The 70,315-nt window shown below is 55.1% G+C and overlaps 1 protein-coding gene across 1 annotated transcript; it reads left to right on the forward strand.

Annotated features, from left to right (window-relative positions):
- Positions 1-6,297: 6,297 nt before the first annotated feature.
- On the forward strand, positions 6,298-48,905 carry PKP1 (plakophilin 1). The gene is made up of 13 exons (XM_075540528.1): positions 6,298-6,499; positions 16,275-16,378; positions 35,299-35,693; positions 37,285-37,429; positions 38,263-38,470; positions 39,208-39,385; positions 41,095-41,209; positions 42,380-42,535; positions 43,420-43,596; positions 45,541-45,694; positions 46,088-46,274; positions 46,747-46,831; positions 48,831-48,905. The coding sequence occupies exons 1-13, from the start codon at positions 6,298-6,300 to the stop codon at positions 48,903-48,905; spliced, it is 2,181 nt and encodes a 726-aa protein (XP_075396643.1).
- The last annotated feature ends 21,410 nt before the right edge of the window (positions 48,906-70,315 follow it).

Genomic DNA, 70,315 nt, shown 5'->3' on the forward strand with positions numbered 1-70,315 from the left:
CCTCAGGGCTGGAGGCCCCCCTCTGGGTTCCCCATCAGCCTCCCTCGCCTCCTCCTCCCATGCAGACAGTCTCCAAGTCCTTGATCACTTCGCCTACTCATTCACTCTTCAGCTCATTGGAATGGAAGCCCGGTGAGAGCAGGACCCACTCATTTTGCATCACTGTGTCCCCAAGGACAGATGGTCCAGGTGTCTAGCCCAGCGAGGTGCTTAACACACACCTGTTTAAGAGTCTGAGTGAGGGCATCCCAAGCAGAGAGGAAAGCGCCCAGTAGAGGCAGCGAGGTGGGCACCAGCACGGGGCGTGCAGACTGAGGCAGACCAGGAGGGAGAAACACAGGGCTTATTTAGAAAGCGTAGCCCTGGTTCCTGCTCAAGGTGATGCGCTGGGCTGCTAAACTAGAGATCAGAGGCAGCCAGGGGGGCCTTGAAAGTAAGACCTGGGGAGGTACTTCTGAAAAGCAGCCCCTGACAACCCCAGGGAGGCCACATGGGGCCACCAGGAGGAGCATCAACTCCAAGGCAGCGAGCTGTTGTTTGCTGTGGTTAGAAATTGAGGAGAGGGCGGTGTGGCGCGTTAGAGAATCTTCTAGGGCTCCTCAGACAACCCACCATCAAGGAACCTGCTGTCTGACTAAAGAAATCCAGTGAACAGAGTTGGCGGTGGGCAGCTGGCCCCACAGCCATCACCACGCTGTCAGTACTGTCATCAGTACAGGGCTGAGGACAGTGGGGCCATTCTCTCAGAGAGAATTCTTTCGTTCCCAGCTCAGTGGAGGTGTTCAGGGCAGTTTGGGACACGATAGAGACGAGCCCTCATCTGGGGGGTTGGAAGCAGAGCCAGGTGAAGCTTCAGCTCAGTCACTTAGAAGCAGCAGGAGACTCAGGAGGCCTCTCAGCCTTCACTGGAGCTGGTCCTCCCACTGGCCCAGGCTGTCCCTCCTCCCTCATCTGCAGAAAGGGGCTCTTGAACCGGGCGGACACTTGCCGGATTCACCGTGGCCCCCTCTGTGCCTAGAACAGGGTCCAGCCTGTAGGAGATGCTCAAAAATTACCTGCTGAAGAAGTGAATTCACGTCCCCTCTGGAGTGAACACCGAGGTCCTGGATGCTGTATTTTCATAGGACCAGGAGCCTGGAGAGCTGGAATCTAGGTCACGGGGCTCCGTGGGGACGATGGATGCAAAGAGAATGTGGAGCTCATTCATATGCATTTATCCCAGTGACTTTGAGGATGAGCACTTACTCATCCTGTTTCAGAACGCACTCGAAATTAACTGCTTTCAGGAAGCTTTCCCCTGAGCACTCCCGCAACCTACAGACTCAATTTAACCCCTACCTGTTAGGGCCTCCTGAAAGTGGGCCCTTTCTGAGCTCGGTTCATGTGACGTGCTTGCTGAACGTCTCTCCTTCCCTCCCTGGATGTTACCCTATTCTCTTCCCTGTTGGTGATAGAGGGATCCATGTTGTGTGGGGCCCATGGAGGCAGAAGGGAGAGGTGAAAGAAATAGCTCTGGGTTACGGTTCAAAACCATACCCGTGAACCCCCTAGATCAGGGTGATGGGCCTTTACCCTGCTGAGGGCCAGGCGGACATCTATAGCATGAAAATTAGCCTGCCACGGTTGGTCACACATCAAGGAACTCACCCCTAATGTACTAGCCTTGGTGGTGCAGTATCACATTGGGCTGCTATTCACAAGGTCGACAGTTTGAAACCAGAGGGAGAAAGATAAACCTTTCTACTCCTACAAAGAGTTACAGGCTGGGAAACCCACAGGGGTAGTTCTAGCCTGGCCTGTAAGGTCGCTGTGAGTCTGCACGGGCTCGGTGGCGGTGAGAGAGAGAATGCTGGGTGGAACTGGTTCTCTTTAGTGAGTCATGTGATATTAGCTGGCATTGATGACTTTGAGGGCCTTATGTGGCCTGTGGGCCAGACATCCCCAAGGCCTGATCTAGATCAAGCTTTCCAGCTTAAATATCTGCTTTCCTCACTCGGGCCCCAACGTTGACTGCCCTATGCGCTCCTTGTCCCAGGTTGGGCGTCAGGCCTTGGTTCAAATCTAGGGTTTGCCACTGATGTCGCGTTTCTGCTTGTGCTTCCTCATCTGTAGAAAGGGGTGATCATGCCTCCCCAAAGGACTACAGGGAGAAGGACTACGGCACATCATCCACAACCATGATTCAACAAGAGGGCAGTTCCTGGCCCCATTTCCCTGGACATTGGAAGTATGAGGGGCAGGGACAAGGCCAAGAAAATATCATCCAGACCATCTGGTCCAATATTCTACTGCTCCACATGTCCCCACAGTGCAGAACAGTATTAAAGGGCCAGTCAGTTGGTCCTGCTGAGGGACATGTGTGCTGCTGAGAAGCTGGAAGCTCTGCCAACAGTATTTAAAATACCAGTGGGGTTGCCCATGGCAGGCAGGTTTTGACTGATCTCCAGTCTAAAACAGAGTAGGAAGGAAGGTCTAGACATCTACATTGGAAAGATGACCAGTGAAAACCTTATGTATCACAACAATATTGTCTAACAGAGTGCTGAAGATGAAGCCCCTGGGTTGGGGGAACCACACAATCCTCCATGGACCCAAAGGCACCAGTGGACATGAAGCGGGTGCAGGACCAGGCAGTGCCTCCTGATGCTGCACATGGGATCACCGTATCAGAATGGACATGATGACAGCAACAAGAGGATAGAGTTGCCTTTGGGAATCATTGTGTCTCCTCCTTCTCTGGACAGATTGGGTGCAGAGGGCTTGTCTATGATCATGACGTTAGTTATCAATCCAAGTGGAACCGAAGCCCTATGGACCTAGCTTTCCTTCCGGGTGATGGAAGTAGATGCCATTAGAGATGGGCTCATAGGAAGGCCTGGGGTTCACGCCTTGCTATAAGGGAATCCCACGGGCTCCACCAGAAAGGTTCCAACTCTGGGGCCAGGTGTGTGCATGGCCTCACTGGGTGACTGTGCTGCACTTCTGTCTCCTCAGCTGAAAAGGAGGGATAATGGAGGCAGCACCCACCTCACAGGGTCATTCTGGGCTTCAAATTAGATCTGTGTAAAGGGCCCCGAACCATAAATGGCACACTGGAAGAGCTCAAGAAATGCTGGCTATCCTTGTCGATAGAACCAAGTGCGATCAATGTCAAAACCAAAGAGACATTGCCAGGACAACTGAACTTCATACCTGGAGGCAATCTGAAAGACAGTCTATTTCTTGCTTCCTTGGCGCTGCCTTTTATAGCAATATGAGCTACTCCAATCACTTCCTTTAGGGCCCTTCTACATCCTAGAAAGAAACAAAATCATCATGATTTAAAGACTTAATTACTATTTATTATAGCTAGCCTACTGGGTTTCAGATAGACCAAATGTGATATAATAGAGTTGTGCTTTTATGTGCTGCCCTGTATACTTTATAGGACATTGAGGCCCTCCCATAATTCGGGTGCACTGTACTGTAATGCCCATTTTATAGGACTTTTATAAGGGAGACCAGATGGTGTGGCAGAAAGAGCACTGGACCAGGAGACACCAGGCCTGGAATGGATGGAGGCTTTACTATGTATTAGCCAGGTGACTACCGGGCCAGCTGTCTCCTCTTCTCAAGCAGTAAAGCCCAGAGGTTGTCTGGGTAATGGCGAAGGCTCTGTCCAACCAGGACAGCCCATGACTGGAAGCAGAATCTTCCCATCCAAAGTGATGAAGGAGCCTTAAAGGTGCTGGACCTTTGTGTTTACGACCTATTGTCGGACACATCTCTAGTTCATTTGCTGCTGAGCTCTTGTATAAAACTGTTTCTTTTGGACTCTGTGATCTGCTTCACAACTTCACAACAATCCACTCTGCAGGCGGTTTCCAGGAATGCATTGTGGGGGAGAGCTAGGGCTCCCGGAAGCTACCCCCACTTATCAGGCCCCTCATGTGGCCCCTGACCACACTCAGTTTTCTTGATCTTTCCTTGACATGGGAGTATAGAATTCTGACTTTCACTTCCTCTGTACATTAGCAGGACAAACTAAAACAAGTCCGTGTGCTGCGAGTGACAACTACACATGACAGCATAGGAGATGATATTGTCAGGTGATGCCACGTCAAACCCAACCTGCCGTGGCCCCATGTGGCAGTAGAACGTGCATGGTACAGATAAGAGCTTGCAACATAGGAATGCAGGACAGATAAACCCCTCAGGACCAATCATGAGAGTAGCGATACCAGGAGGGGAAGGGGAAGGTTGGAGAGAGAGGGGGAACGGAGCACAATGATCAACATATAACCCCCTTCTAGGGGGACAGGCAACAGAAACGTGGGGAAGTGAGACATCGGTGGGAGTAAGACATGAAGAAAAAAAAGGATAAATAATCAAGGGTTCGTGAGGGAGGTGGGAATGAGCTAATACCAAGGGCTCAAGTAGAAGGAAACTGTTTTGAAAATGATGATGGCAACATATGTACAAAGGTACTTGACACAATGCATGGAAATACGACTTGTGATATGAGCTGAGAGCCCCCAATAAAATGATTTTAAAAGAAAGAACTGTCCTATAGAGGTTTCTGGGTTTCAATCGTGATGGAAGCAGATCGCCATGCCCCTTCTCCCATAGAGTGACTGGAGGAGACCCAAAAACAACAAGCTTGGTAATGGGCGCCCAGAGTGAGAACCTGAGTCACTAGGGAATGAGTAACCATTGTCAGTATCTTTTGTGTAAGGAGGCAGGGCAGGCTGTGGTCCCGCTTAGGAAGATTTCCACTGAAGCCCCTGAAGAAGGACTCAGGTCCTGTCATGCAGCAAATGGACTGACTGGTGCAGCAGGCTTCCCCCATCCGGGGGGCGGGGGATTCTGCCTACACAAACCAAGTATCATTGCATGTGTGCCCACAGGGATCTTCCCTGCGTGAGAGAACGCACACCGTAGTGTGCGCACCACGATGAAGCGCTCGACTGCCCGCCAACGGGCTGGTGCTCAAGCTCACACAGGGCCCCTCAGAAGACAAGTCTGATGGCCAGCTTCCCAAAGATCCAACTCCCAGAAACCCCGCGGAACAGCAAGGTCCACTCTGCACTCACCAGCATGGTCATCAGACTCAACTCAGTGGCCAGGAAGGACCACAGCCCCGGCCCACGGCAGCCCCAGTGGCCTAATGCCATGGGCAAGGCTCCCTGCTAGCTTCTCAGGTAGGATTGAAGGTAAACTTAATTGGCCCATGTTTGCTCAAAACAAAAACCCCTCAAACTCTGCCTGTGCGTCCATGTCAACTCATCGCTGTCCTGTAGGACAAGACAGAATGCCTCTGTGGATTTCCGAGACTGCAACTCCTTTAACCGGCTGGTGGGTTGGAACTACTGACCTTGCAGCAAGCAGCCCAGCCCGTCATAAACTGCTCTATCACCGGGGCTCCTACCGTGACCCCATAGCAGTCCTTCATTTGTCCACTCAAGAACATTTTTAATAGGAGCCCAGAGTAGAGTTTCAGAGACAGTCAACTACTGGCATGGGGTTACTCCTGGTCATATCCTCACAGGACGTGTGGGACTTTGTGGTTTTGTACCCCGAATCGGTGGTCCTTGGTGTGGGCTTCACACCCTCGCCTCACTCCCTTCCGAGCAGAGGTTGTCCTGGAGAAGAGTGGACTGTCTCTGAGCAGCGCTGTTGGTGTCTGCATCCTTTTGGGTCCCACCAACAGAGCTGGTCTCTGCCAGGGCCTCGGTACCAGGTGATTAGGTGGGGCTTAGGTGGGGCTCGTCCAGACAGAATCCTCTTTCTTAGGAAAGAGAACTCCTTTGGTTCCTGGGCAGAGCACACACCTGTTCGGTGCAGGTAAGAACTGGACAGAGGGGCGTCTCCCCTAAGGCTTCGCAGGGTGCACTTCGTCGCCACAAAGAAACGTGGGGTGCGGGGAGGAGGGGAGATCAAGGCCAGAGCCCACATCCCCAGGCCGGGCGCGCTGCCCCGCCCCCCAGGGGCGCTCACTCCCGCAGCGGCAGTGGCCTGCAGCTCCGCGTCTGAGCGGCGGCGGCGGCGCGCTGCGGTGGAGTGGGTGGCGCAGGCAGGCAGGGGTGGTATATCCAGTCTGACAGAGGGCGGGCCTCGCCAGTGCCAGGAGAGGGACGAGCCAGGGTGGAGGCTTCCAGGAACAGCTGCCCGACCACTCATTCTATGGCCATAGGGAGCCGCTGCTGAGCGCCACAAGAGCCCGACGCGCCAGCCCGCCCGCCCGCCCGCCGCGCCCGCCGCCCCGCACCTCTGCGCCGCTCCGCTCCGCCAGGCCTGGCCCGCACGCCTCCCGCCACCATGAACCACGCGCCGCTCAAGACTGCCTTGGCGTACGAATGCTTCCAGGACCAGGACAACTCCACACTGGCTTTGCCGTCGGACCAGAAGATGAAGACGGGCACGTCGGGCAGACAGCGCGTGCAGGAGCAGGTGATGATGACCGTCAAGCGGCAGAAGCCCAAGTCGTCGCAATCGTCCACCTTGAGCTACTCCAACCGAGGTAAAGAAAGGCGGCGCGCCCGCCTGGCCCAGCGGAGCGCTCCACCCGCGCGCTGGGGCCAGAGGCGTGCGCACCGCTCCGCGCCCGGCTGCAGGTGGCCCAGGCGATGCCCGCCCAGCCGCAGAGCGCTCGCCCCGGCTCCTTCAGTCCCAGAGGAGCGCGGCCGGACCAGCCCCTCCGCTCCACCCCGGGTGGGTGGGTGGCTCTCCAGCTTGCCGGAGGATGGGGGGCGGGAGGGCGGTTCCTGCAACGATGGTCTTGGGGCCTGGACCACTTTCTTTCCTACGCCGCCCTCCCCCCAAATCTCCGGGGGAGGGAGGCGGCGGAGAAGGAAGAGGAGAAGAAAGAGAGGCCGGTGCCGCGATGGACAGTGCCTCTGGCGCCAGAGCGGGCTGAAGTTGCGCGCCTCCTCCCTCTCCCGCTCTGGGCTTCGCGGTCTAAAGCGCCCTCAGTCGGGCGGGATCCCAGGTTCGCTGGGGCCTCTTCGTGGCGGCGTGGAGTAGCGAGGGGTTGCCCGAGTGCGGACCCAAGCGAGGTCTTGTGGCACGAAGCAGTGACGAGCTGGTACAGGCTCTGGTGCGCGCTAAGGCACATCAGGGGCAACCTCGCCCGGGAGGGGGCCAGTCAGGTTGTCACGTCCTGATAGGGCATGCGCGCTCCCTGAGGGTGGGGGCTCCATTTCTTCCTGGGTGGCCGACACAGAAACCCCCTCCCCACCGATTCCCTTGCTCTACCCAGCTTAAAGCAGGAGTAGGGTCCTGGACAGAGAGTAGGAAATGGGGCTGGCAGGGATGGGAATCCCAGTGAGGCCAGGGGCACTTTCCCCATCTGGGTATGGGCCTCAGTCTCCTGGGTGGCACCCTCGTGGGCACCAAGAGCCCCAGACTAGGAGTGGCTGAGAGAAAGAGATGGGAACCGCCAACTAAAGCAGGGAGGCACAGAGCCCAGCAAGGGGATTTGTGGGGCAGCTTTTAGGCCAGGTACGTTGATACATTAGTGAGCCTTTTTTTTAACATTTATTTTTAAATTGTGTGTCATCATTTGACTGTTAGCATTCTATTACTTGTTTCTGCTGAATTGAGTAAAGTTCAGATAAGGCATCTGAGCCGACTACAGTGTGGTTGTTAGACGCCGGTGAGTCGATTTCAACTTCTTGGGGCGGTTCCGTGGGTGCCCAACAGTGCAGGTCAACCAGGTGTGTTCATTGAGCAATGCCCCGGGGAGAAATGATGGCACTGGAGTAGTGAGGAGGTGTGTGTGTGTGTGTGCTGTCTTTCCTGCCGCCTCGACACTCTCCCCAGATTTCCGCCCAAGGGGTCAGCTCCAGAACATTTGCCTCCTTCTCTTTCAAGCTGTGCCTTGGAAGCTGCTTACAAGCCGTTTTTGGAAGTCGGTTTGGCATAGTAAGTGCCCCATAGCTGGCCATAACCCAGCACACGGGTCAAGCCAACCTCCTCTCTTCCCTGAACAAGCCTGACCTGACCCCTCACTCCCATTCCATCCTCAGCCTGAGCCTCAGCCTTGCAGCTCCAGAAAAGGCTCAGCCTGGCTCAGAGGCCCTTCACATGCCCTTTCTTGGCCCCACCCATTGAGGTATTGACAAAGCCTCGGTCCTTATGGGGCGCTCTCTTTGGGGCCTTGGTGTTTGAGGATAACATCTCTCTACAACAGTGGTTCTCAACCTTGCTGATGCCTCACCCCGTTCATGGCCGGTGCCTACCTCTCTAGAAATGGCACTCTCCAGGGACTCCCCCTGCAAGTGTGCACCCTCTCCCTTCAGCTTCTGGGGAGGTGCCCAAAGGGAGCCAGGTTTCCAGCGGCATTCTAGCTGGGAGAGGTGGTTCGGCCACTTGGAGCTGGTGTTTCTGGTTTATCTGGCTTCGTTTCCATCTGATTCCCTAGTCCTCACTCCCCATCAGAACCGCCCAAGCGTCCGTCCCTTGTATGACTCCAAGGCTGCCTTTACCTAGCCAGCTCTCTCGCTCTCCTTCGTCTTGGGCCCCGTCCCTTCGAGCTCCTCCAGTTTTGGGCCCCTTCGAGCTCCTCCAGTTTTGGGCGCTGTGGAAAGACCATCCCTGGACAGACTCAAACTCTCCATTCAACTCCCCCACAGAGTTGAGAGCTGCTATCCCTGGGCTCTTTAATCCTTTTAGACTCCCTGAATCCCATTCATCTCTGGGAAAATACCTCCCACCCAACTAGAGAAGAAGCCCTGTCCTAAAGATGACCAGGTACAGCCCCTTGGCTGCCTGGCAGGGTGTCTGCTGCTCCTGTCCCCTGTAAAGCAAGGGCTATCCCCAGCCCTGGGAGAGAGAGCCCATCTATTCCTGAGTCCTCCTTGCCAGAGCTGTTGTCTTCTGAACCAGCGCAGGACAGTGAGGCAGCCCTAAGTATTAATGTTCTGAGGGCATCAGGGTGTCTGGCTGGGGGCTTTTCTCCCCAGGGAAAGTCAGGCTGTGTGTGAGGCAGAGAGGAAGGTGAGGGAGGCTTGGATGCTCAGCAGAGACCCTTGAGGGAAGCTGACCTCCCTGAGGCTGAACAAGCCCCTCCCAAGGCTGCTGATGGGGTTTGTGCCTTGGCACACCACTTATCCAGCCCCTAAGGGAAGCCTTCTCCAAAATCCCTCCAAAAGGTTAACTGCAGACCTCATCTAATCCAATCCCAAATTCCCTCCACCGCCATTTGCGGGAGCACACACCTAACACACAGTTCAACGCGATAAGCTCCCTTGGTCGGGTTACTTCACAGTCTAGGGGAACCCAAACACACCAGGAGCTCCCTGCCAGCTCAGACGACCCAGAGGCCACCAACCTCCTTTTATTCTCAGGAGCATTTCCCACTTAAACTGACCAAGCCTCTGCTCCTCTGGCCAGAGACCAGAGTTGGAGAGCTAACCGTGGGCTGAGGGAGGCACCTGCCTCCCCTTCCATGGTTCCTGGAGCCCATATGTGGCCAGGCTGGGCACAGCCTCCCCTCTGTGGCACTCAGGCGTCCTCCCTCCCACCTTGGCTGGCTCCTGGGTGCCTGTGTTTGGCTGTGCTACCAGACTGAAAACTCTGCTCTCCCTCAGCCCTTGAAGGTTGTCCTGAGCGCAGGTCCCTGCTGTTTGCTTTCTCTGGACGGAGCACTGAGGAGGAGGAGATTGTTCGGTGTGTCTGTGTTTGTGCTTTCCTTTTGTGCCAGCACCACAGCATACTAATTAGGCTCCAAATGGACCAATTCTGGTTTCTTTACAATGTATCTTGGCTGGAAGCTGGGGGCTTTAGGCAAAATACCCGTTGGCCTGTTCCAACACATGCAAAAATGCTGACTCTCCAGCGTATTTCAGAGCAAATGCTGTGTTCCCTGGATCCGACTCCCGCTGCTCAGCTCGTTGGTGGAGATGGAAAAGAAGATAACAATAGACATTCCTCTTCCCCACACACCCCAAATTGTAAATATCAATAAGCCAATTGTTCTTGGTTTGAACACTCAGGGCTGGACTCCTGCACAGGAGGTGTGTGTGTGGGGGGGGGGGGGAAGCCTAGAAGGTGTGTGGTGTTTGAATAAAATCACATGGAAGCTTGCTAGGTATCCTGCTGTGAAATTCATCCCTGGTATAAGACACACACACACACACACACACACACACACACACACACACACCACCTGAAGCTTGGGCTGTGGCAGGAGCCCAGGCTGGGCCTGCCACAGCCGGCGTGTGACCTGGAGCAGGTCTCTGCCTTTCCCAGGGTCTCTGCAGGGATGTTGAGTTAAATCGTCCTGGAAATGGTTAACCCGACGTGAGAATAGAGTCTGTAAGTCGCTGTCTCTTCAAACCATTTGTCCAAACCTGCAGTTACAGGACTGACTGGCAAAAGCCTCCTCCCCTCAAGACAGATCGCTCTAGCTTTTCTCTCTTGGCAACTTTCTAGCCAAACCCAAACCAAACCTTCTGATTTGCTGTCTGAAAACTTGGCTGCGCATGAGAATTACCTGGGGTTTTTACAAAATGCTAATGCCTGAGTCCCGCCCCTAGAGGCTCTGATTTAATTCATACAGGCTGGAGGACTATCTGGGCATCAGGACTACTATTTAGCAAAGTTCTAGAAGTATACTGTTCTAGCCCCCATCCCACACTCATACATAGTCTAACTTGGAGAGTACCTCTACAAACTGACATGCGCTGTCTCGCTCTCTGTATGTCACACACACACACACACACACACAGACAGTAGTTGGCAGTGACTGTTTTTAACCCTGGACCCCTGGTCATATGACTGTTTCATTCAGGCCCACAGTGACCCACTCCTACCCAATCCTTAGGTTGACCGGTGGCCACAAGCAGATCACCAGGAAGGAGTAGGATTTGGGCAGAGCTGGACTTAAACACGTCCCAGCAGAGCTGGTGGCAGAAGGAGCGGGTTCTGGTGAGGAAGAGGAGAGAGCGACATTCCTGTTCTGTACCTGTGCCCAGGGGCCGGGCGAGAACCACATCAACGTGCCCGCTGAGGCTGTATTGAACTCCCTGCCCTTCCAAGCTCAGGAAAGCTTCAGAATCAGGGTGGTGTGTCCACAGTGTCCCCAGCAGGTGAGGGCAGTGAGAATGGGAGGGATGTCTGTCATTCTCTTTCCCTGAGGCGCCTGATCCATCCCACAGACAGAATTTCTGCCCAGTTTTGGAAAGCTCAGGAGGAGTTTGTCTCCGAAGCATCTTCCCTCGCTGCTCTTCTTGATATCTCATTTAAATGCCTCCAGCTATAGGCCTAGCCTTCCTGGGTACGTGAGTGGGAGAGGTTTCGCAGCAGGTGAAGGAGAAGGCGTTTCAAAGCAGAAAGACCCTCAGCTTCCACGCTGAGGTACAGGTGGGAGCTATTCAATTGCAGAAGGAGCGAGAAGTGAGACCGCCTTACGGAGGGTGCATTCGGCAACATTCAGAGCAACGTGCAGTGCAAACGATCCTTCAGACTAGCCCCAGGGAGGGATTTGTGAGGGCAGGAGGTGGGGGCCACTTCAGATGACCTTTGTCCCTGTGGACAGTCCACTGACCAGGTGGGCACTGTCCTGAGCACTTTCCCAGTGATGTGAGGAGTAAGTTAAGGATCTCGGGGAAGCAGAGAACCCTTTGCTGCAGGGAGTTCCCAATCCCACTGGGAAGACCCAGGCCCTACTCTCTGAAAGAAAGGTACATGAGCCTATAAGGGGTTTCAAGAAGTTTAAGGGGAAATGGAATTAAAAGATAATGGAGTTTTTCCATACACTTTTGCAGGCCTCTCGCACACACACACACACACACACACACACACACACACACAGAAAGGGAGAGAGAAGACATACACATCACCCTGTGAGCAGCCAGAGTGCCCGCCCCGTGTAACCACAGTACTTGGGCAGAGTGCTGACAGTGGTGATTCTGCTGGAGGGCTTGGGTGGGGCCCGCGCCGGGAGAAGCTGGTTTTTGTGTAAGGTTTGAATGTAGAGAGAGGGCTTGGCTGGGAAGAAGAGAAGGAATGTTTCAGGTGCGGTGGGTGTGACCTGTTTGGGAGCTTGGAGGTGGGAGAGGGTGAGTCACCCTGGCCAGGGTTTGCCCGTCCCCGTCGGAGGGAGGGCTCCACACAGCACAACGCAGGAGCTGCCTCCACCTGCGCAGCCGTGGTTGGCGAGGAGGCTTGCCACAGAGTCTGGGATACCCAAGGGAGCAGTGGGGCACTTCCTGAGACACGCTCCCGGGTCTGGTTTGGGGGCATGAGACATGGGCATCAAGTGGGACATGCTGTGCGGACAGAGTGACCAGTTCCGCTGGCATAGAAGGAAAGCCCTAGACTCTCTTAGACATCTGGCCTTTGACCTGGGGGTTCAGAGGGAGAGCAAGCCCACCCCACCCCCTTAGGAGGATGCACACATTGACTGCCCTGGATTGAAGCCACTGTCTCTTTATGCACAGTGTAGGGGCTGTCTGGGAAGGACAGTGCTGAGGCAGATACTTGAGTGGGAGGGTGGGGTGACTCTGCGGTGTCATCTGGGGACTACAGTTCCCCTGCCCCCCCACCCCCGACCCTGACATCGCCTTTTGGGCCGAGAAGCCTCCTCACAGCAGTGGCCTTGGACCGTTCTGGAGCTGCTCGCTCTTCCCTGGTTCGGGGGTGGGGTGTGGAAACTGGTGGCATTGAATTCAGATCCCCTTCTGTAAGTAATTCAGGGGGGAACTCAGCCTCTCTCCAAGCATCCACGAACCTTTACCATAGGATGGACAGCAGACAGGAGCTGACCAGCACAAAGGGCCAGCTCAGGCTAGTTCAGCCCAGTCTCAGCCTGAGAACGGAACACTGTGCCCCAGATCCCAAGAGAGGATGCCCCAAGCACCTGGCACTTACCCTGCCCCAGAAGGAGAGGACTAGCCACGGTGGGGGGTGGGGGTGGACCAAGGAGGCATCCTCGAAAAAGTATATTCTAGAGAGGTCACAGGGCCAATGGCAACGGTGGGAGCCTTCAGACATATCCCAGTCACGCTCATCGAGAAGCGCCATTTTCTTGCCTTTGAACTTGATTTCCAGAGGTGTTACCTACCAGCCAGACACCCCAGGGTAGGGAGAGGGGAATGTGGGGCAGTGTTGTGAATGAGGGATTGTTTTCGAACTCCCCTGCTCCCCTTGACTGCACGGCACCAGCACGGTGTGACCACAGGTATGTCCTGTCCTTGGATCCCTCCCACCAGCACCAGGTGCAGCGTCCCATCTGCCAGAGGAACTGTGCTGGCTGGTGTGAGGCGGCCTCACAGGGCAGATTGAGGAGCTGTGGGACTGCCTGACCGCCCCTCCCCCCACACACAGATGGAGCTTAGCAATGGCCTCCCATGGCTTGCCTGGAAGAGCCCAGAAGCCTTGCCCCACCCCCAGGGAAATAGGAACTGACTTTTAGAATGCTAAGCATTATCAAGGTCACCTTGTCCACCCTACCTTCATGGGAAGATAGTCCATCACCAGCACAGGAAGATGAGGGGATGGGAGGGAGGAGGGAAAGGAGTTGCTTCAGTTGGCTGACCGCCAGGGAGGCGTGGGGGGGTCGCGGGGGTGCACAGCAGACAGATTCCCTCTCAGAAGGGGTGAGGCCGGGGGTGGGGGTGGGTGCTTCTCCCAGCAGGAGGCCTCCCCTGGGTTGTATGGAGCTCTTTGTCTGTCACCACCCCCGATTTTCCATCCAGAATCTTCTGGCTGACCCATGCGTTCCCTTTGGTGAGAACCATCTGCTCACTGAGTGAGAAGCAAGCAAGCTTGGGCCTGCCAAGTGCTGGGGAGATGGTTGACGCGGGCAAGATGGCAGTGGGGAGCGTGGAGCTGGCTGCCAGTAGCCCAGGGCCCTGATGGGGCTTCCCCTGAGAGCTGGTTCTGGGGGGTCCTGGCCTGAGATTGCCTCCTGTCCTCTCCTGGGGAGGGGAGCCTCTCCAGAGGGGCAGCCTTTGAAGCTGGGAGTGTCATAGACATCCTCACTCCACAGGAGCTTGGAGTAGAAGTCAGGGGCTCAGGGGCCACATGGGCAGTATCGGGCTGTCCCCTCAAACAAAGTCCCTCCTGGAGCTTTGAGAGCGGCCCAGCCGGGGCAGAGGGTTTTCCTCCCCCAGGGATCAGGGCCATCAGCCCTCTGATGACCCCAAGAGAGGCAGCAAACAGACCATGGGGAAGTCTTTGAAGTGGGTCCTTCTTCCCAGTGAGCAGAGCCCCGAGCTCTGGAGAAGGGAAGTCACGCTCTCCGGGTGAGGTCCGACACGGGCCATCATAGGCACATCACCGTGGGACATTGAAGCTTCATGTGAGGCCGGCTCCCCTCTTTACAGAAGTGGAAGCTGAGGCCCAGAGAGGTGCCAGTCAGGACCATCTTCAACCTCTTTGCTCTCCCAGGGGCAAGTTCTTGCTGCTACTGCTTAGGAGCTGCCGCAAGGCTCAGTTAGTGCCCCCTGGTGGGAGGGTCAGGGGCAGTACTCTGCCTTGTAAGGGATGGGAAGACGAGGAGGCCCCAACAGGAATGTCTGCCTCATTGCAAAGCTCCCCTTTTGCTCTTCCTGAGAGTCCCTGCAGACTCCATTCAGATGCTGCCGGCTGGTGCTGAGCTGCTAAACCCAAGGTCGGTGAGCGATTCAGCAGAGGCATGAAGAGACCATGTGCTCCTGTAATGATCTACAGCCTCGGGACTCTGTACGGGCTTGTCATGGACGGAACCAGCTCCCTGGCAGTGGGTCCGGAGAAGATAGAACCTGGCAGGTGGAAGGAGGGACTGACGTAGCCGGCCGAGATCACCATCAGCCCCTCTTCTTCCTAGATGAAGTCTCCCATCACTTAAGAGACTTCTACTGATCAAGACCCAAATAGCTAGCCCACTGTTGGCTAACCGAAAGGTTGGCAGGTCAAGCCTACCCAGAGGAAAAAAATCCACCTCTGAAAACTCAGCTGTCGGAAACCCCATGGAACACATGCCAATGTAATGCACACGGCTTCAGAGAATGGAAACTACAACAGAAACCAAACCAAGGAGTGTGTGTGGGTTCCAGCCAAGTGCACGTGTCTCCAAGAAGAGGCGCTTGGTACACAGCTGGTGGCTTCGAACTGCTGAGTTTGTGGCCTGCAGCCCAATGCATAAACCACTGCGCCACCCGGCTCCCATCAGAACTTATGTCATTCTCAGAGGCCATCATTTAACCAGAGGGCCTGGTGAGGGGCAGGCCTTGCTCAGGTGTCCAAATCACAGAGAGCTGCCCTGCCCACTGAGGAGTCTGTGGCACCGCTGAGGGACAGGGACACCAGGCAGGATGTGACTTGCAGTACAGCCAGTAGGAGAGTATGTGTGTGGAGGGAGAAGAGATTGCCTTGGGCAGGACCGCTCAGAAAAGGCTTCCTGGAGGGGTGAGGTCTGGAGCTTGGCTTGGAAAGATGGGTGAGATTATACGGCTGTGGCCAGGGAGGGAGGCAGGTCGCACAGGGACAGCGCGAGTGGAGTCCTGGAGGTCCTGGAGACCCTGCAAGGGCAGAGAGCAGGCCAGCCTGCCTGGAGATGGGGCGGTCCATTCTCCCCCAGTGAAGAAGACACCCAGTGAAGGAGAAAGGGGGATGGCCCCACCAGAAGCCCCAAATGCAACTCTGCTTTCTGTAATTCAAGGCCCCTTTGCTGCTAATAACCCTAATGACACTCTGTCCTCCCTTGGAGCCTGTCATTTGTGGGTCTGCAAACACTGCAAACATTAATTAATCCTCACGGAGGCTCTTTGAGGTTGGTCACTGCTCCCCCTTTTGCCAGCCAGAGCATCTGGGAGACGGAGGAGGGGGTGGAAAGTTATCTGGTCGCTCGTGGGGGCCGGGCTGAGTCCTTCCTGCCCGACGACGCAGGCTGGGACCAGCCAGTCACCCTGCTCAGGGCACCTGGGATGTTGAGCTCCTGCTTGGCTTTCCCGGCTGGGAAGCTTCTGTTTGTGGAGCGCGGAGTTGTGATTCCTTGGAATGGAAGAGTGGTGCTTGAAGGCCCTCAGAGCCAGCTCCCTGCTGGTGGGTGTCGACCGGACTAGACTGCCAAGGCAGCCATCAGGGCCCGGGAAGGGATGGCCCCGACTCTCAGAGTTGTCTCTGGAGCAGTCTCCAGCGCCGGACTGGCTGTGGAGGAGGTGGCAATTGGCTGGAGGTGCTTCCTGAAGACATCCTCTCCAGGAGCACAGATGGGTCTCCTCCGTGGGGATGCAGAGGTGACCCCTGGGCAGGAAGGGTGGTGAAGAGCATGCCCATTGCCCTCCTAACCCCCTTCCTTTGCCCACCAGGTTCTATGTACGATGGCCTGTCTGACAATTACAACTACGGGACCACCAACAGGAGCACCTACTACTCCAAGTTCCAAGCAGGAAATGGCTCCTGGGGATATCCGGTAAGGACCCCTTCCCTTGAAAAGACTTGAACTACCCGTGGGAGGGATGAGCGTGGAGCTCCTGGGTCCTAAGGAGAGTGCCGGAGGTGGGAAGGGGCTGCTCTGGCCTGCGAAGCAGGGGGTCACCAATTCTGGTAAGGCCGGTGACTCAACTGTTGGTTCATCGGTGACTCTTATTACAACCTTGCATTAGGGGTGGTTGGATCTTTCTGAATGTCTCCAAGGAAAGCGTTTTAGAAAAAGGAACAGGGAAAAACTTCAAGGGCACGCGTTTTTAAAATTCTTTCTCCAACGTGTCTTACTTGATCACAGATAAAAGAAAAGCTTGACATGTTGATATCTTATTTGTAGACCGGCTGAGATGTTTCTAGGGGATTCCTGAAGGTGGGCCCTCTGTACTATGTACTAGTTCAGTGGTTCTCAACCTTCCTCATTGCTGTGACCCTTTCAGACAGTCCCTCTTGTGGTGGCGACCCCCCAACCATAAAATTGTTTTCATTGCTACTTCACTGTCATTTTGCTACTGTTATGAATCGGGCGACCCCTGTGAAAGGGTTGTTTGACCCCCAAAGTGGTCGAGACCCACAGGTTGAGAACTGCTGTGCTAGAGGGTCCTCTGAGACCAAGAAAGCAAGCCCACTTCAGTGCCTCCTGCCAGCTGGAGCGGAACTTGCAAGAGTCTGAGAGTCAAGCAGACCTGGGTTCAGATTCGGGCTCGTGGGCAAGGTGACTGCAACACTGGGTGCCCGGTTTTGCGACTAGTGAAGTAGATATTACAAAGTCGACCTGTTGGGGTTCCTTCTGGATCACACGAGATGACGCGCATAGAAAAAGCCCGGTGCATAGCAGTCCCGATGTAAATGGATAGAGATGACTAGATCCTGCTATTACTATCTTTTGATGTTATCTCAGCCTGTTCCCTCAACCTATCCACCTGCTGGTTGAACAAGTATTTGCCGAGCCCTAATTCTGGGCCAAGCATTGTGCTCGGTGCTCTTTACGCAGCCTGAGAAGCCAGGGCAGTTGGGTTTTCTCCTGTGAAGCAAGGCTGTGAGGCTTGATGGTATGAGGAGTTTCTCACCATCCCCAGTTCTAAGACTTCCTCTTCCCTGATGCCCATTAGCTCCTGGGGGTCCCTTTGAGAGACCTGTAAGACATGGTGCGGATAAGGATCAGGACAACGACCGCCTCTGCACGGGGAAGTTGGGCACAGCTCCTTTCCGTGACATGTGCTTTGAGCCAGCGTTGCTCATCAATGTCACCCTGATTGTTAAAGCATCCGGGGCCCCGGGCAGAAGAGGATAGATGGTTTATGGGTCAGGTGCCCTTGTGTCATTAGCTTGACTCCTTCCTTCCCGAGGTCTTGTTGGGGCTCATTTGGGAGGTTCCATCTGGCTTACTTGTTATTGGTAGAAGACTAAAGGGAAGGAGTTAACTAGGTTTGCTGCAAATGGACCTCCCTCCTTCTCTCCCCTCCCCCCCTGCCCCTTCATGTCATGCCAGTGGCTAACCTCAATGCCGCATAAATACAATGCATGGAGCCATTAAGTTGGCTGATCAGACACAGCTGGGAATAAAGGGCTTTGACACACAAGGTGGCAACCTCATGGACTCAGGAGGTCACGTAGTGATGCAATGTTCAGACGCAAGGAAGACAGGCCCCGGCTGTCGGAACACATGGCCGAAAACACCAAAGTTGGGCGCCTCTCCAGGAGTTATCAGACTGAGTCAGGGGTTGGAAGGCTTGAGTTCTAGGCCCGGTTCCCTGTGACTTTACCCAAAAAACCTCTTCACCTCTCTGGGCTTCAGTTTTCTCCATGCAAAATGGAAACAATGATGCGGGCCATGCCTTCAATGCTACCGGGTTCACACGTGTCCTGTTGACCGTGCCCTGTGATCACGGGGGCGCCGTGTGGCTCTTGCCCATGAAGTGCATGACCAGGAGCTATCAGGGGACTCTGGGGAAAGACGCATTCTGCTCCTGGTTGATGAACTCAATCCTCAGCTATCTCATCAGTCTATAATGCTCCCAACCTGCCCCCCACCCCACGCCTAATCTTTCCGGTGCCCAGTTTCTGACAACCAGTGAAAATCCCTTTCCTCCCCCCGTCCCCCCCCCAACCTCGACCCAGCCCTCCTCCCTGGCGGGACTTCAGACATGACTCACGGCAAGGTAGCTGCCGAGGCACGTCCTGTCTCCTCTCAGTTCAGGAGAGGCGATGGGAACAGGGAGGAGTGGAGCACAGGGGGATTTGCAGGAGGGGGCCAGGGAGGGAGGAAATGGAATAATTGATCTTAGAGCCAGACATGTAGTCAACTGTGGACTGGGCAAACCCAAACAGGGTCCAGACTCAGGGAGCATGGGAGCCACAGAAGCATCAGGGACCTGCAGAGGGGGGTGAGATAATGCTTCGCCTCTGGGATTTCCCATGGGTGGTACAATTGGCACAGCACCCCTGTATTTCTTCCCCTCTGGCTAAGCCAACATGGTGGCAGAGGGCAGGGAGCGTGAGGGGAAGGAGGGTGTGACCCGTCGGCGCAAGCATCATCGGCACACGCATCGTCAGCAGGTTCCCAGGAACTGCTTCCCCCGTGAAGGGCCACGTTCTGTTGAGAGTGTATGTTCTCTCGGTGTCTTGAGCAATCCCTTGGGTGGGTGTGGCCCCGAGCTGAGTAGCTGGGTGCTGTGGACACCCAAAGGAGTACCCTCTATCCCTGTCCTCCATGAATTCCTGACCAAGCTGGGGAAGCACCGAGGTCAGCCGAGGAGTGGAAGGCAGACCTTCATGGCTGTGCGAGAGGATTGCACCAACGCGGCCGTTGGCTCAAAGCTTTGCAAGAGCCTCGAATACCTTTCAATGGATCCCAGTCAGTGTCACGAGAGGAGCCGTGGCTTCATTGTTGTGACTCTCCTTTGACCATAAATGGCCTTACGCTCTCCTCAGACTTCACTTTGGTTCCAAATATCAAACTCACTCTCAGGTGATGTGGATGTATCGCTGTGAAGGATAGATTCTATTTGAATATGGAATGGATCGGCAGGCGAGTCCAAAAGCATGGTTTTTAAATGTTTAAAAAGCAGTCGTGTGGTTCGAGGCTTGTACTTCGGATACCAGGAGTCAAATGTCCCTCCAAAGTTCTTAAAACGCAAAACAAAAACATATATTTAGAGGTGATGGTCACGTAGATGACAGATTAGGAAAATTGAATCTAAAGAGTTAATCTTATCATTAAAAACCAGAACAGAACTTTCAACAAAATCAGTCTTACAAAAAAAACCAAACAAACAGAGAGGCTTTAAGAAAAAGACTATTGATTCAAAGAAGATCCTCTTTCGACCAGCCACTCCTGCTTCCTCTTCCTTGGGAGACCTGCACCCTTGGGTGGCAGCATGGGGGGGCCGGAGCCCTAAGAGAATGGAGCCATGAGAGGTGGGGCAGTCTTCAACCCCTCGGCCCATTTCCACAAACAAACTCATCTGTGTTGCTCCTGCTCTGAGCACTAATGTTGTGCAATATGATAGCCCCCAAAGGACAATTCACAGTGGAAGAAACTCAGGCCCAAAGATCGGCGGCTCATCAGAGCTCAGCTGGTTGATGGCCCACTGGACTAGAACCTTGGCCTCCTAATTCCTAACCCAATGTGTTTTGTTCTCATTACTCCAGTAGGTGTGCCTAGGTCACTGCATCTTCTGCAGGCTCGACAGGTTAACACTGCATCTGTGGAAATGACCCTTGTCTTTGAACCCACTAACTTTCCCTCGCCTTCTGCCCTTCTCCCTCACCGGCAGGCCTACTCCCTCTTTGGGGAAATCAGCCCTGCTCCTAAGAGATGGAAGGGAAGACTCATTTTTTCCTTCCTAGACTCAACCTGAGTTCCTCCAGCTGTAAGCCTTTCTGGGGATCCAGGTAGGCTTAGCAGATAAAATACATTTAAATTTGGCGTGTTTTCAGCATACTGAAACTAAAAATGATGTGTCGTTTATCTGAAATTCAAATTGGACGGGGTGACCTGCATTTTTGTTCGATAAATCTGGCCACCCAAGGTCAGAGTATCTACCTATTCATTCCCTAGAATGAAAACAAGACCCCTCAGGCTAGAGGCTCTGCAGAATTACTGCAGGCGGCCCCATCTCTGGTGGAAACAGGGAGGCATGTTGACCTCACTTAGGGAGCTTTGCAATGGGCCCTGAGCACCTTTCTGTTGGTCACCTAAAGACCAGGAAGAGGAGATAGAGAGCAGGACTTGGGGGAAGGCACAGCGCTTTGATTCCAAAGCTGAAAGTAGGATTTTCTTACCTGGATTTGTCCTAAACCAATGGTTCTCAACCTTCCTAATGCGGCAACCCTTGAAGACAGTTCCTCATGTGGTGGAGACTCCTCCCCCACCCCCAACCATAAAATTATTGTCGTTGATACTTCATCTCTGTCATTTTGCTACTGTTATGAATCAGGCGACCCCTATGAAAGGGTCACTCACCCCCCCCCCCAAAGGGGTCACGGCCCACAGGTTGAGAACGGCTGTCCTAAAGAAGCTGAACTGAACGGCAGGTTCAATTTCCTGGGAATGTTCCATATCGCATGGCTGTCTGCTCTCCTGAAGGTGAGAATCCCCCAAGAGGATTCTGCTTCTGTCTTGGTTTGTCTTGTTATGGGCTCCATATGTGGACTTTGCACCAGGCCATCTTTCTCCTGCCCCCTCAGTTGCCCTTAGAGAGCTGCTAAGCCTGTAATTGATCGTTCCATTACAGTGTCTCATGGAGAGCTTGCGGGGGACATTGAGGAGGAGCACCTTTTACACATGAGAAGACCAGGCTGCTTCCAGTCCCCTTAGGGGTTGGGCAATCCAAGCAGAGTGCCCTGCGGGTGGGTGGCTCAGCCTTGGGCGCCATGAGCCACACTGATGGAACATCCGCACTGAGCATCCACAGCTTCTGGGCCAGGCACTGCCAGGAGGTGCCAGAGAGAGACAGCAGAAAGAGACCATCTTCATGACTCCACGGGTATCAGGGGCACTTCCCAGAGAGCCAGGGGTGACAGACCAAGCCCTGAACTTTGGCCAGGAACCTCAGGTCCAAATCCCAGATCTGTGTCTTGATTAGTGATGTTTCCCCATCTCTGAACTGGGTGGCTGCTGCCTGCCTGAGTGGCAGTGGGGAGCAAGCAGGAGAGTCCAGGATTTGACCGGCAATGGGAAGGCCGGACCATAGCTTCCACCTCTCGATTCTCCATGGTCTTCACACTCATGACGGAGACAGGTGGACTGTGTGTGTCCTAGCCACGGATATGCACAGGGGCTCACTTTTCCCCTCCCTGTGTGGCAGTCGCCCTGGGCCAGGGCAGCTCCTCTGGCTGAGACCTGGGCTGCAGGCGCGCAGAGCATGGCGGTGGCACCTCCCTTTCCACCAGAGCCCCTCCAACAAAGTACTAGTCAATTCTCCTTCTGACTGGGTGGCAAGTCGGGTGGCTCTAGTTTCCTTTAGCTTTACAGAGTGGGCATTGGAGGCCTGGCAAAGAGGTCTGCCTGGTCACCACCTGGACTTAGAGCCCAGCTCCTCTCCCTCGGCCCAGTTTCGTTCCAGGTGCACAAACCATTGGCAATGCCTGCAAGGCACCTGCCTTTTCAGGAAACGCTTGGGCGAGGGAAAGATAGAGTGGACACAGGCCCCTCAACCCAAGCTGCTGCAGGTTCTGCTCTGAGAGGGAGTATCCGGGGTGTTTGCCAAATCAGTGTCCCTGCTGCCAGCCTCTGACTCACTCCCCCACCCAGCCCTGGGAGATAGGAGGGTCCTGCAGTGCCACGGACTCTTAGACAACATGAAGAGGCAAGGATCCTGCTTGCTGAGGAGTAGAATGTGCCTCCTGGAGGAGAATGGAGGTGCATGAGCCGAGCAAAAGCCAGCTCAGGAGAACACGCCCTTGATCCCCATGGCCCACACCCCACTGGGCCTTGGAGCAGAGCAGCCTGTTGTCTCAGACACATGGCTGCTGCTGGGGCTGCATCTCAACTTCACAGAAGACCAACTCCACAGGCAAACCAGCTAGGCACCGAAGGGTTCCCTGGGGGAAGCCTGCCTTCGCAAGCTGCCGGCCATCAGCATGGCTCTGCATTTGTTGCCTGTCGCCTCTCAGCAGGGGAGCAGACTCAAAGCAGCTGCCTTCTAGTGCATGCCTTCCCTTGCTTGGCCCATTGCAGCCCCTCCACGCACCCTGGGGCCCTGTCTCCTGCCTGAGGCTAGAGTAGATCAGAGGCCTTTCCTAGTTCAGAGAAGGTAGCGGAAGGTAGGAGCCCTGGCCTGGGAGGGAGGATTTTACAACTCTGCCCGGATGAGCCTTGTAGGACCTCTCCCTGCTGGGCATTGGGCTTGTCATCAGCAAGGCCAACCGGTGACATGGTGACTCGGAGGGTCTCCTCCCTGCTCTGACCTCCTGGATTCTAGGCATGGAAATGAGAAGTCAGAGAAATGCCCCCTCCCACGTCAGCGCCTCAGGCTTGCCAAGCAGGAGAGTGAGGTTCCGGAAATAAAACCCTCTAGGGGTGAGCGTGACATCCAGCCGAGGGAACCAGGGACGCATGCTCATGTCCAGGGAGAGCTAAGCAGGAGCGGGTCGGAAAGGAGGCAGAGGGGAGACTGGGGAACAGATGAGAAGTAGTCCCAGGCCTGAGGCTGTGGTTTGACAGGAACCTGTGCTTCCTGTTCACAAAGAGCCTCATTCAGTTTCCTGTGGCAGGTCCAGGGGTCCTGAGAGACCCCTGGGCCTCTGCAGCCAGTTCCCAGGAGGCCAGAGCCCAGAACACCTCTCTGAGCTGAGGGAGCACCCTGGGCCTTTCTGCCGACCCAGAAGAAGCCAGGGACTCCTAGGTATTGCCCTGGTCATGCAGATTCTCAGGAGGCCAAGTTCACTGTGGCCCATGGACACAGTGTGGCGACTGGACAGTTGGTGGCACCAGGCACATCAGGCTTTGCCAGTCCAGTACACAGTCACCAGTGGGACCTCTCTCTGGGGTCCACAGGGTGGAATTCCCCTCTCCAGAGATGCTAGGTTGTGCCGTCGGCTGGCGTCATTCTTCGCCCGTCTCCACTGAGCACACTGGTCTCATTACTGTAGATGCTGCAGTGGGGAAGGGAAGGCTTGGCCAGGCACGGGCTCAGCTTCTTCCATCCCGATGTCCTTCTGCGAGCGGGTAATGCCCACATCACGTCACACATGTAGGAGCCGTGGTTGCCTCGTGGTTACGTGTCGGCAGTTCAAAATCATCAGCTGCTCCGTGGGAGAAAGACGAGACTTTTCACTCCTGTAAAGAGGTGCCCTCTCAGAAGCCCAGCAGGGCAGTTCTGCCCTGTCCTGTAGGGTCACTGAGGGCTGGACTGGACTTGACGCAAGTGAGTTTTCGCACATGTATCCAAAATACAGCCGCTGGAAGTTTAGAGAGAAGGTGTCAAGGAAGTGGGTAGTGGGTTCTGAGTTGGGCTGCAGACCACAAGGTCAGCAGTTCAAATCCACCAGCCTTTCCACGTGAGAAAGATGGGCTTTCTACTCCCTGAAAGAATTCTAGTCTCTGGAAATTCCTCTAGGCCATTCTACTCTGTCCTTCTAGGGTCACCATGAGTCAGTATTGGCTCGATGGCAGTGAGTTCATTCTCATCCGGATGAACATCCTGGTCATGTGTGTGCGTGTGTGTGCTGCACATGTGCGTATGAGCATGGGTGACAAAAACAAATCTGCTCCACCAGTACATCTTTGAAAGCCTTGCACTCGAGTTGGCAGCAATGGGCAGATGAAATCAGAGCATGAGAGAGGAGGTCATTACATGCCGGGTTTGGTGGCACAAGAGAGTGCCAGCTTCTCCAGGCCTCGGTTTCCTCGTATTTAAATGAAGGGTTGGGACCAGGCGATCTTGGAAGCCCTGGTCCTGAAGCCCTGGAGGCTAGGGGACGGGCCCTTGGGTTCTGGATGAGCGAGCGGGCAGGCGGACGCTTGGGCGGCTGTCTTCAACGGGCTCTCCCAAGGGAAGGACTCCCATCTTCAGCCTAACGCTCACTAAGCCCTCGAATTAGTGCAGCGTGTGAACCCCACACAGAGTGCTCCTGTTGCCTTTGCTCCACTGGGCCCGGCCGTCACGGCAAGCGCCGCCTGTCAGCCAGGTACCGCCTGCCACTCTGCTGTAGGGACTTGCCCAGAACCTCCCAGGTGGATCTGGGAGAATGGAGCCAGAGCCATGCGCTTGGGGAGTGACAACAGAGTGGAGAGCGGGGAGGATCCCAGAAAGGCAGGGAGCATCGGGAGCTGGGATCTGCTCAATGTGCCACAGAGGACAGGAAGTGGGGGGCAGAAAGAAGGGCCATCCCAACAGAGTCCTGGGTGGGTCTTCAGGTAGCTCTGCCCTGGTTTGTCACTGAGTGACCTCAGCGAGACAAAGACTGCAGCCTTTCCCAGGTGGGTGGGAAGAGCCGCCCCCACCCTTGCCAGGGAGAGGCTGAGCATGGCGCCCCAGGGCCCCGGCGTGTCTCTGCAGAGACCTCCTGCCCCAGAGCAAGCTCAGCTGAAAAACACAATCAGCTCTGGTGGGAGAGAGGGCGGAGGAGGGGGCAGGTAGAGACTGTGGGAGAGAGGCTCCCAGAGAGAGGAGCAAATCTGCATCACCCCCTGGCCCCACACGGAGGGAGGACAAGAGCCTGGCCTGGGCGGAGACAGAGGTGTGGCAGGTGGCCGTTGCTCTGCAGCCGAGGGGGGTTGAAAAGTGGCTGTGACTTCCAGCAATTGCAGAGCCCAGAGGGGGGGTGGCTTTACAGGTCGCTTGGTAGTAGAGGACCCTGAAGCTCGGAAATGACTAGGCCAAGGCCTCACAGCTCGTCTGTGGGAGGAGCAGCACAGGAAGCCGGCCGCTGACCCCTTGCCCGGTGCTCCTGCTGACCTGGCTGCATCACACTGGCCGACGGCCCCCTGACCAGGTCCCAGGCCCAGTCCTCTCTCTCTCTGCCAGCGCTTCAATGAAGTCAGCATGCAGACAATTATTTCCACTTTGCCCTAGAGATCCTCTTCACTGTGATGCGCGTCTGTCGAGAGGAAACGTTGCATCACTCACTCCAATCACACGCGCACAACTTGCGGTAGATGAAGGCTAATCATAATGTTCAAAACGTAATGATCAACAGAATGCAAACCCCACTGCACTGCCCTGCAGTCTACTCTGACTCACAGCGGCCCTACGCGGGGCTCCCTAGACTGTAAATCTGGGGCGGGGAATGCCCAGTCCGAGGGCTATAGAAGGCCTGGGAAGCTGTCAGTACCGGCCTCGCCAGAGAAGCAGTTCCAACCATCATGTTAAACCCCAAACCACTCAATGGCACCGAGTATGCTCCCTCTCCTGGAGATGCTGCCAGACGGGTGGGCTCCCTGTGAGCTCCCGAGACTGGGACTGTTCCCAGGAGGAGAGAGCCTCCTCTTTCTCCTGAAGGGTGGCTGTGAGTTTTGAACTGCCGGACCGCAGATGAGCAGCCCGATGCATAACCACTCCGCCACCAGGGCAACCGTCCCATTAGAGGCGAGTTCATTAGACGTGTGATCAGGATGGCCCACACAGATGCTGTTATAAATATCCAATGGCCCTTGGCAGGAAAAAGGTTCCCTAGCCCTTCGTGCCAATCTTAATAGGGGCAGACAACCTTATGTCTGTCCTGGGGAGTGGCTTGTAGGTTCGAAATGCCTAAGGCAGCCCTGCCAAGAAGGAAGACAAATCACCCCGACTTTTGAAACAAAACACGTTCTCCTTCCAGCTGGCGACTTTTACCTGGCAGGGAGCGTGGGCTGTTCTCTTTGGTTGGGAAGGGCCCTTGGTCGGAGAGAAACATACCGCAACATACAGCAAACGAGACTGACGCCGGCTGGTCATCAAAATGGCAAGGGGAGGTGCCACATGGCAAGAAAGTGAGGGTCTGGCCCACGGGCCACTGCTGTCTGAGGCCCGTTGCCAGGGAAATACGGTGACAAAGGGGGCCCCTTCCCTCACCCAGGTGACCAGTCACACCTGGCTGAATGGTTGCCGTCTTTCAAAGGAGCGCTATTTCTGACTGCCTCCTTCTCCGCACCGAACCCGTGCCTGTGGCTTGCCCAGTTCTGCGAGGCTGCCCCAGAAAGGGTCACGACCCGTTTCACACATCACGCTGTCCCTAACCAGGAGACCTCATAGGGCTGTGGACAGAATGGGAGGGATGTGGAGAGAGGTCAGGGCCAGCTCTCCTGTCTCCTCTGGCCTCCCACCATGGCCCCAAGGCTTGGAGCAGAGCTGCCCAGCACAGGCCTTTATGCACGAAGCCCCTTAGCAAGACTTGATTCATTGTCCTCAGTTCCCAGCCCTCAGCGTGACTCCCTGTGTCCTCAGTCCAACTCTGTGAGCAAGATGCTTTTGGAAGGGGATCAACGATAGTCCATCTTCTGTGCCGTCCCTTGCTCGGTGGTGCTGGCCACATGGCCTCGTTGTCCAGGCACCCCTTGAGGGGGAAGGTGTTCAGCGCAGAAGAGTTGGCTTATGCCGCTGGGCAGCTTCATTCTTCTTCAACGTCTCCACAGAGGAACTTGCTAGACTTCCTATAACCAGCCATGAGAGGGGGCAAGCGACCCTTATACCTGGAATCCTTGGCAGGCGAGAGAGGCCTTCTAGAAATCAGGGCCAGAGGTGGCGGTGAACTTCCTGGAGCAGCGTCAAGGCCCCAGGAGGGGCCCCCTAGCAGCAGAGGGTCTTTGCTACTGGGCTGCCCAGGTATCACTGGACTCTGGGGACAGAGTAGCTTAGAGGGCTAACACTGGGCCGGGGAAGGAGACCCAAGTCCTGTTTCAGAGCCTACCACTCCTTAGTGTGCGACCTTGACCAAGCCTAGCGTTCTCTGAGCTTAATACGCTTGGTGAGGGAATGCATGTGCTGACCTAGTTGGGGGCTAAGGAGTCCTGTCACCCACTCTGGACATGCTGTCAGCAGAGACCCGTCCCTGGAGAAGGACATCATGCTTGGTAAAGTGGAGGGGCAGTGAAGAAGAGGAAGGCCCTGCACAAGGTGGACGGACACTATGGCCTCGGCAGCAGGATAGGGGATACCAGTAACTTCGAGGCTGGCACAGGACGGGCAGCGCTTCATTCGGTTCCACTGGAGGTCAGACCCAGTCAGACCCAGCGTGGCTCATGGCCTCTACCAGCAACCACAGGGGCTCTGTGAGGCTCCAACGAGAGAAGGAATGGGGAAGCGCTGTGTTCCACTAACGTATTCTCAAGAGATGATCCAGAAACGTCCAAAGGTCTTCTTTACCTGGATCCCCCCGAGCTGAGTAAATGGGCCCCCATGCAGGCAGCTGGAGAGTGCATGTGGAAATGTGTGTGTGTGTGTGTGTACACGTGCACACACATTATCTTCCAAAGGGGGCATCTGTCACCCACGTGCTGGAGGGCCCAGTCAACTGTCCCAGCCCTTCTGTGACATTCTTGGTTAATCAGCAGGAGGACTTTATTTTACCTCTGGGTGTTTTCAAGGCACTCTTGTTTTGTGTGGGCCAAGGAAGCATGTGTTCCTCAGGATGTTTGACAGCTAACCAGAAAGTTGGGAGTTCAAACCCACCCAGAGGCACCTTGGAACTAAGTCCTGGCACCCTGCTTTTCAGCATCAGGGCCTTGAAGACCCTGTGGAGCCCTCTGCCCTGTAGTCCATGCTCGCCGGGAATTGGAGGCAGCTTGAAGACAGCTGACAGAACAACACCTTCTTAGGGCCAGGAAGCACTTCCTGACTCGGGGCACAGCCACGGCCACGGCCATGGGCATGAGCACAACTCGGGCGCAGGAGCCTCCTTCTCAGATGCCCCGGCACAGAGTGGGATGCTTGGTGCAGTGGGTTCCTCCCACCCTGTAAATATGGCCTTCCAGATTTGGCTCATCCTCCAAGATTCCAGGAATTACTTCACATTGGGAGTGTGTAACTATGGAGGCATAGTGGTTAGGCATTGGGCTGCGATGCCCAAAGTCAGCTGTTCAAAACCACTAGGAGAAAGACAGGGTTTTCTACTCCCATAAGTTACAGTCTCAGAAACCTGCAGGGGATTCCTGCCCTGTCCCAGAGGGTCACTGAGTTCTGCTTGTGTGTTCTGAGGGCCTTTGGTAAGGCCCTTCCCTATCCTTCCCGGGATGAGCTCTATCTATGTTGTCCCGGGGGCAGTGGGATTTCAAAGCCCTAAGCTGGGGCCTCAGAACACGGAGCTCCTGGAAGGCAGACATGTTGTCCTCTTGGGCTCCAAGCTCCAGGTCTGATTCCTGCTGTGACTGGGCACCAGGCCTGGGTGCACAGGGCCTGCCACTCTCTGTGGGCGCCGGCGTCCCTCTCACCCCAGACTCATGACCTCTCACCCTCCCAAGCCAGCGCCCTAAGTTTTACACTCACTTTTTAACTTAGGTGTCAGCTCTCCAGAGGCCATAGAACATTTATTCTGAATTATCCCCACCCATGTCTCAGTGCTGCTGGACACTATCAGCCACAAGGGGCACCAACCATGATAAGCCACATCTGTCAGAATGGTCAGTCAAACTCTTGTCTCAACATTTTAAAGACCCTGCTGATAAAACGCTTCAGCCCAGTCACCGAGCTCGTTCAGATTTCCTGTCTCTTCTCAGCAAAGGGGACGGGGGTCTTGCCGCCCACCCGCCTGGTCCTGCAGGTCACAAAGGTCTATCAAGTGACTTCTAGCTGGGCTCTTTCTCAAGTCGTCCCTGCTGGTCTCAGAGTGCGGGTGATGGAAAATGGCTGCTGCCCTTCCCTGCCCTGGAGGACTCCCCAGTCAGGCACGCCCATCACCACCTCGCTCCACCGCTTATTGTGCAGGCGCCATCTTCTGAGTGATGGGGGAGCAGTGTGCCAGCCCAGGGCGGGAGCCCCTCCTCTAGTCAGCGAGAGGCAGGGGGCAGGGCCCTCCTGCGGCTGCTGGAGCCCCATCCTTGGTGACTCAGGCCTAGCAGCTCCCACGCCGACTCAGACTGCCGAGTAAGCAGCTACCCTGACTCCTAGAGAATGTTCAGTGCCTGCTGGGAGCCCTGGATGGGAGCTGACCTGCTGTCTTCAGACCCCTGGAGAGCCCAGAGCAGAGCTGCCCCCGCTCTCCACAGGCCACACGGGGGTGCCCCCTTGCCGCCATGTGACCACTCAATTCTACTCAGCCCCCACAAGGCGGCTGCCAGCTGCCAAAGTCCTACTGCCCATAGAGCCCCCTCAACTGGGCATCGAGTGGGGGCGATGGCAGGAGCAGAGGACATGGCTCATGGAAGCAGTCCTTGAGGAGCTGCCCCCTCTCAGGAGAGCCCTCTCCAACCATGAGAAGGATGTTGGGAGATGCATGTTGTTGGCGCAGGCCCTGTTGGTCGCTGTGCCGGGGTGTGGTGGGCAGGGAGAGCAGGGTGTGCCCTGCAGGAGAGCCGGTTTGGCAGGCCCCACCTTGCTGGCAGAAGCTTGGTTTCAAATGGGCTAATAGCTGGGGACACCGACAGTCTTTTCATCTTGGCCTGCCCAGTGCATTGCCAGCTCCCAGAGAGCAAGGCGGCTTCTGTCTGGGCCGCAAGAGCGGGGATAGAACCTTCTGGCGCCTCCTGGGTCAGCACAGGGTGACCCCATCCTGTGCCACTGTCAGAGCCTGGCCCACCCTGTCTGGAACCCTGGGCCTCCCCCAAAGCCTTCTCAGTTCATGACAGCACCCCTGTGCTCACCGAGGCTGAGGGGACCCCCAGCCCCAATTCCCAGGGCACGGGCCAACACCACGGTCAATACACACGTGCTGTGAGCCTGGCCCTGTCCACAGCACAGTAAAGACCATCTGGGCGCCGGAGAGCTTGGGGGACAGCAGAGCCTTGTATTAGCAGCTGTGGGGAGCAGCTGAGACCAGGGGGCACCGGGTGTGAGTGGGAAGGACTCCTGCGCAGGGCGCCTTTGGCATCTGTAGAAAGAGCTGCAGGCCTTGGGGAGATGACAGATTTGAGAAGAGGCTTTGAAGGCACGGAGGGTTTCAGAAGAGCCTGGCAGCCACGCCACACAGGGTGGGGAAGAGCCTGAGCAGGGGTGATGTCGTGAGTGGGGTGGAGCATGGAGGGGTGTGTCGAGGAGGGGAGGAGATGACTGGAGGCAGGGTGCGGCCCAGTCCAATGAGCCTGACGGGCACATCCTAGCCAGAGCCTGCAGCTCTCAAGCAAGGCCTGGCTGATGCGAGCTGTGTCTGTGGAAGGTTGCCATGGTGGTATCTCAGGGCAGGGGCCCGCACCCCAGGGCTGGGCGCGAGTTGGCAGAGCTGCCAGTGGTGCCATCTTGAGAGCCAGGGCCACAGTCATGGGAGCAGCAGGACGGTGTGGGAACATGAAGTGCAGTCATAGGGAGCCCAGAAGGGAAGGCACATCCAGGCTTTGCCTTCCCCCGGGGGACAGCGACAGCAGATTGGCTGGGACTCGAAAGGGCTTCAGAACTGGCTGGTGTTTGGGATTCTTTGAGGCCCAGGACCTTGGGCTGATGTTACTCTCCTTTGCTGTTGTTGTTAGCTTATTTTATTATCTAGAGCACAACATGTGATGTGTGTTATTAGCTTCTTTAAACATGACGGGACGGGAAAAATAAGGCTTGTCCCATCAAAACGCTTACCTTAGGAGGATGCTACTAGAGTGTGTATGCACACACGTGTGTGTGTATGTGTTTTTGTCTCTCTCTTCTTTATTTTATGCTACTCCCCCTCCCGTCCCCACCCCACAGCCTCCCGGTCAACGCCTTGGGAATATGCAAGAGATCTTCCTTGACTTTCCCCCTTTATCCCGGTGTCTGGCTGAATAAGATGGGCCAACTTTGCTGAGCATAATGACCCCCCAGGAAGGCAGTTTCGTCCTTGCTTCTTGGGGAGGCACATTATTCCCCGGTGGGGATGGGCTAGTCAGCCTTGCGGTCAGTTTCCTTGTCTATAAAGTGAGGGGCTTGGCCTCTGAAAGTTTCCTGACCTGAGGAGGACCAGGGATAGAGGGCTGTCTTGCAGGGGTGGGAGCACACAAAATGGGGTCAAAGCACCATGCGCTCCTAAGAAGGAGGAGGGAAGAGAGGCCTAGGGGGTGAGCAAGAGGCTGAGGAGAGGCTCCTTGCCCAAATCAGAGTCCCCTAGCCCAACCTGAAGTGTAGTTCTAGGACTTGCCCCTGAATAGCCCACTGGTCTCTCAGGCTGAGAAGCCTGGTTCTCTAGCTCGCTTCCACCTGGTTGTCCAGCCCAGCCTGCTTTCTGATGGAAGGGTCAGATCTGCTCCTGGGACATTGAGTTTCCAGCCTCTGGAATGTTAAGATCCACTGAAGGCTGAAGTTTCCCAAAGACAGGTGGGACAACCAGGCAAGGGGTGTATGTGAGTGTCTTTGTATTCAGAGCTAGGACAATGGCAGCGGAGTCACTAGATCACTCTCTGGGTGTGGGAATGAGGCTGGGAGACTTCGCACAGCCAACAAATCCCTCTGCCTCTGGTGGGCACACCTGTGCACGCGCAGCGCCCGCTCATTCCATTCTGCCTGCAGCTACTCGCTCCGGACCTGGAAGGGAGGGTTTGGGGGGGGGCGCTTTGGCTAGACATCACGATGGAGAGGAATTGTTGGCGCTTGTGGCCTGAAGACTAGGAACAATCAGAGCCCTGCAATGCTTGGGACATCTGATCAGGGAAGGACCTTCCTGCCCCAAATGCCACGGGCACCCAGGTAAAGACACAGCAGGCTGTTCGGGCCTGAAGCAAGGCTCTATGTCATGTGGTCATCAAGCTTGGCTCCGGTGTGCCAACTGGACAGATCACCCCTCCGTGTTTATGAAATACAGTGAAGCCTGTTTGGTGGCTGTCAGGTGAGGCCAGAATTGGGCTCCACGTCCTGCCTCACACCTGCCTCCTGGGCTGCTCTGGCATCCTGGGTTTGTCACCTGGTGTGACAACCTGTTTGCTCTTTGCAGTATGGCTTGGGCAGCTTAAAACCCTTCAGCCAGCTTCCAGGGGCAGACAGCTTGCCTGCCACCCTGGGGCCCCAATGAACAAGCAAGCCTCAGCGCTTCACAAACATCATCTCATTGAATTCTCCCAACCACCCTAGACACGGGGCACCATTCCAACCCCAGTTTTACAAACGGAGGAACTGAGGGACAGAAGGGTTGAGTCACCTGCTCAAGGTCACCCATCTAGCAATCTACGGTGGCCCAATTCAGCTTGAGCAACTTGGCTCCAAGTTTCCCGTCTCAGAGCGTCCTCCTCGGCTGTGAGCCTGAGCACAATGAGCCTGAGCTACGCACCTGGTCCCCAATGTGGTCCTGACGCCCTGGCGCCAGGCTTCCCCTTGCTCCCAGGTCGGCCAAGTGGGCAGGGGGACTTGGGGCTCAGCTGCCTCTTCTGTGTTCTGGAGGGTTTCAAGGGAAGGCAGCACCTGGCTGAGTAGAGGCATGTACACCACATCTCAGAGACCCGGCACAGAGTGGCAGGGCAGGGAGGGTCACCCTCAGCCCCTAGGTTCTGAGACTTCAGCCCAAGACCCTGGCTCTAAGCAAGGTCCTCAGGGCTGGGTGACATCATGGGGATGTGGCCGGTGGCACTGGAGCGGAAGATGCCCAGCTCCTGGTCTCCCCGCCACACCCACTCCTTGTGGGCAGCTCACCCAGGCTGAGAAGACCGGGACGCTGCCCGCCTTTTCCCAGCATGGGGAGCGGAGCCAGGTGCAATCAGCGAGATCGCCCCACGATGCCCACGATGACGTCAAGCCCTGTCATCTACCGAGAACAAGGGCACCCGTTGTGCATTTCCATTTAAGGCCTTGGCTCCCGCCACCACGGTGCCGCCCGCCCCCTGGGGGGAGGGAGCGGAGCTCAGGAGGGTGTGCCACAGCCCAGCCTCAGAGGCCCATCTCAGACCTGGCACATAACTTACTAGGTCAGTGGTTCTCAACCTGTGGATCACAACCCCTTTGGGGGTCGAACGACCCTTTCCCAGGGGTTACCCGATTCATAACAGTAGCAAAATGACAGCGATGAAGTAGCAACGAAAATGATTTTATGGTTGGGGGTCCCCACAACATAAGGAACTGTATTAAAGGGTCACGGCATTAGGAAGGTTGAGAACCACTGCTCTAGGTGCTTAGTCTGTGTCCAATCTCTCAGAAAACGACCATTCCCTTGTTCTCCTCGGTGCAGCACCCCCACCCCCACCCCCAGGGCGAGTTGGTTGAACCCAGTCTGGGGGAGACCGAGGTGCCTGCCTGAGTGTATAGCTGGGCTTGTGGGTGGAAGAGCAAGCCTGTCATTGCCAGTGTTAGCAGCTTTTAGCTCCTGAGCCTGGGACGCCATTTCTGACTGGTTGCCTGATACCCGGTCATCCTGGAGTGCCCTCCAGAGTCAAGATGGTCTGTGCTCTCTGAGGGGCGCCCTGTAGGGGTGACCCCTCCCAGCCTGTTGTGGGTAGATCTGGCCTGGAGGGAAATTGCCCTATCACGTGCCTTACCACTTCCCCCTAAAGCACTAAACACACACACACACACACACACACACACACACACACACACACACACATGGGGTGAGGCAGGCAGGATCTGGGCTGCTGGACTTGGCCCGAGCACTTCTCAGGAAAGGTGAGTCCCGAGTCAGCACCTGTGTGGCGACATTTGATCGGCCTCTGGTTGATCCTCTGGTCTGCAACGAGTTGGAACAGGCCAGACCCACCAGCCTGGCAGCTCCTGGGAAAGTCCTCCTGGTACCGCTCCTCTCTGGAGCAAATTCCCACCTCAACTCGGGCTTGGCAGGCACGCCCTTCCCAGAAGACTGACTCCCCTGGGTCTCAACCGGCTGCCCAGAGCATCATGATGTCCTTGTGTGCTCTGCCATGGGAATGGTCCTCTGTCCTTGCTCCCTGCAGACCTGACAGTCATGCTCCTGAAGGCCTTTACTTGGGTCCACCCTGCAGGCCCCAGCTGCCCTCACGTGTCCAGTGTGCAGAGAGCTCCTGTCACACAGGGGCTGGGATCAGGGTCATTTTCTTCTCTCTCTCTCTCTCTCTCTCTCTCTCTCTCTCTCTCACACACACACACACATACACACACACACACACACACACACACACACACACACACGTTCTGTACTCATTTGCTTCTTGCCCCGGCAGAGGGCAGACAAGGGGAAGGATGTAGCAGACAAGGAATGGTGAAAAGGAAGCCCCTGGTGGAACAAATGGTTCACAAGCCCAGTTGCTCCCCACAAGGTTAGAGGTTCAAGTCCATGCAGAGGCATCTCAGAAGAAAGGCCTGGTGACCCACTTCCAAGTGACACTGCCTGGGAGCCCTGTGGGGCACAGTGCTGCTCTGAGTCAGTGCAGACTCTGTACCACTGGTTCTCGCCTTGGGAAGCAGTCTTCAGCCAGATGGGGTGGGTGGGTATCATGCACAGAGCGGAGGTAGCCAGGGCAGGGTCGCTGTATCTGGGAAGAGTGTGTGCTTAGAGACATGGGCTCACGTCCTAGGTCACCTCCCCCCGCCCCAAGTGATGATTGGAAGACCCCTGCCCTTTCTGGACTGCGGTCTCCCCTCCTTAACTGACCTATTGTGGGACCAGACCACCACCTGTCAAACTCCTCAAATGACAGCCTCTTCTCTTCCATGCATCGCTTTAATGATGGGCACCTCCCCTGGCCCGCACCCCCCGCTGATTTCATCACCCCAAAGGGTCGCCACCAGCAGGGTGAAACACCGTGCATTTGATGATAGCTAAGGTCCCTTACACTCCAAAGGGATTCTGGAACATTCCCAGCCAGTGATCCGGCAAGAGGATGGCAGGATGGGGTGGGGGTGATGGGGGCCCCGGCGGATTCCAGGACCGCTGGTCAGGAAGCTTGACAGACCCTTTCTCCCCGTCTTCACCCAGGTCTACAACGGGACCCTCAAGCGGGACTCTGACAACAGGCGCTTCAGCTCCTACAGCCAGATGGAGAGCTGGGGCCGGCAGTACCCGCGGGGCGGCTGTGCCACCCCCGGCGCGGGCAGTGATATCTGCTTCATGCAGAAGATCAAGGCGAGCCGCAGCGAGCCCGACCTCTACTGTGACCCGAGGGGCACCCTGCGCAAGGGCACACTGGGCAGCAAGGGCCACAAGACCACCCAGAACCGCTACAGCTTCTACAGCACCTGCAGTGGCCAGAAGCCAGTGAAGAAGTGCCCCATGCACCCACCCTCCTGCACCTCCAAGCAAGACCCGGTGTGCGTGCCTCCCATCTCCTGCAACAAGGACCTGTCCTTTGGCCACTCGAGGGCCAGCTCTAAGTGAGTGTGGCAGGGCAGGGCGGGCAGGGGCCGGTGGGAGGCCTCTGCGGGGTCTCAGTGTGAGCCAGGTGATGGAGCCTCAGCCTGGAAGCAGGGCTGTTGAGTATGTCGGTTTTGGTTTTTTCTTATAAGATCATGTTATGGAGGCTCTTACAGCTCTTCTATCAGTCCCTACATCAATGGTCTCAAGCATGCTTGTACCCCTGTGGTTGTCATCATTTTCTAGATGTTTACTCTCTCTGGAGCCCGGGGTAGCAATAGAAATAGGATGTTGGTTCTAGGGGCTGCAGATGAAGAGCAGAGTGAGGACAGGGATTCTTAAGCGAGTCCCAGAACTCGCGGCATCGGCATTCCCAGAGCTTCTGAGACACGCCCACTCTTGAGCCCCACCTGGACCTCCTGTCTCAGAGATGCCAAGAGAGGGGGGCGAGCAGATCCCCCAAGTGCTGGTGGAACTAGAGAACCTCTGGCCTTGGGCATCTGTGTTCAGGATAGAGCACAAGGCGGTGTCCGAGACAGGAGAGGAGAGGGGCCATGGTCGGTGTTACGGGATGGCAGTGGGTTTGAGTTTGGGTGGGCACCTCAGAGAACCCCTAGTCTCTGTGGGGGAGGGGAATCCAGACACAGACATACAAAAAAGGCATCCTGTGAGTGAGCCCCTCTCGTGGAAGAGAGGCCTGCTGTCCTGGGAAGGACTTCACAGGAAAGTGGAACTGCCACGGGGCCTTGTGTGTGACCCGGGTCTCATGGGTAGGCCAGAGAAGGGTATCCACGCTAAACAGAAGCACGTTCCGAGAGCAGGCTTGCTGGGGTGAACCTTTGTTGGAGGCTAAGGCGTGTGAGAGAGGCCCAGGGAAGCCAGAGGGCTCCGTGGAAACATGAGATTTCCGGTTATGTGGTTTAAAAAAAATATTGGTTATCAGCCACTTCATATTTTCAAACTAACACATGTCCTCGGTGGTCAGTTTAATGCAGTTTGACCATGAGCCACACTCTAGAGGAGGTGCCGTGGGTCTCTGAGCTGTGAGCTCTTGTCTGGTCCAAGGGTGTCAGCTGATGGATGTGGGGCTTGGAAAAGAGAGCCAGGCAGGGCACTGTTGGCCAATGTCTGCTAGGTGGTTCACGGTGAGCAGGAAGGAGTGGCTCTGAGGACAGGAGGAAGGATGTGAGAATATGTGTTTGGTCAGAAGAGTCCGAGTGGGTGGATGAATGGATGGATGGATAGGTAGATGGATGGACGGAAGGATGGACTCGTGCTTATTCTCATCCATTTCCCACACACCAGGCACAAAGGTGAGAGATGAAAGGGCAAGTAGAGAGCATCCCCTCAGTGAAGAGCAGAGATTTTCTAGGTGCAAAGCTAACTTCCCTGCTTGGGCGCTACCCCAGGGCCAGGACTTCAGCACAGCTCGATGTTTCCCTCCGTGGGGGCAGCTGTTCCACTGGGTGTTTTCCCAGAGCAGTCTCATTTTAGTCCTTCAGAAGGCAGATAACAGCCGTAGCGCTCACATGGGCAAGGAGGATTGTGGAGCCCCGGGCCCGAGCCCCCACCCGCCCTGTGTGACCCACCCCTCTGCCCCGTGCCGCCCAGGATCTGCAGCGAGGACATCGAGTGCAGCGGGCTGACCATCCCCAAGGCTGTGCAGTACCTGAGCTCCCAGGATGAGAAGTACCAGGCCATCGGGGCCTATTACATCCAGCACACCTGCTTCCAGGATGAGTCTGCCAAGCAGCAGGTAACGGACTGGCTGCCATGGCCCTTCCCGGTTGACCTGGGCAGGACTGACGGTGTCTGCCTGGCCCTGCGTGTCGAGGGGAACGGAAGTGTTTGCAGTTGATCCCTCTCACTCCCCTTCCTCCGGCTACCTGGGCGAGGTGTCTGGTTGGCACCTCTCGGGAGCACAGCTGGGCATCATAACACTGGGGACCTGAGTGGGTTTCCCCATAGAACATGGAAGAGATATCTCCGTACAGTGACTAGTGCAACCGAGCCCCCCACCCCCCGACTCCACAGCAGAGCAAGGTGGGCCTCTTTGCCCCTCGCCTCTCATCCTTCTAGTCCCACCCCTGCTCCTCTCAGCAGGCATCGTGGTGCTGCTCCCATGTCTGGGGGCAGGGGGACATGCTCCAGGCTCAGCCAATCAGTCTGGGGTTGTCGATCAGGCAGGTGCTACCTTGAGAGCCCAAGATGAGGTGGGCCACCTGGACTCGAAGGAGGAGTTTCTTGGGAGGGCCTCCTGTACATTTTGTGTTTTGCTGTTGGGTTTTAACAATGGCCTCTGTCCATTTTTCCATCTGATCCCACCACCATGGTCCAGAGAAGGAACATGGGGCCCAGGGGAGAAAGTGACTACTCTGTACTGCCTTGGGGCTTCTGGTTACAGTCGGATCCCCTGCTCCATGTTGCTTATTGATTTAGGTTGGTGTGGATATTTCTGGTGTTAAAAGGAGTTACTTGGGGTCTGATCAAAACAAAATAATAACAAAATCACTTTGAATAGAGGATTTTTAGATCAGCCTTAGCCCCGCCCTTGACCGGGCAACATGGCGGCCCTGTTCCCTCCGGTAGGTCTATCAGCTAGGAGGCATCTGTAAGCTGGTGGACCTTCTCCGAAGCCCCAATCAGAACACCCAGCAGGCCTCTGCCGGGGCCCTGCGCAACCTGGTGTTCAGGAGCAACACCAACAAGCTGGAGACCCGCAGGCAGAACGGGATCTGCGAGGCCGTCAACCTCTTGCGGAGAACGGGGAGCACTGAGATCCAGAAACAACTCACCGGTAGGGAGATCCAGCCGGGGACCCCAGAGGGGTCAGGGATGGTCCTCAGGGCTGGGTCAAAGCACTGTTGGCCACATTCAGCTCCATGGGGCTCAGTGGCACTGCTTTTGGCCAGGCTAGGGATGGGGACTGAGGGTAGTGTCAAGGTCACTTGGAAGAGAGAGGGCCAGGAGAGGGGAGCTAATGTCCGGGCAAGGTTTGCTCAGCAGGCCCTGAGATGTGCAGGTGACGGGAATGAAGGCAGGAGGGAATAGGTCGTACGCACCTATCCTGTATCCAAAAACCAGAGTAAGTGAGTAAGGGGGAGGGAGGGAGATCCGGAGATTGACATCACCCCAAGGGGCTCAAGTGGGAAGGGAGACCCTGTGCACAGGAGCAGTTGCTAAGTAAGTCCGGATGCTTTCAGGAGGAAACTAACATGAGGAAGTTCGGCGGGCTAGGATGTAAATAGTATGGCCAGCCATCAGATGACCTTGGACCACGTAACTTGTCTCCGTGCCCCCAGACCCAGGGACCCCCGTAGAGGACTCTTATGTTGCCCTCTGCTCCCAGAGAGCCTGTGGACAGGTTGGAATGTTGAGAAAAGGGACTCACCAGACAACAGGGTTGGTAGACCAGGTCTACCTGGAGGCGGCATCTCAGTGGGCCTCAGCCTAGGGGTAGGACTATGGTCCCTGGGGTCCTCTTAAGGTGGGCAGGTGTTGGGCTGACTGTCCTTGACCCCCCACCCCCTCAAGGGCTGCTCTGGAACCTGTCATCCACGGATGAGCTGAAGGAGGAGCTCATCGCCAACGCCCTGCCCGTCCTGGCTGACCGCGTCATCATCCCCTTCTCCGGCTGGTGTGACGGCAACAGTAACGTGACCAGGGAGGTGGTGGATCCTGAGGTCTTCTTCAATGCTACCGGCTGCTTGAGGTGAGAGATGGGGGCAGATGGGTCCAGCTGGGGCCCCTTCTCCAGAACAACTTATAGCCTCGTGCTAGCCCCCCAAGCCAGGCGGCTCCCAGACCCAGGAACCCCAGGCAGTCCTAGCTGCCCTGAGTGCGGTGAGGCTTAGGATGCGGGGACCACCTCTGGAGGGAGCCCAGCAAGCCAAGAGTGGGCTGGCCTGGATGGGCATATCCCTATTGGAAAATCCATCTCTCCTACTATCTGGAAGAGCCATCTTTCAGGCGGCAGGCTGCTGATTGGCTCCTGAGTCACTCCCCAGCGGGGGTACTAAATCCTTATGCCTTATTGGTTGGCATGAAGTTTCTTGAGTGCCACCCCAGGGTGTGGCAAGTCCCTGGAGATTCTAGTAGTTGAGGTCTGCAAGTTGGGATTGGTTGGCACAGGTGTGTGTGTGTGTGTGTGTGTGTGTGTGTGTAACAGGGGTCCCGTGACATTTCTCCATGCTCCCATGGGCTTTGTGCCCCCTGAGGGTGGTGGCTGCAGTTGGCACATGCTGCCCTGCCTACCCTAGGGCATCACCCTGCAGCCTCCATGCCAACCTTCAGGGAGGAGATGAGAACTGTGTAATTAAGGAGTTTATGGGGCTGCAGGGCTGCCGGGGGCAACAGCAGCCACACCCTGCCTGCTCTGGATTGATGGGCCTCGATTGCTTGGGCAGGAGCCCACCGCCCCGAACAGAGCACGGTGCTGGTAGGAGGTGCCTCCGGCCCCCAGTCCAGCCCCGCCTCAGCTCCACTCCCCATCCTGCACCTGGCCCAGCACCCCTAGGACTGCTGGGATTTCTTCCCACCTGCACTGGCGCTCACGATTGCCCCCTAGTGTGGATGTGTGCCTGGGCACCAGCTTCAGCAGAGGCATGTCCCACCCCCACCCCACCCCTACCTCGCAGGGATCCTATAGAACAGAGTAAACCTACTCCTTAGGGTTTCTGAGACTGTAAATCAGTGGTTCTCAACCTTCCTAATGCCATGACCCTTTAATATAGTACCTCCCAACCATAAAATTATTTTTGTTGCTACTTCATAACTGTCATTTTGCTACTCTTATGAATCAGGTGACCCCTGTGAATGGGGTCATGGCCCACAGGTTGAGAACTGCTGCTGTAAATCTTTATGGGAGCAGACAGCCTCATCTTTCTCCTGAGGAGCAGCCTGTGGGTTTGAACAGCCGACCTTATGGTTAGCGGCCTAACCCATAACCCACGGCACCACCTGGGCTCCCCATAGAGGCAGGGTCAGTCATCCACTGCGTAGACTCTGGCTTATGGTGACGCGTGCGGGTCGGAGTAGGGTGTGCTCCGAGGGGATTTTCGGGGGCTGGTGTTAGGAAGCAGACCGCCAGGGGTTCTTTCTGAAGCACTCCTGGGTGGACTTACCTCTCAGTTAGCATCCAGTTAGCTTCAACCCTTTGAAAGAGCCAGGGACCACCCAGACAGAGGGCAGAAAGAACTGGCTTCAGATGGGACCCCATCTCGGCCTTTCCTGTAACTGGACAAAATTCCGTTAAATGATTCTTTCTTCCTTCCTCCCTCCTGTTTTTTCTTCCCTTCTGTTCTTTCCTTTCCTTCTCCTTGCTCCTCCTACGACAACCCCACTCCACCTCCTCTGCCTGCCTGTTCATTCCTGCTCCCCCTTCTCTGCCTCCCATCCTCCCCCGCTGTGCTCCCCCCACAGGAACCTGAGCTCCGCCGACCTGGGCAGGCAGACCATGCGTAACTACACAGGCCTCATTGATTCCCTGGTGGCCTATGTCCAGAACTGCGTGGCAGCCAGCCGCTGTGATGATAAGGTGAGAATGGCAGTCCCCCTGCAGGGCCAGCTCCCGCCTCCTCCTTGTCGGAGCTTCAGCTCCAGCTCCTATTTCTCCATCGCGGCAGCTCTGATGCTATCCTTTCCAGACTCTCCCAGCCAGGCCTGCCCCTCCTGGGTGTCTCCGAGGCACGGCCACCAGGGGTACCCCGTACCACTCCAAGGCATGACCAGTTGAGGGGCTGGGCAGAAAGACTAGAGCAGAACAGAGGGTCATCTGGATGCAGGGTGCTCCCACCCAGAGGGCCAGGCCACCGTGGTGGTTCAGGCTCAGCAGCCAACCTGGCACAGCCATCACCTCCCCCTCACCTGGAGGCTGAGCAAGTGTGGGCATCTGATGTCTGCTCTTCAAATGTGGGCATCTACTGTCTCTGTCCTTCAAATGTGGGCATCTGATGTCTCCATCCTTCCAATGGAGGTGGTCAGAAGAACCCTGCCCTGCAGGCTGTGTGGGTTGTTCTGCTGATGGGCAGAGTCGGTAGAGGAGGGTGTAGCCCCGAGCACACACATATCAGTGAGGGTTTGCGGTGCGGAAGCTAATGATGCTCAGGACCTGGGAGCCCACCCTGCAGCTCACAGGCAGCCTCGGGGTCCTCCCTGAGATGACACCTTCGTCTGTGCCAGCTTCCCCAAACCCGAGCCCCCTGCTGTCAGGGCGAGTCTGACACACCATGGCCCTGCAGGACAGATGAGAGTTGCTCCTCAGGGTTCCGGAGGCTGTGCGTCTATGGGGGTAGACAGCCTCATCTTGCTCCAGGGGCACAGATCATGGGCTGGAACCACCGACCTTGTAGTCAGCAGCCCAATACTTAACCCTGTGCACCAGTAGTGGCAGTAGCCAGTATCTATTTTGTCCATCTGTATGTCCCAAGGCAAGAACTTGTCATACATGACCCTCCGATAGCTCAGAGGACTAGGTGGCTTTAGCCCCTTTGGCAGTTGAGGAACGGGAAGTCCAAAGTCAACTTTGAAGACACACAACCAGGGAACAATACAGCCAAGATTCAAACCCCGGTCCCAGGGAGTATCATCACTGGGCGACGGGGAGTGGTGTGCAGCCTGAGGAGCTGCCTGTCTGGCATGTGCCTGTGGGGGAGGGCTGCCCAGATGGGGGCCAACGCTCAGGCCCTGTGCTTCCGTTCCTCCCCAGTCGGTGGAGAACTGCATGTGCATCCTGCACAACCTCTCCTACCGCCTGGACGCGGAGGTGCCGACCCGCTACCGCCAACTGGAGTACAACACCCGCAATGCCTACACGGAGAAGTCCTCCACCGGCTGCTTCAGCAACAAGAGCGACAAGATGATGGTGAGCGCCGCCCGTAGCATACCCCCCCCCTCGAGGCCTACCCAGCCCCGGGGCTCAGCCACCTTTCCTTCCAGCCTTCCTGGAGACAAAAAGTCATCCTGGAGGACAAGCCCACCCCAAAGTCTCAACCAGGGTCACCTGGCCCTCCAGGGCACGTCCAGAAAGGATCTGAGTCTCCGATTGAGGAAGCACAGACCCCACCCCCCAAGGTCAAAAGCATCATCCCCGAGTTGGAAGGCCTCAGTGCCCCTTACTGTATAACGGGCCAGGCCTTCTCTGGTCTTCCCCCACTCCCCCTGAGGATTCTGAGATAGCCGAACTTGACCACCTCTCCAGCCTTAGTGCCTATGGACTGCTGTCCATGCGATGCCCAAGCCCACCCGGCCTCCTCAGAGGCAGAGGGGTGCTGTGGACGGAGGAGCAGGCGTCCTCCCCAGGGCGGCTCATGCTGGGCACCATATAGAAGGCAGAACTGGATCAGCCTACTGGCCTGGGGACCATCCATTTCAGGAAGTGAGGCTGGGAGGGAGAAAGCGCTGTGGGCGATCCCACAGTGGCCTTTCCCAGCTAGAAGGTTTGGACAGAGGTTGCCCTGGACCACCCTTCCCAAGACATCACATGTGCCCTCTCTCCCCGGGGCACAGGGCCGAGGCCCACAGACTTTGCCCTGCTCCTACGGAGCTGCTGCAGAACACAGAGACAGGATGTAAGAAAGGGTCTCTGGGCTCCCTGCCTCGGTGGCTGTTCTCCCCCTGAGAAGCTCTGCCCCAGCCCCTCCACGCCTTCAGGAACCATGACCTTGGGGTCAGAGGGGGTGGGGAGAGTCAGAAGGCTTGGGTTGGTCCCTGGACTGGGCTCCCCGTTGATCTGCTCTTTGTCCCCAGAACAACAACTATGACTGCCCCCTTCCTGAGGAAGAGACCAATCCTAAGGGCAGCAGCTGGCTGTACCACTCAGATGCCATCCGCACCTACCTGAATCTCATGGGCAAGAGCAAGAAAGATGCCACCCTGGAGGCCTGTGCCGGTGCCTTGCAGAACCTGACGGCCAGCAAGGGGCTGGTAAGAGGGGCCACCCCTGCCCGCTGCTCCTCCTCCTTTCTGCAGTCATGGGCCAGTCCCTGCTTCTCCTGCCCCCCCCCCCACACACACCCCAGGATCCTGTCCCCATCTGCATGGCAGCCAGTGCATAGAAGCTCCAGACTTCACTCCACATGCACAGAGCTCTTGGTTGACGCGAGGCTCTGGCCAAGGCTCCTGATGAAGCAGATATGTCTCTGTCATTTAGGAACTCATGGGGCTGCCCAGTGGGGGGATCCACTTCTGTGGCTTTAGCCACCTAATCCTTTTGCCCCTGGATCCCTCCTTGAAAGCCCTGCCCGACCCACCGGGCCTCTGTCCCTGACTCAGGGACAGGGGTGAAGAGCATGTCTGTGTCATGATCCGCTGATGCAGCTGCATCAACACCACCACCAGTGTGCTGGCTTTAAGGGACAGAAGTGTCTCTTCTCACAGCTCGGGAAGCTAGAAACTCGAATACAGGGCCTGGCTTTCTGGCGAGGTCCTTCTCTGCCTCAGCGCACTTCTAGAAGCTGCTGGCAATCCTCCATGCTCCTCGGCTCAAAGACGCATCTGCCTCTGCCGTCCTTAGATAGCACCCGCCTCTCCCCCGTGTCCGCCTGCTCTCTGTCTGCTCCCCCCTTTTATAACTCAGACGTGATTCGGTTTAGAATCTACCCTACATTGATACAGCCTCCCTGACGCAGCACATAAAGCCTCCTGGCCAACCAGGACTTGTCCATAGGTGTAGGGGGTAGGACTCCAACACGTATGTGGGGGTCCCATGACAGGGAGCCCCCCGTTTGTTGAATGGACCGGGAAGTAAATAGAGGCTTGCGGGCGATGTGGCAGCAGCAGCCTGGACTTGCAGGTTGAGTGTCCTTTGAGAAGCAGGCTACTAGGGAGTGGAGCTGCAGGGCCCCGGTTTGCACTCCAGGAAGGGTCGGTAGGGGGTTGCTCTTCGTCCTCACCAAGGACAAGAGGGCACAGTGCAGCAGCAGCAGGGCCAGGGTGTATTATGAGCAATGAGTAAGAAAACTTTCCAGACTGAGGGTGTGAGGCTAGTGGTCTTAGAGATTGCCGCCCTAGCCAGGACCCAGTAAGGTCCAGGTTGGCTTTGCCCCTTCGAGGTCCAGGTGAAGCTGACCTGTGCCCAGGCAACACTGGATTACAGCTCCTGAGGGCCAGCCTTCACCCTCTCTGGGTGCTCTTTGTCTCAGCCAAGTGCTCAACATGCATGCGTGTCCATCGCACACATGTATATGCACACACACATGCATAGACATGCACACACACGTTCTGGCAATGCAGAGGGCTTGGAAGGGTTTCCGGGTGGGTGCCAGCAGGAAGCACTCAGCTACCAGCTGAAAGGTTGGCACTTTGCATGCACTCAGAGGTGCCCTGCAAGACACCTGGGAGCTCCTCCTCAGAGGTCACAGACTGGAAAGCCTTCTGGGAGCAGTTCGGCTTCGTCCCCCTGCCCCCTACGGGGTCACCTTCAGCAGAAAGCAATTAAGCAGCAGCTGTGTGCAGTGGGGCGTTAGGAGACTCCAGGCAGATGTCCTCCAGAGTTTCCTGGGAGGACCCACACTGCGGGTGGAGAGGAAGTGGGTCGGAGCTGAGAGAGAGGGGTGAGGGGTGATCTGGCCTGAAAGCTGCTTCTGGGTCCCCCACAGGTGATTGAACTGAGGTTCCCCTGCCCCCACCCACACGGGCCCCAAGTCCCCAGGGAGCAGGCATCAGTGTCAGGGAAGGGGGAGGTGTGTTTCGACTGCTCTTCTGCCCTTTGCCCAGTGTGAGGAGCACAGGTTGTCCATCTCTGCCATACTCCAACTCACGAGAGAGAAAGGCCCTGGAGAGGGCTCAGGGGACCCAGGCCTCTTCAGCCCTCCGGGGTGCCCAGGGAGGTGTGGGCGCGGCCCGGCTCTCACTCCATCCTCTCCATAGATGTCCAATGGCATGAGCCAGTTGATTGGGTTGAAGGAGAAGGGCTTGCCGCAGATTGCCCGCCTCCTGCAGTCCGGCAACTCCGACGTGGTGCGGTCTGGAGCCTCCCTCCTGAGCAACATGTCCCGCCACCCGGTGCTGCACAGAGTGATGGGTACGTGCCGCCCCCATGGGCTTCCACCCCACGCCCCACCCACGTGTCTCTCCTGCCTGACTGGAGGGGGAGCAGACCCCTTAGCAGACCCTCGACGTTCCAGAGCCTGAGTGCAGGTCGGGATCTCTAACCAGATCCTGTGGGGTGAGCACTCCAGCCGGGGAAGCCGGCCAGGAGAGCAGGTCACCGTGGGGTGGAAGAGCAGCAGGTTTGTAGAGTCTGGTCTGGCTCTCCAGCCCCTGAATTAGAGCTGGAACGAGCCCTGGGGAGCGGCCTTGCTCAGAACCTGGGTGAGGACAGTCGAGGCCCCTGGCCCCCGAGGGACCTGCACAGCCCCTCCACCCCTCCGCAGGCCGGCCTGAGCCTGAGCCTTCCTCTGCTTTGTTCTCCCAGGGAACCAAGTGTTCCCAGAGGTGGCCAGGCTCCTCACCAGCCACACCGGCAACACCAACAACTCCGAGGACATCCTGTCGTCGGCTTGCTACACTGTGAGGAACCTGATGGCCTCCCAGCCGCAGATGGCCAAGCAGCACTTCTCCAGCAGCATGCTCAACAACCTCCTCAACTTGTGCCGCAACAGGTGGGGCTAGCCTGCTCCCAGCAGCACCCAGTGCAGCCCGGGGACTGGGGCTCCCCAAGAAGCTGAGGGCTGGCATGCTAAGGGTTAGCATCAGCCCCCAGGACTGCCCAGAGGGGATCTTAGCTGGGGACACAGCGGGGTGCTGCATCCTCAGAAGGCCAGCAGGAGGCTTAGAATGGTCCGTCTGGCTGTGTAGGAGCATTGTCCTGCTCCGTGAGGCTCTGTCCCCACAGAGCAGTGGTTAGGGATAGGTCAAGGGGAGCCCTCCAGTAGAATCTTGGGGTGCCTCCAGGTGGACAGGAGCTGGAGGCTGTGCTGATGTAGAGAATGGCCAGAGGTCACCATGCCCCCATGGGGAGCCTCTCTTTGGTACCCTGTGGGGCCGCCCAAGTTTCTAAGACCTTGTGGTGAGGGTGGGAGGGTGGAGTGTAGGCCGCCCTGTGCCTCACAAAGGAACCCCCCACCCGCCCAGCTCTTCCCCCAAGGCTGCAGAAGCTGCCCGCCTACTCCTGTCTGACATGTGGTCCATCAAGGAACTGCAGACTCTCCTGAGACAGGTAAGAGCCCGTGCTGCCCTCCTATCTGGCTGAACTGTCCCCATAGGACAGGGTGGGTCTTCCCCTGGGAGTTTCCTGGAGAGTGTAAGCCTTTGTGGGAGTGGACCGCTGCATCTTTCTGCTCCAGAGCAGCTGCCAGGTTCAAATCCCTGCCCTTTCAGTGCTTAATCCACAGCACCTCCAGGGCTCCTTTAAGCCACCGCCTAGGCCAGCCCACTTCATCCCCATGAACAAGACTGAGCAGAGCGGGAACCCCTGGAGGCTGCTGTGGTGGTCCGGGTGACCTCTGTCTTCAGCACCCCCAAACTCACCAACCCCAAGGCCTCCCTGACCATGTCTCGCTTAGGAACTCTCCCCGTGAGTCCTGCATTTCCGTTCTCAGGGCAGCTGTTCTATGGATGAGATACAGGCAGTTGTTCTGTGGATGGGACGTAGGCAGCTATTCTGTGGACGGGACGCAGGCAGATGTTCTGTGGATGGGACACAGGCAGATGTTCTGTGGATGGGACACAGGCAGTTGTTCTGTGGATGGGACACAGGCAGATGTTCTGTGGAGACGCAGGCAGATGTTCTGTGGATGGGACACAGGCAGTTGTTCTGTGGATGGGACGCAGACAGATGTTCTGTGGATGAGACGCAGGCAGATGTTCTGTGAATGGGACGCCGGCAGATGTTCTGTGGATGGGACACAGGCAGATGTTCTGTGGAGACACAGGCAGATGTTTTGTGGACGGGACACAGGCAGTTGTTCTGTGGATGGGACGCAGACAGATGTTCTGTGGATGAGACACAGGCAGATGTTCTGTGGATGAGACACAGGCAGATGTTCTGTGGATGGGACGCCGGCAGATGTTTTGTGGACGGGACGCAGGCAGATGTTCTGTGGAGACGCAGGCAGATGTTCTATGGATGGGACACAGGCAGATGTTCTGTGGATGGGACGCAGGTAGATGTTCTGTGGATGGGATGCAGGCAAATGTTCTGTGGAGACGCAGGCAGATGTTCTGTGGATGGGACGCAGGCAACGATAAAACTCACAGCCATCGGGTCGTTGCCAGCTCCTGGGGCCCTTGTGGGACAGGGTTTCTGAGGCTGCCACTCTCTACGGGAGCAGCAAGCCCCGTCTTTCTCACTGAGAGCAGCTGGTGGTTTAGAACTGCTGACCTTATAGTCGGCAGCCCAGCAGGTAACCACTGGCGGCTGGACATTAGTGACAAGAGGTGAGCGAGCAGAACAGTAGGATTGACCATGCTGGGCTGTGAGCTTGGGGACACTGCGGTTTCGTTCGCAGACACAGAGATGGTGGGGTGATGGCCAGAAAGCTTTCCAAGGGGAAAAAGTGGTGCTCTGATGGGAGGAGGGGCGGGGCTGCTCTGAACCAATTAGATGGGTCCCCGTAGGGACCCGGCATGGGGCCTTGGGAGCTGCCTTCTGACTGGAGCTGTGGGCAGATGGCAGGGCTGTGAAAGAGAGAAGATCGTGGGAAAGTCTCCAGGGCCAGGGCAGCAGCACAGAGGGACCCTCATCTGGGGGCTGAGGAGGCTGCAGGACCAGGAGACCCACCCCGAGAGGGGAAGAGAGCCAGCTCTTCTCCGGCACATCAGCCCAGGAGACCTCTGTGGTCACAATCTCCGGGAACCGCCCTCCACCCTCACCCCCCGTAATGAGTGACCTTTGTCCTCCGTCCGACAGTTAGGTGCTCCTTTCCCACAGCACCATAGTGAGGGCGGGCGCGACACGGGACCGCTGCTTGCTGGGAAGGGCAGGTAGGGCTGGTCTGTCAACAGCGTTGGGGGCGCACTTGGCCAGCCCCGTATCAGTGCCCCTGCTCGGACAGGCGGTCAGAGGACAATCATGACAGTCCAGAGGGCGGGGTAGTGCTGCCAGAGATGAGGCGTCCTGGTGGAGGAGGCCCAGGGTGGGCAGTTCGGGCCCGGCAGGCAGCGCTGCTCTGTTTCATTCTGGGATCGTTCACGCCCTCGTCCTCTCTCTCCCACAGCAAGGCTTCGATAGGAACATGCTGGGCAACTTGACCGGGGCCAACAGCCTGAGGAACTTCACCTCCCGATTCTAAGAGACCCTGTCCCAGCAAGTTCAGCGTGCAGGTAAGCATCAGTCCACCCCTGAGGCAGGGGAGCCTCAAGGGTGGTGTCCTCAGCCAGTCTCAGAGAAGGGGGCCAGGCCTGCGCACCAGGAATGTAGGTGGTACCCTCCGCCCTGGCAGACACAGCGCTGCATGCACGGGGAGCTGTGTGAGCTCTGTGGCCATGGTGATACGCTGACCTACCCAACACACTAAGGCCGACAGTGCCCTGGGGCATCACCAGGGCCTGAGAGCCAGACAGAGCTGCTCCATCTAACCATTCAGGCTGCAGGCTTCACAGCCCAGGCAATGCCAGCCAGTGGACTGGTGTGGACCCCACCCCTGCCCCTCCCTGAGGCCCAGAGTTACGTCTCCCGTCAGTCTGGGCCACAACTCACTCTCTCATCCTTTGCAGTAGACTTCCCAGTCTCTGCACGTGTCAGTGTGGACACGCTTATTCCCAGCTGTCCACCGACAGACCGCACACTCAGAACCTCTCCAAGCTTTCCTCAGAGTGGACTTGGATGTGTGCGCTAAGCTGCACGCTCCCCGCTCCCCGCTGGCTCTGGGGTAGGCTGGGCGCCTTTTTAAACAAGCACCCAGTGTTTCTGAGGCAGGCAAGTCAAGGATCGCATTGAGGTGGTCAGCCAACTCAACCACCAACTCCCTGCCGTGGGCCCGATGCCGACCACAGCGACCCTATAGCACAGGATAGAACTGCCCCGGGAGGGTTCCGAGACTGGAACTCTCTATTGGACGAGAAAGCCTCATCTTTCCCACCCTTGTGGATCTCAGCCCAGCCCACTACATCACCCGAGCTCCCAGATTCATGACCAGCCTCGGCCAAACCTAGAGAGGGCCGTCAGAGGCAGCGCTGGTATCGAGCCATCTGCAAGTTGCCACAGGTGAGGACAGGCAGGGTTGCTGAGCTGAAGGGGACGTCTTAGTGCCCTGACTCATTTGCAGGCCCCCTCCCTATTTCCAGGACCCCTGGAGAACCTGGTAGCAGCGAGGGCTATAGCTTTGGCCAGGCGAGGGTTAACGAGACTTCAGACCCTGCCCTGACAGATGAAGTCAGCTAAGAGACAAAGACTGAACTCAGTACACTCGGTCCAGACACTTGGCCCTGTGCAGGGGCCTTGCCCGGAGAATGCAGTGGTCAAGGGACAGCATGGCGGCGGGGGCCAACACTGACAAGTCTCTGAGCCCACAAGAGCGGTCCTTGAATTCGTCCTGGTGATCCTGAATCGGAGGCCGGCGGAGCACAGCTCAGAGGGTGGGAAGCGGGCGGCAGCCCCGGCCAGCCTTGCTGGTATGGAAAGATCTGACGCTGATTGCTAACCCGACCACTTCTCTTCCAGCACCACTACGACCCAGCTGAGACTCCCGGGCCTCGCTGGCTGGAGTGCTCCGTCCACCCCGTGCAGTATTTGGAGACGTTCAAATGCCACTGAGGGAAACCTAACACTGTGGACGATGGGGATATTGTTAGATTCTTTTATGGGTTTTTTTTTTCCTTGGGGAACTAGCAGGCAATGGGGGCGGCGGGGAGGGTTGGGAGGGGCCTTTCTTGAGTTAAAGGGGACTTCTATCTTATGTCAATACTTCTTTCTCTGAAAAATGGTGTGTGTGTATATACGTGTGTGTATAATGTAAGCGTGCGAGTGTGTGTGGGCGTGCATGCGGGTGTGTGTGGGTGTGCACACGAGCATGAACATCAGAAAGAATGAACCCAAATTGTAAAAAGCTGGGGCAGCTCTTTCATGGCGGCTTAGGCTTGCGGTGGTGAACTGGACCGTCCCTTGTTGCTTCCTTGCGAGTGAGCACAGCATCCTTTGTGGTTTGCTGCCCATAGTTAGAGGTGGAGTGAGCCAGGGCCGGGCCTTCCCCAGGGCCGGGTCTCAGACGGTCCCAAGGGCCTCACCTGCTGCCTCCCAGGGGCGGTGGGGGTGGGTATAACCCCTCCTCTTAAGAGGCTGCTTTGCAGGAGGGAGGTTGGCAAAGTGGTTGGGATGCTGTGTATCTCGTGGGACAACTGAGGGTGTCCGGTAAGGCCACCCTTCCCAGGAGGCCGCCAGGACGAGGGGTGGGCCAAGTCTGAAGCTGGAGGACAGCTGTTTGAGGAGTGGAAGCCAGAGAGAGGGGTCTTCTGGGCAGGCGCCATCCACAGAGCCCCTGCCTTCAGGGGGGCTTGTTATCTACCTGCTGCTGGAGAAAGAGGGTACGCCCGTTGCTTTGGGCGAGTGCAGCCTGGATCCACCTTGGCAGAGGAGACTGGAGCAGAGGATGCAGAGCAAAGCCTGCCCCCTGCCTGTGGGCCAGGGCTGTATTTGAAAATGAATGGGTGGGGGGTAACCTCCCACCCACCAGCATGTCTGCTGAGACCCAAATGAGGGAGGGTTTGGGTCCTGGGAGCCGTGGAGGAAGGGAAGTGAGGGGAATGGCAGAGAGTCCAGGGTGCCAGGACCCCAGTGGCTGGTGCCCCTGCTAGAGGCTGCTCCACCTCCCCTGAGCCCCCACCTCCATGCCTCCTTTTGTCTTTGGGGGAGCTCAGGGGTGCTGTAAAATGGCCTGTCAAGGCACCAGCCACATCCAAGACCCCAGACGCTTGCATTTCAGATGAGAAGTAGCAGCAGGACCTCCAGGCACCTGGTGGAGAAGCTTCCTGTGTGCTGCAAAGTGGAGCAGCTCAGAGGCCCTGGGATTCTCTTTGGTTCTGCCCCCACCTCCTGAGACAGCACTGCGGGATTCAGTTGGCCTTGGCCACCAGGCACAGGCCGAGCTGACACTCGGGCTGCAGAGAAGCCATGTGAGGATGACACAGGACCGGGCAGTGTTTTGTTCTGCTGTTGCGCTTTGGGGACTTCGCGTGCGAACAGGCTGGACCACACCTCACAGCAGCGGTGGCCACATCCTTCTCCCAAAGATGTCCCTCTCGGTTGGTTCTCCTCCATCCAAGCCCCCTTTCCTTCCGTGCACCCACCACACCCACTCGCCCCTACTTCTCACCCTGGCAACCCAAACTGGAAAACCTGTTCTAGACTCAGGAAGGGCAAGGCCAGATGTGCCACCCTGTTGTTCTGAAGGGTCTCCCTGCCCTCGCCAGGTGTCCACCATGCTGTGGGGCTGAGAGGTCTTCCCTTGGTCCCACTCAGGGTTGGGGTCCATTCCTGGCTCACCCCTCCCTCCCCAGGGCCGTGTGGGCATGGCTCCTGCTCCAGTAGCCCGGGCCCAGCAGCTTGCATTTCTTAAGCACTATTTATTGCATCTCACAGGCACCAGGCATCCATGAACCAAAGGGACCAAGCCCCTGTCACATTCTCCTGAAGGGAAGAGGAGACAGGGCTCGTTGGCTCTAGGGTCCCCCGTCCAGTCAGAGGCACCCTCCTGGTGCCGTGGGCTTTGCGCTGTTGGGCTGCTCACTGCAAGGTCGGCAGTGTGAACCCACCAGCCCCTCTGTGGGAGATAGCTTTGGCTGCCTGCTTCCTGAGAAAGTGAGTCTGAGAACTGGCAGAGGCAATTCTATTCTCCCTGATAGGGCCGCTGTGAGTCGGCATCGACTTGCTGGCAGCGTGCTTGGTTTTCTGGTTTGAGCGCAATCAGGACATGAGGGAAATTCACCGGGGCAAGTGAGCCCATTGTGACAGGTGGGAGCCCCTTGCTCTAACTACCACCGACTGCGAGCGATTCAGCCCGTCTTCTCCTGACCCGGCGCGAGCAGGCAGGTGCTCCTGCCCTCTTCAGATTCCAGCCAGCTAAGGCAAGCAATCACGCCAACTCTGATTTTAAGGGCTGCTCTCAGGTTGGCCAACAGGCCTGTCACTCCCACCGATGGTCCATGGGTGTCCCTTTGGAAGAGGAAGAGCTGAGAGAGGTTATGGAGAAAGGGGTTTGCTGGGCTGTCTGCACCCCAGGCATGTCTCCGTATTCTAGCCACGTTGGTCTGCAGAGTACCAGATGTGACACCCAAACTGAACCATTCCTTTTGGGGTCAAAGGAGGAGGGACACAGACCGTTCCATGGCCCTGTCCCCGCCCCCAGGCACTCCTGACCTGTGTGTCAGACCAATCCAGTCACTGGCCCACGGCCGCCTTTCCAGTGTGGTCTCAGGAACCGAAGGGCAGCGGGGGCAGTGGGATGCTCCACTAGCCCACCCTGAGCCTTACCAAGAGGTGGGATGGCAGGTGACCACATCTGGGATTATGGGATGTGCAGTGGAGGTCACTTTGGGGTTTCCTTGAAGTATCGTGGGGCCTCCCCACAGTCCACCCCCTCACTCCTGGCTTCCTGTTTGTATAAGAACCTGGCACTGTCTGGGCCCAAGTGCCCTGTGGGATACACTATGTATTCGCTTTCTTTGGAAATCAATAAATTGTTGTCGTTTCTTTGAATCTCTCAAGTAGTGGATTCTTTGGGGTGCTATTTGGGAATGTGGGGCTGCTCACAGCCCCTGTAACCTACAGGGAGTGATAGCGCCCCATAGGGGGAGAGGCTGTGCCGTCACCCCCTGCTGCTCTGTGAGCTAGCGCAGCGATGCTCGTGTTACAGGTAAGTTCAGTGGCTCTGAGGGAATAGTGTGCCCATTGTCACACCATGAGTGAATGGAAGAGCCACCCCTATGGGATCCCTACTCTCTGAAAGGCAGGGTTCCGGTGGGGAAGAACTCGGGGTGAGAGGAGCCCGGGTGTATTGAAGACATGCCCCGCCAGGGCTCAGGGTCAGGCACTGTTTCGGCTTCATCTTGATGGGTTGAGGATTGGACGGTTGTGTCTGAAGGGGTTCCAGGAGCTGATGATAGGAGGGAATCACCAGGCCTGTCTTCCTGGCCCACCTTGGCCTGGAGTCAAGACTGACACCTGTTCCCTGTCATAGCGGCATGCATGCCCCCACGGACAGACCGGTAATGACCGCTTTGTAGTTTTAGTGTTCTCAATTTAACTTCTCCAGGTTCTAATATCCATGGTGATGGTGACAGAGAACTCACAGACCAAACTCCTGATTCAAGGGCTTATTAATGAAGTTGACAAGTTGAAATGCCCGTGGGAAGTGCTCAGCGTGGTTTATCAGGACATGTCGCAAAGTTTTGTCAAGTCTGTTAAAACATGCCCAATGGGCATACCACACTGCTGTAAGGCATTCAGCTTAAGCTCCATGGGCCAGAAAGCCCAGCACCCAGAATTAAGGGCCCAGAAGCACCCCAAAGGCACTCAGCTCCACATCTGTGGGTCAGCAAGCTCAACTTCCCCAATTAAGTACCCGGAGGCCCCCTACTCTGCAAACCAGTCTCCTGCACAGAAGCACGCCACATTACTTGCTCCGTGGGCGGGGAAGTCCACCGCTCTGCGCCAGGTGCTGGCGGCTGGTTCAGCTGCTGCTCCTCTGAAGTTGCAGCTGCCCTCTGGACCCAGGAGGGTCACTGTGCAGGGGTGTCAGGTCCAGGGGACACGCTCCACACCTGGCTCTTGCTGATCATGAGATCCCTCCTCCTGCTTCTCAGAGGCCTCATTTATACACAGCAGGGTGGCACTCCAGGGAAACCTGTTCACAATCACTCACAGGTGCACCATATCTGTATCTCCCCCTAGCTCCTTACCAGACTCAGGCAGGAAAAGGTTTGGCGGGAGTAAGACACTTTGGCTAGAAGAGCCACACGAAATGATCCACTGCCCCTGCAACAACACGTGAGATGCATTGGTCAGCAATTGAACCCAGATCTCCTGCATGGAAGTCAAGGGTCTTACCACTGACCCACCAATGCTCTTGTATAAGACACCATTCAAAACCTTCTGTTATGTTGATTCTGACTGACTCATAGCCACTTCGTAGGACAGAGTAGAACTGCCCCCATAGGGTTTGTTTGAAAGGCTGCAAATCTTGATGGAAGGCAGCTGCCACAACTTCTCTTGCAGAGTCACAAGTGGGTTTGAACTGCTGGCATTGAGGTTAGCAGCTAACCTTTAACTACTGTATCCCCGGGACTCCCCACTAGACCTAGCGTTTCTAAAACAGGAGCTTTTGAGACCTGAACGACAGGCGTTGGCTCCAAAATGTAACATCATGTTGTAAATCCAAAATCTGCAAACGCTCTGGTGTTTAAAAAGCTTTTGTTGAACTAGACAAGTGCCCACCTTAGCTGTGGAGCTGTTTCCACCACTGAACACACCCTCTAACCAGCACCCAGGGGGAAAAGCAGGACACCCCCAAAGCCCTCCTTGGGCCCCTTGCTGTTCCTAGACCTTCTCCAAGGGGGACCACTATTCTATTTCTAATGCCATTGAGTCTTTTTTCCCCCCGATTTTGCAGGTTTATTGACAGCAATTACAGTAATTGTGCTGTCCTAGCCTCAGTGGAATTTTTCACCTTTTAGGAAAATTAAAATATTATGCAAATATACACATTACTGCATAGCTATCATTTCTAGCATTCTTTTTTTGTTCGTATAGTTGCGGATTTCTATCAGTATTTTCTGCCCAAAGAGATGTAGTACAGGTCTGCTGGCAAAGAACTCTTCAGATTGGTTTTTCTGAAGAAAGCTTTTATTTCACTTAGGAGTTTTGAAAGATATTTTTTTCCCTTATGTTTGAAATGGACTTGTAAGTTATTAAAGACTCCAAGTCCACTTCAGTTTTACTTTTCCTTCTTGTTAGCCACTCAGACCAATATTTAGATCTGAGAGACAAGGAATCTGAAGGGAGGGGGGAGAAAGATATTTTCGCTGGATATCATATTGTTTTGGCAGTTTTTCTTTAGGCATTTTAGAGGTTTCACTGCCTTCTGGCTGCATGGTCTCGCTGTGATGTTTTCATCTCTTCTTTCTCTGAGCTGTCATTTCTTTAAAAATCCAGCTACATGGTCCATGGAACTTTGCATCCGAATACAGCAACTGGTTGCTCTGCTTTACTCCATCAGCTGTGACCCGGGCCAGTTACAGGACTCGCAGAAACAGCCTCTGCAACTTATTTTGAGCAGCCGAAGGATGCGCCTAGACCCTTGAGGCCAAGCCGGCGCCGAGAACGCCATTGAGTCATTTTTGCCAGCTTTTGAACCTTGTATAAATGGGTTGCATTGTATACCTTTCTGTGTCTCACGTCGCTAGCTCAGCAGTGTGTTTGCCAGGCCTGTCTGTTGCTATTGTAGATCTGTTTCCTGCTACCCAGTAACACAACGCCCCCCCGCCTCCCCCCCCCGTATGCATGTACAACGCTGACCACCATGGTTATGGCTACTACTGGCAAACACGGGGAAACCCTTCGTGCATTAGGTCCTTCACTTCCCCCCTAGTTATTCATAAACTGTACAGTTAAAAAAAGTCATTCCCATGTGGGCCACGAGTGCATTTAGTGTAAGCGTCCAAGGATGACAAAGGTCTTCATTGAGCCCCCCTGATCAAGAGTGGGGCCTCTTTTCTGATTTCTGGGGGGATTGGCCTATGAGCAAAGCAGGCCTGGGGATATGGGGGCAGATGAGCAGAGCCAACTTGGCCCAGCTGAATACCTGTCACTGAGTCCCCCATCAGCCCTCCAAGCTGATAACCTGACTGCTGGAGGGTCCTCAGATGCCTCGTACGGAAAGGGCAGCCTGCTCCCCACGCCCCAACTCCTTTCATCAACCCTTAGGAACTTTCATGACTGGGGGATTCATGTGTTTATAAAACAAAAACCAAACCCGCTGCCATTGAGTCTAGTCCAGCTCTTAGGAGTCCTACAGAACAGGGCAGAACTGCCCCCCGTGGGTTTCTGAGACAGGAACTCTTTACAAGAATAGAAAGTCCGTTTTTCTCCTGCAGGCTCCAGCTGCAGTTGAGGGAGCGGACAATGACACCCAGTGTCCCACGTTCTAAAGAAAGCCTAGAACCGTAGTGGGAAGCCACCCTTCTTGAAGCAAGGGCGGGGGGGGGGGGGTTAAAACCACAAGGCCCAGGGCTGAGCATGGAGGACACAGGAGAGGGTGGAGAACTGGCCGGAGCGAGTGAGGCGGAGCAGCCAGGAAGGTGGAAATGAGAACTCTGAGAATGTGGTGTCCTTGAAGAGAGGCAGGACCAGGCAGGCAAGGTGAGAAGTGAGAAGTGAGAACCAACCACTGGCCTGGTTCTTCTTCCCTCCCGCCTTCCTTCTTAGGTATAATTTGTATCCGACTAAAGCCAAACCTCTCCCGGGATGCCCCCCTGCTGCCCTCGTATCTGGTTCCTCCCAGGTTTTCCAAGTCAGATCGCTTCCTTCCTAAGAGGCAACTTCTACTCATCCCTCACGTGGAATTGATGTTGCCTTTTGAAATGGAGCTGCTCATGTGAGACTCCTTGGCGTTCGGCATCTTTTGGTGACTGATCTTGGTGTGTGGCTCAGCCGCTCACTGGTTTTGTTGTTGAATGATCTTCCATTCATGGAGAACCAGAAGAACTAACCAGTCAGTCATGGACGAAACACAGCCAGAGCATCGTAGAAGGCGCTTACTTTGGACACATCCCTGGAAATGACCAATCCCCAGAGAAGCCCATTGTGCTTGGCAAAGTGGACGCCCTGGCCCAACTCACAGCAGCCCTGGAGCACTGATCGCCAACTGCTCCTTGGGGTCCCCGAGACTGCAAATCTTTCTGGGACCACACAGGTCCCTCCTCTTGGATTCCGCAGCACAGCTCGTGTGTTTGAAGCACCGATCTTGCAATTAGCAGCCCCATGGTTAACCCACTGCCCTGCTAGGGTTCCTTGGGAGAGGGCACAGGGCAGGGCAATGCTTTGTTCCGAGATGTGTAAGGTCACCATGAATCAGAAGGCAGCTGCCAGCAGCAGCCGTCGGCCACCGTCTGAATGTCTGCGTGTGTCTGGCCACTCTGATGATGGGTGGATACTCAAGTTGTTGGTAGGTTCTGGTCACAATGAAGACAGCTGCTATGAGTTTCCCGGCATAAGTATGTTATGGGTATAGGTTGTCTTTTCTCTTGGGAGCCCCGGAGGCTTAGTTGCTGCCCATTGGGCTGCTAGCTGCAAGGTCAGCAACTTGAGACGACCAGCCTTTCTTCTCCTGTTAAAAGTCACCGTCTGGGAAACCCAAAGGGGCAGTTCGACCGTGTCCTACAGGCTCCCTGCAAGTCAGCATCGAATCAGCAGAGAGTTGAAATGCGGGGCCCCAGGACAGGTGTAGGCTCGGTTTTATACGAAAAAGACCCATGTTGTGTTCCAAAGTGGGGACCATCTCTTTGGGAATCACTGAGATGTAGTCAGGACTGCTCCCCCCCATCACTAATCTGTGCTGGCATCATTTTCGCCCTTTAAGTGCAGGGTCATTGTGTCTCGTGATCCCTCTCATGCTTTTTGGCCATTGGTGTGTCTTTCTTGACAGAGTTTTTAAAGCCTTCGCTCTTCCTTGGGAAGTTGTTGGTCTTTTTGATGATTGAGTCGGAAGGTTCTAAGTAGTTGACAAAAGAAAAAAGATAGCATGTCTACACAGCAGAATACTACACAGCTAAGAAAAAGGGCAGATTTGTAATCCTTTCAGCAGCATGCCTCGCCTAAGCAGGACGCCGAGTGGAAGGAGCCAGAATCAAAAGGGGTCACAGTACAAGGTGTCCAGGGGCAGTAGCCAGGTCGCCATGGGCAAGGGCGTGCCTGACTTAAATCCTTGCTTGATTGTATGGATGTGTAAGATGGCCATCCTACGTCCCCAGCTGCCTCGACTGCAGGACCACAGCAGATCTGTACATGACACACCTGTGCCCCAGTTCTGGGCCCAGCTGCATGCAATGTAAGCAGAACGCAGTTCACACCCGGTCTGATGAAATGTGCCTGCCGGCCTGCAGTGCCTCTCTACATGTTCTTTGAGGAGAGTTACCGCCTTAGCTTTTCCAGTGAGGTCTGGGATCCACACCGAGTAGATTTTTTTATATGGCGTGAGATAGGGATCACGACTCACCTTTGCCTCCGTAGAAGAGCCGGTCAGTTGTTGCAGCACTTTCCTTTAGCACCTTGTAAAAAATCAAGTGACTGTGTGCTCTCAGATGTGCGGATGTTTGTTTAGGTGTTATTTGTCCCTGTGTCTGTCCTCCTGTCTTTACCACACTTTATCAATTAACATAGTTTTATATTGTCTTTTTACAAAACACTTTTCTTGGCACTTCATCCACATATCATACAATTCAATAGTTCAATCATATCAATCATCACCACAATAAATTTTATAACATTTTCTACTTCCTTGTGCTCATTGTTATGTAATTTTTAAAATTGTGGCATAAATATGCACAACAAAACCACAACCCTTCTCCAATTCATCAACTTCTGCATGTATAATTCAGTGCCAATGACTCCACTCTTCATGCTATGAACCGCTATTGATATCTTCCTCCAAATTATTCCGCCACCATCGACATAAACTCCATGACCCCAAGCAAAAGCCCTTCCTCTTTACCCACCGTAATCAAAGTCCCCTCTGGTTTCTTTTTCTTTCTCATGGTTTTCTGGATATATATTAAGTCTTAAAGTTAAGTGATCTCCATCTTACAACTTATGTATCCTCGAGTCTATGCATTCTCGTGTAAATCTTGGAGTGGTTTTGTCATTTTCTATAATCGATTTTAACATCCTGATGAGAATGTTAAAGGGATTATATTGAATCTGTAGATTATTTTTTATCAATATTGAGTTCTCCAAACTATGAGCATATGAAATTCTCGATTTATTTAGCTATTCTTAAATCTCTCTTGGTAATGTTTGTTGTTTTCAATGTGCAAGCCCTGCACAATTGGGTAAATTTATCATTAAGTATTTATGGCTTGAAGCTATGGCAAATGGAATTTTAAAATGTAACTTTCTGATCTTGTGCTGCTAAGCCAAACCAAACCAAGCCCACTGTCCCTTTGTCAAGTCTGATTGTAGTGACCCTGAACAGTGCTTCCGCGACTGGAAACCTTTGTGGGAGTAGACAGCCTCATCTTTCACCCAAGGGGGAGCTGGTGGGTTTTAACCACCAACCTTGAGGTTCCCAGCCCTAAGGCTTAATCCGGAGCACCACCAGAGCTCCTTGATGTGCAAGTAGTAAATAAAAACACAAGTGACATTTATGTATAGACTGATATTGTATTCTGCACTCCTGCTAAATGTAGTCATTAGTTCTAGCAGATTCCTTACAGGTTTTGAAGGGAGCGACCATATTCTCTATGACCAGGCACTCCCTCCTTTTGTGTCTCCCTGCCCTGTGCGTCTGTCTGCCTGCGTCTGTGCTAGCAAGGATCTCCGGTACGATGTTCTGGGGGGACAAATCTTTGTCTGTCCTTGTTCTCAGTCTTAGAGGAAAGACATGCAATCTTTCAGCATTAAGTATTAAATTCACTGCAGGAATTTCACAGATACCTTTCATCCCATTTAGAAAGTTCTCCCCTATCCCTAGCGTACTGACATTTTTTTAATATTGATTTTTCCCCAAGTACTTTTTTTCTGCATCTCTTGGAATAATTCTATGCTTTTCCTTTTTATCGGGTAAAATAGTGAATTATGTTGGTTATGGAAAAGCAATTGACATTTTTGGTGGCATTTTGGTGGCTCACAGAAAATTAAACAGGTAGGGTAGAAAATTCCTGTATGGCCGCTCCCTCCAGGACTAACGACTTCCCCTGTCATTAACATTTCATGTTAGTGTCACACATGGGTCACAAGTGATCATGGCATGTTGATACATAATTACTATTCACTGAGGTCCGCAGTTGACATCAGAGCTCACACTGTGGTCTGCAGCCCTATGGGTTGTCCCAAGTGCACAGTGTAATGTATCATCCAGTCTAAAGGTACCATACAGAATCCCTACTAATCCCCTGTGCACCATTTTTCACCTCTCTTTCTCACTTCTCCGCAACAAGGGCTCCATGCATGATATACAGTTATCCCATGGGCCTGTGCCCTGTCACCACAGTGCCCATCCATAGGTCACAGTAGCTCTCGGCAGAGGTGAGGTATGGGTGAGGTTGCAGCCGTAGCACATTAAAACATGCTGTATTATCCACCTCCCCCGTCATCTTGGGAGAAGAATTGCAAACTTGGTGGAGAGGGTAGATGGAGTGAGAGGAGCAGGAATGAGAAGGAGGCAGCGGGGAGAGTCTCTGACTTTGCAGAGAGCCTGTGTCTGTTCCTGCCATACACTCAAGAGAAAGTAAGACCCCCGAGAGGAAAATGCTCACAAAGCAGACCTCAGACTTCTCAGATCAGTCCCTAAGAGGCCCTTTCTAAGTTCTCAGTACCTTCTTTGCTCAGGACTCCACAAAATTTACCATGCTTGGGGTTATTTGCTTTTGAAAAGCAAAAGACAAAGGTTAATAAAATTACTATTCTTTATTGTTAAGATTGTATGGCAACTTAACAGGGCCACAATTGGCAGTTGTTTGGCAGTTAGGATGAGAAGACGGGATACAATGTAACATTTTCCACTATAAAATTTGCTATGGGAAGCCAGTCAATAGAAAGAGATTTTCTTTGGGGGTGTGGACGGCTTCCAATCTATGTGGATGCTTTGGCAAAGCTCACTTGCTTTTTGCTGGATCTCGATCCTCACCTGACCTCATATTCTTTGGACTTGAACCAGAGACCTGTTGGATGTCTGTTGAGCCTGAGAGTTTCTTTTCCAATCTTGAATTAATTGACCAGCAGCAGCCTGCCATTGGATCTGTCAATCATCCACCTCGGTAACTTAGTTGCTGCAGGCCCAGCAACTATACGGAGTTAGGAAAAGCCTCCAGCTTCTTGACATCTGACCCATGGACTTGGAACTTGGAACAACTGCATGAGCTATTTCCTGGATATAAAACATTACACACACGCACACACACACCGTATATACTCGTGTATATGCCGAGTTTTTCAGCACATTTTTATGCAGTTTTTGTGGGAAAATTAGGTGTGCCTCGGCTGATATTCGGGTCGGCTTACACTCAAGTAGATATGATATATAATACACTCACACATATATATGGGGGACTTCAAAAAGTTTCAGAAAATATCCATGTTTTAATTCTATTTTTTATAAATGTTTTGAAGTTCCTCATATACATCCCTCATAGGTTTTGCTTCCCTAAAGTCTCCAAACTGAAACAACCACTCACACAGTTACTTAAGCAAAAAATTCGGGCCTCACCATTAAAACATCCTTCCCTATTCAGGCTCCAAATCCTGACAACTCTAAAAAGTCACCTCACTTGCATACCTCCTGTCACTATCTTAACCTGGATCACCATCAAGCCTGCCATCAACCACAGGATTTTGGTAATGCCTCCTAGTTGGTCTCTCCACCTCTCATTTCCCTCAAACACCTCCCGGGCCACAGATTCTCTCTATGCAACGATGAGAGAGATCACTCAAAATCAAGCCACTGCTGCTGGTGGACTTGTAAGACGGTGCAACCTTGGTGGAAACCAGCACAGTGTTCAGAAAAAAGCACAGAGCTGCTTTATGGCCCAGCAATCCCCACTAAGATATACACCCTGGAGAGGCAGGAACAGACATCTACATACCTATATATTCATTGCAGCACTAATAACAATAGCAAAATGTAGATGAATATATGCACATATATGTGTATGTTTGTGTGTGTATGTAATATACACTGTGGCAGTTACATAATCTCCTGTCAACTTGAGTGAAGGGGTGGGATCTAGCCTGTCAATCAAATCAGAGCCAATGTGTGTGGGCATGACCTTCTCCTGAGGATTCTGGGAACTCCTGTCTTCCTCCCTGGAGGCAGGACACACACTCTTCCTGTGAGACATTCCTTTGACAAGCCACATGTTGCTACACTGATGGAGCCAGAGCTGTGGAGCTGGAGGAGCCACATGGAGACCCATGTCAGCTCTCAGATGCTTCTACCACCACTGGATCCACAAGACTTTCCATCCACTGGCCTGTGATCTTCCTGAATTTGGCATCACTGCATGTGTCGTATGGTCTTTAGAGGACTTTATTGATTGGTGTCAGACATATGGGCTAATACTGGACTTATGGACTTGATCTGGGCTGGGCTGGGATGTTTCTCAAAATACAATTGCTCTTTTATATAAAGCTCTTTCTTATACACATATGAGTGTCTATTAATTTGTTTCTCTAGTCAACCTGGACTAACACATATACACATATAAAGATATAGATGTGACTATGGTGGTGCTATAGGGTCACTGTATGTCAGAATCTACTCGGTGGCAGTGAGTTTGGTTGTTTTTGAGTTTATCGTGGTGCTGCTGGATAAGCGTTGGACGACCAAGTAAAGCCAGTGGTTCAAACTCACCAGGAACTCCTTGGGAAAACGATAAGACTATTTATTCCTGTAAAGATTCACAGCCTTGGAAGTTCTATCACTAGGAATTGGAATCAACTCAATGGAAAGGGGGGTAGTGGTAACACATTAATACATACCAAAAATGTGTGTGCGCATGTATTTATATATAACAATAAAGCACATAGGAGGTACAGCTACAGATACTTCTCAGACATAGCTAAACATCTCACAGTACAGTCTTGGGTTAGAAGCCTCTGGACCATAGCCTTGTGGGACAACTCAATCAGCTGAAATTATACAATTCATAAAGCTTCCATGCTGCATGCTAGTTGGCTTAGTGGTGCCTGTGGTCCTCAAAGCTTATGAGTGGCCATCTAAGATACAACTATTTGTCTCTATTCAGGAGCAAAAAGAAGGAGACTAAAGACTCAGAGAAGATACCCGCCTTGTGGCGGTTACATAATCTGGTGTCCACCTGCTTAGGGGTTGAGTCGAGCCTGTCAATCAAGTCGCAGCTTGGTGACCTCATGTGGAAATGTGAAGGAGATAAATAGCTCGCTGGAGGCCAGAGACACTCTCTGCTTTGTCTTCCTGCTGACAAAACTCATGGAACTCAGCTAGAGCTCTGGAGCTAGAGGAACCACGTGGAGATACCTGCCAATGTGAAGATACCTGTACCACCACGGGAGCCACAAGACTTCCCACCCACTGGCCTGTGGTCTTCCTGCATTCAGTGTCATTGCATGTGTTACATGAATCTGAAGAGGAATTTATAGATTGGCATCGGACATGTGGGCTAATATCAGACTTATGGACTTGCTCTACACTGGACTAGAATGTTTTCTTAATGTATAATTGCTCTTTGATATAAAGTTCTCTCTTACACATATGAGTGTCTATGAATTTGTTTCTCTAGTCAACCCAGACTAACACATGCCTACAGGTTTAATTGTCTACACAACCATGCCACCTACCCGAAGACCAGAAGAACTAGATGGTGCCCATCACAGACCCATCTGATCCTGAGGTAATGTGAGGGGCAAACAAGTAGAGCAGAAACCAAATTCCTTACAAGTCCAAATCTACTGGACCAGTTGATATTAGAAGGTTCTCTGAGACTATCCTCCTGAGAAATCCTTAAAATCTTGAACCAAAACTATCTATCCCCTGAGGTCATCTTTCAGCTCAATAACAGATTGTTTCATAAAATAAAGACTATCACCCATGGGTATTGTGCTCATTTGAAAACCAACTATCTGATACCAAACAATCAACAATTAATCTAAAGCAAAGATGAGTCAGGGAAACTGGATTTACTGGAAACTGAATAAGCAGAATAGGAACCAACAGAATGTTGACACATGGTGAAAATGTCACCAATGTCCCTAAAGCATGTGTGTAGAAATTTTTCAATGGACAGCTAATCAGTCGTGAAAACTTCCACTGAAAACACAATAGAATATGTTCAAAAGTTCAGGAGCTGGGATGGTGAAGTTGACATTCAGGGCTTCCCAGGTTGACCCCAGTCCCCTCCCTGCCTCAGGCTCCCCTCTTCAGCTCCGTGGCAGCAGGCACACCTCCCGAGAGAGATGGGCAGTGGCTGCGCAGGAGGTTCACTGACCGGGAACCACACCGGCATCTCCCACATGAAAGGCAAGAATTCCACCACGGAACCACCAACTGCCTCCAGTTAGACTGCGTGTCCATTTTATTGTGTGGTCATCCTTCTCCCAACACGCCTTGGCTTCTCGATGTCAGACATGGGACAGACATGGGACACCCAAGGTGGTGTCAGTAGCACCCAGCACTGAGTGGGTCTGGGACCTCCCTGGAGGCATCCATCCCTCACCTCCGCAGTCACCCAGGCCTACAAATGGTCGGGGCTTATTCCTCAGAAAGGAGCCCGGGGTCAGGCCCTGGGACGCTGATAGGAGGTTGGTGGTTTGAGCCGGCCCGCAGTTCCACAGGAGAAAGATGAGTCCTGTGAAGATGGGTGACCTTGAAAACACTGAGGAGCAGCTCCGCTCTGCCCTCACAGGCCCCAAGGGCTGGAATTGACCCAACAGCTGTGGGCTTGTTATCGGATCAATTTGGGAGTGTCATGAGTCTGCTATGAGTGAGGAGTCAACGTCAATGGGCTTGGGTGGGTATGGCCTGTTCCGACCCATAGTGGCCCTACGCACAAGAGAACTTCCTACGCCCGGTCTTGGATTCCCCCTCATCAATGAGCTTGAGTTCATTGTGGCAGCCATGCCACCCATCCATCTCCCCAAGGGCCTTTCTCTTTTTCACTGCCCCTGTCCTTTACCAAACTTGATGTCTATTGCCAGGGACTGGTCTCTCCTGACAACGTGTCTAAAGGGCACGAGGTGAAGTCTCGCCCTCCTTGCCTCTTAGGAGCACCCTGCCCATCCCTCTTCCAAGACAGATCTGTTTGTCCTCTTGGCTGTCCATGGAACTTCCACAGGTGTGGGGAGTCTTTGGAAAGTTATAGGGAGGTCTTCCCCCCACCCCTACCCCCCGCAGGGTCTGCATACAAGCCTGTGACGGGCTTCCACACAGCCCCCTCGGGGAGCTGGAGCTTGAACAAAGCAAGAGTCCCGGACACAGTACACGCCGGCCTTTGGAAACAGGGTTCCCATCGCCAGTGGGCTGGCTCTGGGACACGCTGATGCTCAGGCCATCGGGAAACAGCAGTTCTGACTGGAACAGCAGGCCCGAAGCCACCAACACGCTGTCTCTGTGTCACCGTCAGGAGATCTTGGCTGGACTAGAGTCCCTGTGTGGCCTCAGGAAAGCCACCCCACCAGGGTCCTTTCTGCTGAAGCCAGAGATCGTGGGGTCCCTCCCCATTCTGCTGCCCGGTGCTGACACATGTGCTCTCAATCAGCTTCGCCAAGCACTCCACGAGCCCAAACCCTGGCCCTGCCTGCCCGGCTCCCCGGGCTGGGCTGGGGAGCCCACGGTCTGGCATTCCTGCACAGATTCCCACACCCGCCTAGGCTCAGCAGGGGCAGGGGCCTAAAGAAGCTGATGAGTCAGGCTGTCGGAACAGGCCCTGCCAGTTCCACCTTCCATCCAACCCGGTGTCAGCAAAAGCCCGGGCCAGGGTTTTGCTAGAAAACTTGGCCACCTGCCACCTCAGACTTTGCAGGTGGGCACGGCAAATGAACGTTCCCTGCCCAAGCACTGCCAACGGCTAGATTTGCAGAAATCTCCTCCCTGCCTGCCTCAACCATCCCTCAGGTGGGGCCCACCGTGTCCTTTGGAAGGGCCGTCAAGCCCAGGGAACCTCCCCTCCCTGTGGGCAGTGGCTCCAGATGCTGACAGGCAGAGAGCATTGGAGACTCAAAATACATGCCAAGCCACCCAGTCCCCAGGAGAAAGGGAGGTTGGTGAGGACAACCTGCACTGCAGGTCCTGGATGAGGTGACATCACCTGTCCACACGCAACCCAGCCCTGGGGGAGCACTGCAAGTGAAACCCACCAGCCCCTTGTCTGCACGCAGACTCAGACTCTCAAGCAGCAAGGGGCTCAGCGGCACCCCTAGCAATGCAGGAGCCTCACATCAAAAGCCTTAATCATTTCAGGAGGGGTGTGAGTGTGTTTGTAGACCATAAATATGTGGGTGGGAAAGAGTGCGTGTGTGTGTGTGTATGTGCGTGTGTGTAAGGGGCTGAGACTTAGTTTAGCATCCCCCAACATTAGCTGCATAAGACAGTCATAAGTGTGAAAGGCTCCCTGGTGACGGCAGCCCTGGTGACTACAGTTGTCCACTCTGGGTCACTAAGTGAGCACCGGCCCTTTTGAGGGAGGAAAATGCGGCAGTCTGCTTTCTCGCGAGGCTGCAGTCTCGGCGCGGGTCTAGTCGGTCCTACAGGGTCATTGTGAGTAGAAGGGGCTGAGGGGTGGGTTATTGGTAGATCCTAAATATGTTTTACAACTTGAGGCTTCCCAAGGCCAGCCCGTTAGTTTTGTCGACTCACGATTCTCGGGGGCTTTCAGGCTTCTGCGTGCTTCTGCGCAGTGTCGGGGAGAGAAACTGACCACATTTTTAGGGGGCACCTGGGTTCTGCAGAGTACAGTGTGGGCAGTGCTCAGATGGCCCAAACTCACTTCTGAAGGGAAGCTGTGGGGTGCCATGTAGAGGCTCCGTGGAGCATGGGAAGCTGGCAAACCAGGTGGTCCTGGCTTGGGAGAGGCCGCCACAGCCATTGACCAAGGTCACCTGATGAGGCCTCCTGGCGAGTTCGGCCTCCTTCCTCCAGTGCCAAGGTTGCGGCACACTGTGGTCCAAGGCGGTCTCTGAACTGTCTACCACCAGTCTGGGGTTGAAAGGCCCCAGGTGATGTGGGGGCGGCCAGTCTCTGGACCACACTTCTGCACAGCAAGGTCCTGGCTAAGCTAGAAAGGCTCCCTGGACAGAGACCTGCAAGGGAGGAAGGTGTCTGAGAATCCAAGCTGAGCCAGCAAACTATGAATGTGGGGAGAAGGGTAAACGTGAGGTAAGGTAGGAACAGGCCTGCGTGAGCTGGGGCACACATGTTAAAGTCGGGGGCCAGTGGGAGGAGGAGACACCACACCGTGGAGGACAGAGACCAGGGCCACACAGCTCGGATCACACTGGAGTGAGCTCTAACGCCTCATCTCCCTCCAAGTCCCTCTACCCTTAGAAGAGACCTGGGCTGTCCTGTGGGGACGTGGCGGTGTAATCACCTCTTATCTCTAGACCCTGGTTGGGGTGTATACAGGACAGGGTGCATCCAGCCAGGCCCAGCTTCCTGGAGTGGACTTCAAAGCAAGATATGCATGGGCTTACTTGTGCTTACTTATCTGAAGTGAGCTCACCTTGCTTATTGTCGGTTGTAAACCAAGAAAGGGGGTTGATTCTAGAAGAAGGGGCTGTGATGCCCACCAGACCTGGAAGCACAATCTAAGATGTGGTGGGAAAAAGTATGAAATTGTCCACTCTGGGTCACTAAGTAAGCACAAGCAAGCCGATGCTTACTTTGCTTGTTAGGGCATCTGACACTGCCCTCTTCCCATGAATACAGGAAGGCCAGCCTTGTGCCCCAGGCTTTAGGGAGAGATGGGAGCCCAATCTAGAGGAAATCGGGGTGGGGTCAACTGGGAACCACAGGGAGGGAGAAGGGCAGGGATACATCTCTTTTGTCTTCACAATGTCCCCAAGAGAACCGTGAGCATGGGCGGGTTCCGCCACAGTCTGGGCACTGCTCTGAGCACCTGTTGTGACACAAGCTTGTTCCGTCCTCGCAGGAAGCCCACGGTGTCGTTCCGCCACCAGGAACGGGACCTCAGCACGGGTCAGGAAGGACAACGTTCCCGCTGGCGCACAGTCTCCGCTGTTCCTGAAGCTGCTCCGGCCCCAGTGCTGGCTCACAGCGGGTTTCAGACTGTCCAGTCCAAGGGGAGTTGGAACATGTGCTGTTTCCCCAACTCTCTCCCGGGCCAGGTCAGGCGGGGCCGGCGGAGGGGAAGATGGCTGTTCTGGCGTGGGCAGGGGAAGGTTGCTGCCACAGGAGAGTGTTAGCGTGGTTGGATGCCATCGACTCACGGTGGCCCCATGTGACAGAGGGCAGCTGCCCCCCAGGGCTTTGTAAGCTGTTCTCTTGGTGCAAAGAGATGACCAGGTCTTCTTCCCTGGGAGCCACTGACTTTGGTTGGCAACCAAGCACTTAATGTTCCTGCCACCAGGCTGCTAGGGACCAATCCCATTCTGCAGATGAAAACACGCAGCCGAAGTGGCCCAGTGGTACGTGATAGAGCTGCGAGGGGCCTGCTCAGAGCCGGTGTCCAGAAACACTTTCCAGAACATAAGGGGCTACGGGGCTGGAGCAAATACGCGTGACCTCCCACCTGCACGCCTCAGCCAAGCAGGCTATGGCGGCCAGGACAGTGCGCTCCAGCAGGCTTGGGGAGACAGTCCCTCTCCACTGGGCCCTCCACCACTCATTAGAATGCTGGAGCCCTGTCCTCTGCTTCACCATGAGCTGAAAGTGGTAGCCCTTGAACGCGTCAGATGGCCAGATACCCAAAGGCCCTTGACCCCAGTCCCTGCTGTTCATCTCTATGTGGAGCAGGATTCTGTCCCTTCCCTTCTTCAGGCCACTGTCTGAGGGTGAGGAGCCCTGGAGAGATGGCCGGATGTTGGGCTGCTAACCCCAAGGGAGGCAGTTCAAGCCTCCCAGCTGTTCTAACTCCACCAACACCACCCCAGCGGGAAGATGAGCGGTCTGCTCCTGTAAAGGTACAGAAACCCTGCATAGCGTGGCCCATGAGCCAGACTCGGCTCAGCGGCAGTGGGTTTGGGCACGAGGGTGAGTCAGAAAAGATCGCTGCTGGTGTTCTAGTTCATACACTCACGGGTTTACTCCAAATATAACGTGTTTGCAACCAGAGGAGAGCTGCAGACATGCTCATGGTCTCTGAGCGCCTTCGAAGCACGCTGTCTTGAGGTCCGCCGGCAGAGACCTGGTTTGAGATCCAGGCAAACAGGTCTGCTCAGACGGTGAAGGTGCTCGCGTCTGGGAATGCCAAAGGGTCAACGGACACGGGGCAATCAGGAAAGTTACACCAAGAATCCCCCCCTCATCGTGGCCATGTCTCTGTGCCTCTTCTGGGGGCAGGAAGGATGTCCCATGAGCATGTCACTGGTCCACTCGCCCCAGCTTTCCCACGCCTGTGAGCCCGCAGAATGACCAGGGCACCTTGGCCCTCAAAGTGGCACCCTAGCTTGTCGGTACTCCGAGGAGGTCTGGGGCAGCAGAGGTACCGAATGCGACGCGTCGTGTGAGCGCTGGGCTGCCGCCTCCATGAGCACTGACTGCAAATCCAAGCAAATGAAAGCCTTGTGAAGGTCCCTTCTTTTCTCCACTGACCACGATGACTGGTCCCGAGGTGACGGTTGGATGGTCCTTCACCCAGAGTTGGAATCTACACAGAAGGCTGCCATCCTTGCTCGGCGTCAGCAAGTGCTCCCCGGCCTCCTCCCCGTCGGCCCGCCAGCCTGCGTCACCTGCGCCTCACAGGTTCTTAACACGCCTCTCTCCAGTCCTCAGGCCAAGTTCTTCTTCCGTTCATTCGGGCTCTCTGCTGGTTTGCTCGGCACACAGGTGGACTAAGTACGGCGAGA

Source organism: Tenrec ecaudatus, chromosome 1 (assembly GCF_050624435.1).
Source record: "Tenrec ecaudatus isolate mTenEca1 chromosome 1, mTenEca1.hap1, whole genome shotgun sequence".
NCBI lineage: Eukaryota > Metazoa > Chordata > Mammalia > Afrosoricida > Tenrecidae > Tenrec > Tenrec ecaudatus.

Excerpts from the sequence above, each read along its gene's own strand:
- PKP1 (XM_075540528.1), top strand. The coding sequence starts at position 6,298 with ATGAACCACGCGCCGCTCAAGACTGCCTTGGCGTACGAATGCTTCCAG. Across the intron at positions 38,471-39,207 it reads GATCCAGAAACAACTCACCG|GGCTGCTCTGGAACCTGTCA; the intron begins GTAGGGAGATCC and ends CACCCCCTCAAG. Across the intron at positions 45,695-46,087 it reads GGTGCTGCACAGAGTGATGG|GGAACCAAGTGTTCCCAGAG; the intron begins GTACGTGCCGCC and ends TTGTTCTCCCAG.